Raw genomic sequence first — 72,089 nt, 5'->3', positions numbered from 1 at the left:
TGAACTATTAGTGAGTTGCCCGGAGCTGGTATAGACTTTGTATATTCTTATACGCTTTATGTGAGCTACCGTAGGCCTCCTTAACGCATCACGGAAGCTTGAAATAAGTGAACCGTGACAAGTGGGTGCAATTGCATCCCCTTTGGTTTCAGAAATAAATAATGTTAAGTGTAATGAAGAATCAAAGAAATACTAATGGTGTAGTGGTAAGTTCTTTCTATTCCATGTTAATAGTCCTAGGTTTAATTCTCCTAGTGGAATTTTTTTGCTTTTATAATTAAATACCATGGCATATTAAATGTTTTTGTATAAAATTTTCACATTGTAGGTTTTTCATAAATACTGTCACATTTATACAATATAATTAAAAGGCTACTGGACGCGTTAAATTTAATTCCATATGGCATTTTTATAATTAATTTGTATTTAGTATTTGATTATTTTATTAGTACCGACCTATTGAAGTTTTAGTTAATAAAAAACTCATCACTTCATTCAATTTAATGGACTAAATAATGAAGTTATTTAACACCCTCATCATTAAGTATATAAGTCCACTGTCCACCAACTTTAATTTATTTCTTACGATATTTAAAATAAATAAATAAGTAATAACAAAAGTGAAACAATTCATCATTTTATCTTCATTAACCGCTCAGATCATTATGGCTCTGGATAATGAAAAGACAACGACCATGTAAATAATTTGCTTATTTACTAAATTTGTATCATACACCATTTAAATTTTCATTCAATCGATTTGTATTTATACTCACGAATTTAGTTGGCTTAATTTCTTATATAATTATATGCATCGTTGCATTTCTGTTTTCATTTGTGCGTGCTTATTTGGAGCTTTTTGCACTTCCAACATTTTGCTTCTTTTTGTGTTTCTAGATGTTTCGAATATGTTTAATCCAATAATAGGTTTGTAAAAAAATGATTGACAAATTGATAAATTGCTTGCAGGTTGTAATGAAGAAAATAAATTTAAGATATAAAAAAAAATCTTGAAAATATTAATTTAAATGGCACCCGTGATTTTTCACGGGCACAAAACTAGTTGAACACATTAATTACCTTGAGAAATTTATATAAAATACTTAGTTTTTTTTAAACTATGCATATTTATAAGTTGACACCTTTAATTTGATGAATTTATATAATTATTTTAGTTTTATTCATATGCTTCCAAAGTTTATATGTTCTACTTCGTTTATTTCATTTTATCAGTCGTTTTAGTTTATATATTATAAAACGAAAAGTAGTGTACATTATAATATGAATAAATTTCATCTCGTCAACATAATTTTATACGAATTATTTAAAACAAATATAAGTATATTTAAGTTTGGGTTAACAACGTTTTGTGGGTCGAATGCATTAAGAGGACTTAGATGACATCCTATGGTTATTAAATTTACGCATCCCCACGATCTAAATCCTAGATACGCCACTGCTACCAAGGTAAAAAAAGTTTAATAACTGTTTATTCACAAATTCTTTGTCGGCATTTTCTACTCATTCTCAGGTTTGTTTTCCTTCTTTACTCTTTATTCTACATTTACCTTTAATTTAGTAGTACAAATTTCAGAATGTTCATTGATTTTCTGAGTTAAATGTTTATTCACAAATTCTCATTTGTGACGGATGCTATCCGTCACAAGTTAGGGACGGAGCGGATAGTAGCATTTTCTAACAATATGGGTCGGATACACTTTGAGCAAATGTGTATTGTTTATTATTTGAATGATTGTAGGGAGTACAATAGAGTAATATTATATTATGTAGGTTACAAGTAACCTTTACATTAGAAACCCCGCCACATCACAACCTTTCATTCTTTTTTACGTGAGCCATCATCTTCCTCCCTACGCCCAAGCTCCAAAATTCAAATCTTTACCTTCCAAATCTTCATATTTTTCGTAAAATCGTCATCTACTGAATCATCAACAACACCAACAAACATAGGTACAATTCTCAACTAAGGTGGTCACATTTTCGACACCAGCACATGTCACAATGTTAAGCAATTTATGTTAACGTGTTAACATTTCATAAGGTATTATGAAAATACAATTAAGAATAGGTACATTTTTAATTAAGGTGGTCTCACTTGAAAACTAGCACATGTCATCATGTTTACTAAAATATGTTAACATGTAAAGATCTATTTAAACCTCAAACTAACTGAGGTACATTCTAAATATAGTCACATTACTCTGATAAAGTAGTCACATTTTAGCATAAACACATATGTACATTCTAAATATATGTCACCATGTGTTAGTATTAGATGTTATCATGTTAAGTTAAGGTCATTACATTTTCTAATGTTTAACAAAAATAGGTACAATTATCAACTAAGGTTGTCATATATTCTACACTAACACATATGTCACCATGTTAATTAATTTCTGTTATCACTAGTTTAGATCTCGCGCAATGAACGCGCGGTATTTATAGAGTTACTAATATAGACCCCGTGCAATATATGCACCTTATTTATAGAGTTTTACTTTCTAGTGTATTATTTATAAAATTTAAATTGACAATTCACTTATTTTTCATGTTTCTCCTTAATGTCCATTTATAACTTATGATGTCCACACCTATAGTATATATTTTAAATAAAAAATTCAAGCACTATTCTAGGAAATATGTTTTAGGCAGGAAATGTTGGAGTTTTGCCTATTCATTTAGTAAATAGGGGATGTTAAAATTTCATAAGGTATTATGGCAATACAATTAAAAATAGGTACATTCTTAATTAAGGTGGTTACACTTGAAACACTAGCACATGTCACCATGTTTACCAAAATATGTTAATATGTAAAGATTTATTTAAAACTCAAACCAAGCTACATTCTAAATATGGTTGAACTAGTAGGAGATGAAGATCATCCGTAGGAGACGAAGATTGTATTTTGGATTGTTTTTAGACAGAAGTTTGCCTTGGTTTTGAAAAAAAAAAAGAAAAAAAAAAGTGTGAATAGAGATGTAGATTATTGGTTTTTTCAAAATGGAAGTGACAAAAAAGAGTATTATTGTAGAGTGGACAATTGCATGGAATCCCCCCTTCAAATCTTCTTTTTGTTTAATTAATAAACAATATGGGCCACTTCTACCATGTTAATACAATGTGGTGTGTATCCGCTCCGTTTCCGTCATCACAAGGGAGACAAATTGTTGTTTATTAGATTACTTGATTGAATTGTTTATTCAAAGCGTCTTGTTTGTGACGGACACTATCCGTCTTGTGACGGATAGTGTTCCTCTCACAATAAGGCAAGTGGGAGGGCAAGTGGGGAGAAAACGAAGCATCCCATGGATAATGCCACTTGCATATTGTGAGAGGGGCACTATCCGTCTTCAGCTTGTGACGGATAGTGCCCGTCTTCAATGAGAATTTGTGTTGTTTATTAGATTTCATAAACCCTAATTTTCTTGGAACGCCATCCACACTTTCCAGCCCTGTCATTGCACCCAGAATAAGAAGCCCTCAACATTGCTGCAAAATTCAAAAAAAAAAACCCAGATTTCATACAGAGAGAGAGAGAGAGAATGAATGAATAGATCCAATTGAACAAGGATTAATGTAATAGAAGGAGAGATAATGAATTAATTGAAGGGTAATGTTACCTGATAAGATAGAGGAAGAATGAATGAATGAATGAATTGATCCAATTGATGAAATAATAAATAGGGAAAAATAATGGAGAGATTGAAGAGGGATTAATGGAGTAGAAGTAGTGTTATAAGGAAGAGGGAAAAGGTATAATAGGAATAGAAAATATAACTTAATCTAAATATTTGAAATGAATGACTGAGATTCATTCATTTAGTCTCGTTTAATCAATTGATAGTGACTTTTAACCGAACCAATGAATATGGTAGCAGTTCTTGTGGACAGCGGGCCGCCCACGGGGGCGCTTGGTGAGGGTCGAAAAACAAGCGTTTGCATTTTGTATGGAGTCGCCACCAATTTTTATGGGAAATTGGAACCGTTCGAATACCTCGTGTCATGTCAAGACACAAAGTAGTGACATGAACACTAAGCAATCGTTACCCTTAGCATTCTATGTCTAGAATGACTCTCGTGGATGCCAATGAATACGGGTGCTCACGGAGATCTGGAGTAAGGGGTGAGGGTACGTATTAGGAAGCTCTTTTGATCGAACACCTAATCCCGCCCGCCTCGATAGCGGCCTCTACTAATGATTAGGGAAGCTATTTATACTTGATATATCGTCGGCTATATGCATGCAATGCAACATCCATAGATTAATCCTAACATGTGAAGATTAACTAAGTCGGTGAACAATTAATTAGGCAAACAATTGGGTCGAAGTTGGGATTTAATGTTCAATTACATGTGAAAACATACAAAGGATACAAAATACAATAATAATAAATATAATTACAATAAAGAAAATTACAATAATTACAATGGATTAGGCGATTTATGTCGAAAGTACCGCTAAAACGGATGATTTGATAAAAAAGAATAAAAGAATAAATTACGAACAGAACAGAAGGTGATAATACGATTATTAGTTAGTTGATACGTAGCTAATTAAACTAGGTCAAGGCAGAAAAGGGGTTCAGGGACAGAATTCACCCTGGAACAGGCGCAGCAGACACTGCGCCCTTTGGAAGAGGCGCAGCAGTTGTTGCGTCTGTTCCAAGGGTGAGTTCTGGCTGTGAAGCCGGAACTGCAAATCGTTAATGTTAATCGGTAAATTAGTGGATTGATTACGATTTTAGACTCGGATGAAAGTGATTAATGAATTCATTTACATATGATTAATGTCATAAAACAGTAAAACATGGATGAGACGGAAATAAACGGATTAATTATGTGAAGGGTCGATGTTAATGAATGAATAATTAAACTAACTAACGAATTATTAAATAAACATGATGAATGATGACGAATTAATGACGAACAATAAATAAACAGATGCAAATTTATCAACAACGAATCCCAGAAACTCAATATGAACGAATTGAATCCCTAAAACTCGAATTGAATTTAATGACAAAAACCCGCAAATATTGATTATTTGGGATTTGAGTCGGATTTATGACGATTTAAACATGTTAATGATGATGGTTAATATACATATGAATTATAAATTTCCGTGATGAAGAATTAAAGAACAAAACAAAAGAAACAATTTTGGTACGAATTACAGAGGACGGAGGAAGAAGAAAAGAAGCGAGAATCTGCGCGGCCTCACGAAGAGGCGCGGCAGTGTGCGCTCCTTCAAGAGGCGCAGCGAGCTTCTTCTTTGCGTCTTTTCTCGACGTCTGTCTACTGGAAATCCGCAAAAAAGGTTTTAAAGATGGTTTTAGAAATCGGTTTTAATGAGGTACTTTCGACATAAACCTTACAATTGTTATACAATAATCAAAATACAATAAATAAAAGAAGAGATTAATACACCCTCAGACTTACATGTTGACGGAACGAGAAGAACTAAGAAAATCGATTAGTGATGCTCGACGCGAATGCAAGGAAAGAGTGCCCTCTTAAGAGGAAAACGATTTAACAAGTTGATTAATTAGATTGATTGAGTGTAGTGGTCAAACTGGTCGGTCATGCAACGGAGAGGCTGGTACCCGGAAAGATCCGAGCTTACGTGGTCGGAAGTCCAAGCACGTAGGCGCCAATTAGTAAGAACGAAGTCTAGAATGCAAAGGGAGAAGAGAAGGGCGGACACTCGCGTGAGAAATATGAGGAACGAAAGCTCCTATTTATACTAATCACGTGAAGGAATAGGGTTTCGGAGACTCTTTGGAAGTGAATCTCGGAAAGATATAAAAAAGATACGTAAATCATGCAAAGAAGGGCCTGGGAAGAGGCGCAGCAGCCACTGCGTCTCTTGGAAGAGGCGCAGACTGGCTTGTCTGTCTTCCCGTGAGGTTTCCTCCCGCTAAGAAAGATTTCCGCGTTTAAGTTATGGTAGGACGGATTTAATTCGATTATCTTTTGAATATTACGGGATATTGTTTGCCAAAAGATAAAATTTGATGAATATGGAATAGAAATATCCGGAACATTCCAGAACATTCTGACTCGGGATTTAACAACTATCAGGAAATGGAGACGGTTTTTGACCCGGACTCCGAATGTACTCTAATTACTGCCAAAACGACCGTATCGGCACGTAGATGACAACTAAGAGGTTGACATAAATGTTTGAGCAATCACTTGACGATAATCTTACGAACTGTCACTAATCGTTCCGCGAATCAAACATGCGGCCCAATCATCACCGGGTGGTTTGCGAGGGGTGCAGAAACGAGGTGTCTACAGAGCCCCCACTTTGACTGAGGCTTGGACAAGGCGAAAGTCAAAGTATAGCCATCAGGTCAATCGAAGATTACAACCTGACGACTATGGCGACGCGAGGCGGCTCAAGGGGTCTGAGCCAAGGACCTGTCGTCGGGAACATTTTAGAGTCTGTCGACTATCGGGGAGGGTCGTTTAAAGTCCATTAGACTACGTAAGGAGGCTCGCCAGCCATAAGAAGAGATCATACCCGAGACTTAATCGAACTTCGCGGGAATAAGAGATATTGAAAATAGCGGACGTCGCAGAAAAACTGCTGGGGAATCCGCTTGCGTCGGTCTCAAGCGAACTTTGGCGAAATTTGGAAGTTGAATCTGCTTGCGTCGGTCTCAAGCGAACTCTTGTCGGGGAACATATCGACGACTAGGAACATCTTGATCGTCGTAGGGAAACTTTGAATGAGCAAGATCGCAAAATACTACTGCGGATAAAATGATTGAGCAATATCACAAATATCACTGCGCGGATAAAATGAATTCGGACAATACTACAAAATACTGTCGCACTGGATAAAATGCGGGCCGGAACGAAAGGAAATCGTCGAAACGGACCAAAGTGATAAAATGTCATCGAGGAAGAGGCGCACCAAAGATGGGCCCACGAATAACGAACTCATAACGGATTTTTGAAAATCCACCAGGAGGGAAACAAAGGAAGAGGCGCAAAGAAGAGCTGCGTCTCTTGGAAGAGGCGCAAAGACTGCCGCGTCTGTTCCCCAATTCAAGAATTCTCGTAAAAACGCGAAATCAGAAGGGTTTTATTTCATTATTTCGAAACACAAATCCTTCAATTTCTCTCTCAAATCTTCACCATTTCTATCAAGGTTGGATTCAAAAGCTTGCTTAAAATATGACTAATCGAGGTATGTGTTTTAATCTTGCATTAATCTTCTACATTTGTCGAATTTTGAGTCGCGAACATTAGGGTTTTCGACCCTTTTGATCGAAAATTTGGGGCTTTTTCCCCAAATGGATTTTTCATGCCAAATTGATACTAGAAATGAGTAGTAGGCAATGTTAGGAACATAACCATGTATTTACTTCGAATTTTCATCAAGTTTTGAGCCCTTGAGCGAATTTTGAGACTAGTTTCACAACTAGATCGAAAATTGCTTCGAAAATGGCCTTAGGGTTGCCCATTTGTGATGAAATTTGATATTAGGGACCCTTGGATGATGGGTAAACTTCCTGTCATCTCGGAATTTTGGTTGGTGACAACTTTTGCAGGGCACCTTTCTAGGGCATAATCGCCGTTATAGCGAAATGCTGCCGAATTTTCGACTCGAACTCGGAACTAGGCTTTGACTTGGACTTGACTTGACCCTGTCCATCATGTGAGTGATTGATTCGTCGGGAATATGGCCGAGGGTGGCGAAAGGGGGCGATTTCTGGGCCTTGAAGGCTCGAAATACTACTTAACAAAGGCTTGTCATCATGTGATGCGGCCTGGATTTGCTTTAATCGTTGCAGGTGACGATGCTTCTACTTCCGGGAGAGATCCCATGGACATAGACGCCGCTGTTGTTGAGGAGGCTTTAGAGCAGGCCTTCACCGCCGCGGTGATGGCTGCTGCAGAAGAGGTTCCCGAGGAGGAGATCGCTGATGAAGAGGAGATTCCGAGACGGGCTCATCTCGGACGAGGAGGTCGCCAGCTGAGAGGTGCTCCCGCGTGGGCTGAGACCTGGGAGAGTAGGCATCTTGTGTGGGCTGCAGAGGGTCACTTGTCCTACAGGACGGTGAAGAGCTTGGTAAATAGGAATTCCCTAACTCATTACCTATCCTTTTCCATTTTTGTTCAAATCTCTTCTAAATTTATTTTAAAACTAAAGATAGCTTTGTTTCAAATCATAATAGGAGGCCGGGAACATTCGGTCGTTCTCGGGGTACACGACGGCGATGGAGCATTACGAGCAGCTGTCGGAGGAGGAGAGGGCCATGATCGAGCGCGGAGCGTTTGGTCCTCTGGTTCAGGTTTGGAGGGATATCGTGAAGAGGAAGTTGCGGGCCAACCTTAGCCTGGTCCGCGCTTTCTTGGATCGATTTTGGGATACGACTTCCACATTTCACCTGCCTTTTGGTGAGGTGGGAGTCACCTTGGAGGACTACGGCATGATTTCTGGTCTGCCGTGCGGGACTGAGGAGATGGTGTGGCCGGAGGCTGGCATGAGGGCGGATTCGGCCGAGGCGAGGAGGTTGATCGGCTGGAACCTGTCGCCGAAGGCTGTTGCGGTGCCGGGTTTGGTACCCAGTACCTATGTTCGAGATTACTTTGCGGGGAAGACCCCGACATCGGTGGTGATCGATGGGAGGGAGACGGCTCCTCCTCCTTGTACAGCCGAGCAGAGGGCTCGTCTGTGGCTTTGGTGGTTCTTGTCTTCGATCTACCTCGGGGACAAGGGTGAGAGGCTGTCGACGAAGCTTCTTCCCTTTCTTTCTGACTTGAGTTCCCTAGGGCGCCGGACCGGGTCATCATGGTTTTGCGGTCCTCATCCGCTTTATGAGGGCCATGGTTCGTCCGGAGTTGATGGAGAAGGGGACTTCTCCCGGCGCCGTCGGACTGGACTACTGTTGGAGGTATGAACCTTCCTTTAGATCAACGTAAATTCCTCTCTTTTATCAAAGATCGTCATTGACTATTTTGTTTTATAGGCGTGGGTGTACTCCTACTTTCCGGGCCTCGCGCCCAAGAGGACGGAGCCGTTGGAGAGGGCCTATCCCGTGGTGAGGGATTGGGTCATGTGCCGGACGAAGAGCAAGCGTTCTTCTCACAACGTCTACCGGCGGGATGTGAACGCCCTTCAGCTGAGCAGCGTGAGTATCCCATTTGTATTCATTCATATTTTTGTCCCTTGCTTTAATTTGATCATAGGAATGACCTTTGCCTTCATATTGTCGCAGTGGGTGCCCCGACCTTGGGCGGAGTACGCTAGAGCGCCTCCTTTCGTTCTTTGAGACCCTTCGTCCTAGGAGCTCGAGTCGGCCGTGCTCAGTGGACGTCGATGGGTCCCGTATGGTATCCGGGCGAGCGGTTAGCTCGTCGGTGCTTTCGGGTGCGTTGACGGTTTCCGTCGATCCTCCTAGACGATGTTCGGGAGCCTTCCGAGGCTGAGAGGGAGGCGGACTTGGCCGGTGTCGGTGGCGACGACCTTCTTCTCCCTGAGGAGGATTACTCGGTGTTCCTTTACGGGAGGTTGGCCTATTGGCGGTGGGTGAGTATCCTTTGTTTTCTTGTTGATTTGATTTTGAAAATTACGACGAAGGATCATCGATTAATGAGAGTCGTTTTGTCTTTGTAGGAGGTTGAGGCGGCGGGCATCGAGCCCCCGAGTACCCCGAGACTCTCGAGTACACCGACGCCATCGGGAGGACGACGATCTCCGAGTTACGTGACTTTGACGTAGCCGTGACGGATCTTGGCCTAGATGACTCGGGCAAAGATTCGATTCGGAGGGTGAGTTCCCATTTTGCATAGTTTTCGTGTAAGAACACATTTGACTGAATTTGTTTAATTTGCTTTGAGAGTTTCCTTTTGAAATGCGAGTCGCGCCATCTCGGTTCGTGGCACTATGGAGGGTGGCCAACCGGCTACGAGCTACGGCCATTGAGGCACTCGTCGGCGGTCGAGGTCGTCAGGTATGAACCTTTATACCCATTTTTCGATCTTCTTCTTTTTTGATTTTTGGTTTTCCAATTGAGTTGATTGACATGAGCCAATTCGTTGCTGTTTGCAGGGTGACCGCGAGTCAGGACGAGAGTTGGCCCAGGCTCGGGAGGAGACGGCTCGCCTGTCGAGGGAGCTCGAGTTTCGGGATGCCGAGATCGCTGCTCTTATGGCGAGGGTTGCCGAGTTGGAGGGCGCCCAGCAGTAGCTTGTGTAGTTTTGTACATCTGATTTTGAAACATTTTTGGACTCGGTTTGGGGCGCGAGCCCCCAGTTTACTTGGTCTTTTTGACTTGTTTGGGGCGAAGCCCCCAGTTTGCTTGTACATTTGTACCTTGTTCGGGGCGCAAGCCCCCAGTTTGCTCGTACATTTGCTTTTTGTTGTATATACGACGGCCTGAGTGCCTTTGCTGTTGGGTTGTGTTGTTTGTACCTGCAGCTTAGTTCTTGAACAGGTTTGGTAGACAACGGTCTACGCCGTCATGCTGCCGGAATTTACATAGAAAAAAATCACGCAACACATACATTTTATATATACATAAGGCCTTTAATTAGTGCAAAACGAGACTCAAAAGGACCAAAATGCAAAAAATTTGTTGAAATGACCGGACGGTAGGGAGGGCTACCCCCTTAAAAAAAGAAAAAAGAGAAATCTATAAGTTAGAAAATGGAGAAACATAAATATTGAATTTTATTAAAATGAAAATAAAAATATGTCAAAAAGAAATGATTTAAAGTGTGCTGAAATGGCGGAAGTGTCGATGTCGCCTCGAAATGCGTCCCCGCGAATTAGGAAACCTGAAGCATGGTAAATTTCTCGGATTTACCGAAATAAAATCCCGTAGGAATAGGAAATTATTCGTTATAGGATTAGGAAAGATCCAAACACGGAAATCACGAAGTGAGGTCAGGGGAAGAGGCGCAGCATGAGTGCGTCCCTTTGAAGAGGCGCGCAAAGCAGTGCCGCGCCTTGTTCCCAAGCGGTCGGTTAACGGATTTTTGGAAACAAAGAATTGGTATAAATAGAAGCGTCGACGAAGCTTTAAATTATATAATTCTTCCGTCTCTTCTTCGTCGCCTCACATAAAATTCTCAAAACAAATTCTCAAGAGAAAATTATCATCATGAATACTTTGGAGGTCCGCTTGAAGGAATGGACCAATGAATTTTCGAACACGGAGAAGCACGATATGGGTGCTTATAACCTTGGGTCTTTGTTGAGTTTGAAACTCATTAAGGTTGTAAAACCGTTCTTGGATGCTTGCCTTGATTATTGGGATCCAAATTATCATGTTTTTGCGTTCCCAGGAGGTGATATATGTCCTTTTCCGGAGGAAATTGCTGCTATTGGCGGGTGGGACCCTGAACATTTACCTGCCATCCCTTCTACTGCTCAAGGGTATAAGAGCAAGTTTAGAGATTTTCTTGGACTTACCAGACTTGAGGTGGATCGTCTTGTTACTTCGAAAGGCGTGCGGATGTTGGATTTTATAGATCGATTCATCAACAGTGCCGACCCTACTGTCTCTTATGTTGCTAGAAGGAGAGCATTTGGCTTCTGTTTGCTTCATGTATATGTCTTTCAGGGACATGTTGACGAAGAATTGCGAGGTGATCCCCGTCTATTGGGTCTTATTGAGCAAATGGAGCTGCGCAGGAGCCCAGCTTGCCTATGCTTAGGGGAGATTATCTTGGGCCTGGATAATAGGAAATCCAACCGCGATCTTCCATTTTTGGGGAGTCCCGTCATCCTACAGGTAAAGGCACCTTTTTTTTTTTTTTTTTTTTTTTTTTTTTTTTTTTTTTTTTTTTGGGTGTCTAATACCTGTTTTGGTAGGTTTGGCTTATGGAACGGCTCCGATTGCTCGAGCCCCCTGTTCATGCACTTTCCTATCATGCCCGTATGATTTCGATGAGGACGAGGTTGTACATGGTTGATTTCACTCGGTCCGTGACTATTGGAAGAACAAGTCACAGATGATGATGGCCCTTTGATCAGGTGGGTTGTACCGTGGTGGCACCTCAAGTCTGTCACTGGAGTGTCTTCTTTGGATCCCACTAGGTCCTTGTGCATTCCTGGATTGGAGTTTATGGTATGCCTCTTTCCTGAGAGGTTGATGAGGCAAGTCGGGTTGAAGCGAGATGATCCCTAGGCTTGACACATCCCGCAGATCGCTATGGCGCCGACTACCGAGAGCCGAAGAGAGTGGGCTATGAAATGGGCCCAAAGAAACATGTGGTTCCCGAGTTTCTCCGCCAATGCTTTGTGGGTGTCGGATTCCTATCTGAGGTGGAGAAAGGCTGCAACTTCGGAAGAGCGCGAGAGATCGAGGAAGCGCGAGCCCGTTGACTACAAAGTGCGCGAGGGAGAGAAAGAGAAAGAGAAGCATCCGATCAAGGAGAAGAAGAAGCCGGCTTTCAAGTCATTCATCCTTCAAAGAAATCGAAGACTACTCCTGTCGCGGAGATGGTGGTTGGCAAGAACGGAAGAGTCAGGCCTCGAGAAAGACCGTTGGTGATTAGGTCTGAAGTGGTGCAAGAGCGCCCGGCTCGAGGTCGTGACAAGAAATATGACAAGAACGACAAAGGCAAGGGAAAGATGGAGGAATAGCCCAAGTCTCATTTATTATTATTATTTGATTATTATTATTATTGTTGTAATGAAAAGGAGGGAGTTTTAGAATCCTAGCCTATCTATTTTTATTATTTGTCGTACTATTTTTATTAGAAAAAAATGGATGAATGAAATAAAAAAAGGTTAAATGGTTATGAAACCGTTGGTATTTTCTTTAATTATCCTTGTCGAATTTCAAATGCAATGCAAATGTCCTTCTATTTACATTTTAAATATAACGGTGGGTTGAATCCCGTGAAGGATTGCCTACGTATTCACTTAAAAAGCGAAATCAAACCCTTGCGCGTAGTTCGAGTAAATGTAAAAGAATAATTGTTCGAAGCAAGAGCTTGTAATGAACATAGAAAAATAAGCATGAGCTTTTGCTTACTCTGGAGGTGCGAATTTAGTTTGTTTGATGATATGAGGATGACAAGCTTGCCAAGATGCAAGAGCATAGTGACATTCAAATAGGCCAGGGGCCGTTTATTTAGTGCCACAAGAGCGACACGTGGGTTTACGCGAGGCGCGTTTCTGTTCTATCCTAGGCATAGTATCGTTTCAGTTGGTCGAGATTTGTGGGGTTTGAGAACTCATTCCCATCTAGGTCTGTTATTCTAACCGCACCCCCTGGGAGTATTGATTTGACTAGATATGGTCCTACCCTTAGGTTTGAATTTTCCCCTTGGGTCGACAGGTAAAAGAGCTCTAACCGATTTGAGAACTAAATCTCCTTCTTTGATGTTTCTTGGCCTAACTCTTTTGTTGAAAGCTCGTTTGATACGTGCTTGATATGTTTGGACATTATGTAAGGCACGTAGCCTACGCTCATCCAGGAGGATGAGTTCTTCGTATCTATCTTTCTTCCAATCGGCTTCCGGGATTTGACTTTCTAGCAGAATGCGCAGAGATGGTATTTCTAGCTCAACTGGTTGTACGGCTTCCATGCCGTAGGTCAAATAGAAAGGAGTAGCCCCGTGGGCGTCCCTAATCGATGTACGATACCCCACAAAGCGAAGGGTATTTTGCTTGGCCAATCTCTGTAATTGTCAGTCATTTTCTTGAGGATTGCGACGACATTCTTGTTGGCTGCTTCTACCGCGCCGTTAGTCTGTGGTCTATAGGGCGAGGAGTGGTGATGCTTGATCTTGTATTTGGCTAGCAATTGTTCGGTTTCGGCTTGGAAGTGCGACCCATTATCGCTGATGATCTCATGTGGGCAACCATATCGACAGATGATGTTGTTCTGTATGAACTTTGCCACATTTTTAGCCGTAAGAGCGGTGTAGGAAGCCGCTTCTACCCACTTGGTGAAGTGGTCTATTGCTACTAGGATGAAACAAGTGACCTCCTGTTCCGGGTTATTATTTTCCCAATTATGTCAATTCCCCATGCGGAGAATGGCCAAGGAGATGTCATCGTATAAAGCAACGAAGGAGGGACATGTTGTACGTTCCCGAAGATTTGATTTGTGGCAATGCCTCACATATTTGATGCAATCGGATTCCATTGTGGTCCAATAGTACCCTAGACGTGTGATTTTCTTTGCCATCATAGGCCCGCTCATGTGAGGACCGCATTCTCCGTCGTGGACTTCTTCCATTACTTTTCGTGCCTGTGAATGATCAAGGCAACGTAGGACTACACCAAGAGGTGTTCTTTTGTACAATTCTCCTTGCATCAGGATGTATTGGGAAGCTAGTAGGCGTATAGCGCGTTGCCCCCTTTTGTCCATATCCGATGGATAGGTACCATTGAGCTTGAAATTCAGGATTGCTTGGAACCAGGGCTCCTGCGCGATTTCTTCTTCATTGGTAATTTGATGGACGTAGTTTCGCTCCGACCGTCGTTCGATACACAAAGGCATTTCCATCATGTAATCTGGCATGTTGATCAAAGATGCAAGTTTCGCAAGAGCGTCTGCAAATTGATTTTCTTCTCGAGGTAGGTGTAAGTAGGTTACATGATCAAAGAATTGAGCGACTTGGTCTATCCTAGCCCGATAGGGTGCTAGGCTTTCACTTCGGATTTTCCAGGATCCCGTAACTTGGTTGATGATCGGTGACGAATCCCCGTGCACTCGGAGGTTTTTGATGCCTAAGCTTACTGCGCTTGTAGTCCAATTAGACAAGCCTCATATTCTCGGCGTTGTTTGTCACCTCAAAGTCGAGTTTGACAAAGAATCGGTGTATGCTCACCTTCGGGAGAAATGAGCAACACTCCTATCCCAAATCCTCTTAGGTTTGATGCTCCATCAAAGTATAGATCCCAAGAGTCTACATCAGTTTGAAGTATATCCTCGTCGGGAAATGACCAAGTATCTATGGTTTGTGCGTCGTTGATGGGATTTTCTGCGAAGAATTCGGCGACGGCGCGACCCTTTATAACTTTCAATGGCACATATTTGAGGTCAAATTCTGAGAGCATCATGGTCCATCTTGCCAGACGTCCGTTGAGGACGGGTTTCTCGAAGAGGTATTTGACTGGATCCATTTTGGAGAATATCTTGACAGAGTAGCTAAGCATGTAGTGACGTAGCTTCTTTGTTGCCCACACAAGAGCGAGGCATGTCTTTTCGAGTTGTGAGTATTTGCACTCGTATTCCAAGAACTTCTTACTTAGATAGTAAATAGCTCTTTCTTCACTTCCTACGGTTTGAGCTAGCATAGCACCCATGGCGCTTTCGATTCTTCGTGAGATATAAACCAAGAGGTTGATCTCGTTGTGGTGGCATGAGCACCGGTGGTTTAGCCAATATCTCCTTGATTCTCGTCGAACGCCTTTTGGCGGGTCGTCGTCCCACATGGTGTGGTCTGTTTTCTTGAGCTTCTTGAAGATAGGCTCGCAAATCATCGTAAGTTTCGATATGAATCGACTTATGTATTGCACTTTTCCCAGGAATCCTCTGACTTCTTTTTCTATTTGAGGTTGTGGCATTTCGATCAGAGCTTTGATTTTGGACGGATCTATTTCTATGCCTCGTTGGCTAACGACGTATCCTAGGAGTTTGCCAGATGTTACCCCAAATGTGCATTTTTGAGGGTTGAGTCTCATGTTGTACTTCCGTAGTCTTGCGAAGAACTTGCGAAGGTTCGCAATATGTCCCTCTCTTTCCTTGGATTTGACGATCATGTCATCCACATATACCTCGACTTCTTTATGCATCATGTCGTGTAGGAGTGTAGTCGCGGTGCGTTGGTATGTAGCTCCGGCGTTGATCAATCCGAACGGCATTATCGTATAGCAATAGGTTCCCCATTGGGTGACGAACGCGGTCTTATGCATGTCTTCCATGGCCATTTTGATTTGGTTGTAACCCGCATATCCATCCATGAAGGATAGTAATGCGTGGTCTGCAGTATTGTCTACCAATATGTCAATGTGAGGTAGAGGGAAGTCGTCCTTTGGGCTTGCTTTGTTCAAATCCCTAAAGTCAACACAAACTCGGATTCTCCCATCCTTTTTGGGTACGGGTACTATGTTAGCTACCCAATCAGTAATACTCGGAAACTTTGATGAACCCGGCTTTGAATTGCTTGTCAACTTCTTCCTTAATCTTTAGAGCCCACTCTGCTCTCATTCGTCGAAGCTTCTTTCACGGTTTGAAACCTGGCTTAATCGGAATCCTATGTTCGGCGATATCCCTGTCGATCCCCGGCATGTCTTTGTAGGACCAAGCGAAAACGTCTTTGAATTCATTTAGGAGGTCTATGAAGTCGGCCCGTTCGGTAGAGCTCAAGGTAGTCCCTATCCTAAGTTCTTTGGGTTCTAGTTCGGTTCCCACGTTGATGGGTTCGGTGTCCTCACCACAGTCCCCTTCCCCTTCCTGTAGTATTTCTTTGGCTACGTAGGGAGGTATTTCGGTCAAGTCTGGGTTTTGGTCATCTTCGATATCATCATAAAATGTAATTGCACTCAAAATAACGCAAAGAGTAAGCCGAACCTGATTTATTCATATTAAGATTTGAGTAAAGTTGAAACAAATGAGCCAACCGATCGATGGATAGTGGCGGCAAAGGGACGAATTGGGGCATTTCCGAACTACTCGTGACTACTTGAAAATAAGCTAGGAGAAACGAGGGGAGTGGGGATGACGACAGGAGTAGACTCTCTAATGACTTCTCTAGACTTTGACTCTGACTCCGACTCCGACTCTGATTCGAACTCGTCGTCTTCTGGTTCTTCTTTGAACATCTCTCCTTCTCCAGTGGTGAGCTTGAAGAGTCTTCCTTGTTTGTTGGTCCATTTGATTGATTTTCTCCACCCTTTCTGCTGTTTTGTGTCGATTTCCGTAATCAAGGCGGTGGGGTTGAAGCGATCGTCTTGAAGTATCGTAGTAATGATCTCATCTGCGCGCGCCCTAACAAATCGGTCCTCTCCAAACAGAGGCTAACGGCCCGCTCGTCTAAGCGGTGCTCGACGGGTTTTGACGGTAGGAACCGTTTCCGGAGGGATGAAGTAGCAATCGTGAAAGATCTCGATTCCGCTAACTAACTTCTTCTCGAGGTAATGCCAAGGTTCGGGAAATCCATGAAAAAGTTCCGAACTTCCTTCTTGAACGAAGTATCCATTCAAGGTAGGGAGATATGGTCTCATTTGGATTCCTACATACTTGCGATTTTGGACTTGGGCGAGCATTTCGAGAACTTCTTCTGTTGTGGGCTTGTACCCTAGTCCAAGTGGTATTCTTGATGAGTTGCCTTTCTTGTATGGCGCGAAGGTGTTCTTCCGAATCGGGTTCAAAGGCATTCCAGGGAAGTATCCCTGGTTTTTGAGTATGTGGTTGACCACCAAGTTAGAGTAAGGATTATAGTATAAGGGTGCCAACTCACTTTCTATGACATTTACACTTTGGAAGCCCCCAAGTTCGTATATGGGATCCGCAAGGACTTGATTATTTGATTGCTTCTCGATTATGGCCTTAATGGGTGACGAAGTGATTGTCACAACTTTGCCATTTAGTGGGATCTTGATCTTTTGATGAAGGGTGGATGTTCTTTGCTTTAGAAGCATGAATCCAAGGCCTTCCCATAAGTATGTTGAATGAAGCTTCGATGTCCACTATTTGGAAGTTAACCTTTCGTTCGATTGGTCCCGTTGCTATGGTTAGGTTAGCAAGTCCTACCACTTTTCGTCGTGTACCGTCATATGCACGTACGCCTTGATTTGTAGGAGTCCAATCCGACTCTTTCATGCCTAGTTTGTATGCCGTTTTGAGGGGTATGACGTTGATCATGAGCCATCATCTACCAAGGTCATTGGCACATTCTTCTTTAGACAGATGACGGTGATGTATAGAGCAAGGTTGTGACTGGCGCCAAAAGGTGGCAAGTCTTCGTCTGAAAAAGTAATAGGATTACTTAGCTTCGGTGATTCTTGGAAGACCAAGTTGACTACATCTTCGGGAGTAGAGTTATGCGCCACATTTAATTTGGCCAAAGCTTGCGGTAAAAAGCTTGGCGGTGTGGAAATGAGCTTGCCACCGGTTGCGGACCGAAAGATCAGCCTTGGTTCTTTGTAATTGCTTGAGCAAATGATCGGTGGGGTCATCTTCGTTGTCATTTGGTGTGATGACATTGGTTGGACCGTTTTGAGTAGTGCTTTGGTATGGACGACCCGAGCGAGTTAGGTGATCTACATCTTGGTCTTCGCCATTTTGGACTATTTCCTTGACTAAGGAGTTTTCAATGAGATATTCATCTTCATCGTCATCGGCCCAAACCCCATTGATTGCGGCTAGTTCCCTCATCCTCATGATGTCACTCTCTAGTCGTATGATTTGATCGACTAGTTTATCGACCACGGCGACTACTTCTTGCATAGTGGCATTTTGAGAGAAGGTCAATGGTACGCGCTCTTTAGGTGTCGTATTGGGATTGCGCAAGACTGTTACCATGTTTTCTAGTTCCCACACTTGTCTATCTACACTCCTTGCCCAGGCGATGAAGTCGAAAATGGTAGGGGAGATGGTAGAGTAGAGTTTTTCTTTCTCAATTGCATGAATTTCATCCTCGGTGGGAGAAATGAGATGTGAGCAATCTAAGGTAGATTCATCACTTGTAATCACTAGAACTCCAAGAGGATTCTGAGTGTTATTGGGCTTACCTCCTGGTGGAATTGGAAGTCGACCGTCTTCAATCATATCCTGAAGCACGTGTTTCAACTTGTAGCATTTTTCGTGTCGTGCCCCTTGCCCCTATGGTATTCACGGAGGAGTTTTCGTCCCAGAATTTGGACTTCCTTTCGGGTTCGGGAGTAGGTCCAATGGGTTGGAGTTTGCCTTGCTTCACTAGTCTTTTCGCAGCATTGAGTATGTATCCCCAAGGTTTGTGAACTTCCTTGGTGGGCTAGTTTTCTTGGATGGCTCGAGAAGGTTGACTTCGTCGGTCTTGCTAGTAGAGCCGTATGAACGACTTGTGGACCCTTGGTATCCCCGACCTACCGTTTTGGACAAGAGTCCTTTGCGGATGTCATCTTCAATTCGTGTCCCTAATACGGTTAAGTCCTTGAAAGTCTTGATGTTTTGGTATCTCAAATGGTTGGCATATATGGGTTTGAGATTGTCCACGAATTTTTCCACCAGAGTGGCCTCATCCGGGCGTTCTACTAGTTGAGTACTAGTCTTCCTCCACCTACTTAGAAAGTCGGTGAATCCTTCTTTGTCATTCTGGGTAAGAACTTCTAGAGTACGCATATTGACTTGGATTTCGGCATTATCCGCGTATTGTTTTGAGAATTCGATCGCGGCGTCCTCCCAAGTAGCGACCTTTTTGTGATCTAAAGTGTAGAACCATTGCTTTGGGATGGTGTCGAGAGATGAAGGAAAGATCCTTAAGAACATCTCGGGTTTGATGCCTTTGATAGACATGTAATCCTTGAAGGCACGGATGTGGTTCAAAGGGTTCTCGTGTCCTTTAAACTTAGGGATATCCGTCATGCTAAAGTTAGTGGGCAATTTGGAATTGACGGCTTCATACTTACGATTGTTCTCCCTGTAAATGTCATCCCCCTTAAGGTACATCAATTGCTCCTCTAGGTATTGGAGTCTTTTCTCAGCTGCGGTCATCCCCATGAGAGGACTTTCATCCTTAGACTCGTCATCGGAAAATTGTAGTACTTCACCTTTAATGGGAGGCAACCTTCCCTCTACGTCAAAGATACGGCCTTCGATGAGCTCGAGGCGGTCATAGGTTTGGTTTTGGGTGACTTGCATTTGGGCGAGCGCGGCTAGGATTCGATCATTACTTTCTTGAATTTGCTGGAGGTTCGTATCATCACTTGACCCAGGCATCTTGAAAACTGGATAAGATATCGGCGACGAATCAAAACACGATCGACCTTTCTGTCACACTTGCTAAAAGAGGAAAAATTTGACTCGTGAAGTGGGTGTGTGCCACTTGTGTTGAGTGAGTTTTGGAGAAAGACAAGGTCTCTGAAAATGTGTGTCCTAGTCAACTGTAGTGTAGTTGTAGGAGTGGACTCGAAGTGAGGTTTGAAATGGGCTTGTGGCCCGAATTTTGACACGACAAACGGACAGAGTTTTGACCGGATTTGTACTAATTAAAGGCCCTATTTCGAAATTCTTGATTGAAAACGGGTTTTGATTTTTTGAAAACTCGTCATGGTTTTGTTTAGAAATGGTGATCACGTAAGGTTTACATATTTATACAAGCATTATAACGAGATGCTGAGTGCTTTTAGAAGGGTTTTGGTTTAAAGGGTGGGTCGCCATACCGAACCATCAAACCCGAAGTCTGTGGAGAGGCTCGTGCCAAACAAGAGTAAGGCCGATTCCTAGTCCATTTCCTCAAGTAGTGAAGGCCCTTGATACAAACAAGAGTAAGCACCATGGTATGGATGACGTCAATCGCTATCCATCCTTAGGCCCAAATAAGAATTAGGACCGTTTAGACGGGACGATTGGTCGAATGGGTTGGGTTGGGCCTAGGAAGGCCGAATTAAACGGTCTAGGAAGACCGAGTTATGAAAACCGACAATTGTCTTGTACAAACTTATTCCCTAACCTTGTTCAAGTTTCACCCTAGCTACACGTAAGTGTATAATCCCCAGCGGAGTCGCCAAACTGTGGACAGCGGGCCGCCCACGGGGGCGCTTGGTGAGGGTCGAAAAACAAGCGTTTGCATTTTGTATGGAGTCGCCACCAATTTTTATGGGAAATTGGAACCGTTCGAATACCTCGTGTCATGTCAAGACACAAAGTAGTGACATGAACACTAAGCAATCGTTACCCTTAGCATTCTATGTCTAGAATGACTCTCGTGGATGCCAATGAACACGGGTGCTCACGGAGATCTGGAGTAAGGGGTGAGGGTACGTATTAGGAAGCTCTTTTGATCGAACACCTAATCCCGCCCGCCTCGATAGCGGCCTCTACTAATGATTAGGGAAGCTATTTATACTTGATATATCGTCGGCTATATGCATGCAATGCAACATCCATAGATTAATCCTAACATGTGAAGATTAACTAAGTCGGTGAACAATTAATTAGGCAAACAATTGGGTCGAAGTTGGGATTTAATGTTCAATTACATGTGAAAACATACAAAGGATACAAAATACAATAATAATAAATATAATTACAATAAAGAAAATTACAATAATTACAATGGATTAGGCGATTTATGTCGAAAGTACCGCTAAAACGGATGATTTGATAAAAAGAATAAAAGAATAAATTACGAAATGAATTAAGGTGATAATACGATTATTAGTTAGTTGATACGTAGCTAATTAAACTAGGTCAAGGCAGAAAAGGGGTTCAGGGACAGAATTCACCCTGGAACAGGCGCAGCAGACACTGCGCCCTTTGGAAGAGGCGCAGCAGTTGTTGCGTCTGTTCCAAGGGTGAGTTCTGGCTGTGAAGCCGGAACTGCAAATCGTTAATGTTAATCGGTAAATTAGTGGATTGATTACGATTTTAGACTCGGATGAAAGTGATTAATGAATTCATTTACATATGATTAATGTCATAAAACAGTAAAACATGGATGAGACGGAAATAAACGGATTAATTATGTGAAGGGTCGATGTTAATGAATGAATAATTAAACTAACTAACGAATTATTAAATAAACATGATGAATGATGACGAATTAATGACGAACAATAAATAAACAGATGCAAATTTATCAACAACGAATCCTTAAACTCAATATGAACGAATTGAATCCCTAAAACTCGAATTGAATTTAATGACAAAAACCCGCAAATATTGATTATTTGGGATTTGAGTCGGATTTATGACGATTTAAACATGTTAATGATGATGGTTAATATACATATGAATTATAAATTTCCGTGATGAAGAATTAAAGAACAAAACAAAAGAAACAATTTTGGTACGAATTACGAGAGACGGAGGAAGAAGAAAAGAAGAATCTGCGGCGGCCTCACGAAGAGGCGCAAAGAGTGCTGCGCTCCTTCAAGAGGCGCGGCGATTCTTGCGTCTTTTCTCGACGTCCCTGTCTCCGGAAATCCGCAAAAAGGTTTTAAAGATGGTTTTAGAAATCGGTTTTAATGAGGTACTTTCGACATAAACCTTACAATTGTTATACAATAATCAAAATACAATAAATAAAAGAAGAGATTAATACACCCTCAGACTTACATGTTGACGGAACGAGAAGAACTAAGAAAATCGATTAGTGATGCTCGACGCGAATGCAAGGAAAGAGTGCCCTCTTAAGAGGAAAACGATTTAACAAGTTGATTAATTAGATTGATTGAGTGTAGTGGTCAAACCGGTCGGTCATGCAACGGAGAGGCCGGTACCGGAAGATCCGAGCTTACGTGGTCGGAAGTCCAAGCACGTAGGCGCCAATTAGTAAGAACGAAGTCTAGAATGCAAAGGGAGAAGAGAAGGGCGGACACTCGCGTGAGAAATATGAGAAACGAAAGCTCCTATTTATACTAATCACGTGAAGGAATAGGGTTTCGGAGACTCTTTGGAAGTGAATCTCGGAAAGATATAAAAAAGATACGTAAATCATGCAAAGAAGGGCCTGGGAAGAGGCGCAGCGAGCCACTGCGTCTCTTGGAAGAGGCGCAGACACTGCTGCGTCTGTTCCCGTGGAGGTTTCCTCCCGCTAAGAAAGATTTCCGCGTTTAAGTTATGGTAGGACGGATTTAATTCGATTATCTTTTGAATATTACGGGATATTGTTTGCCAAAAGATAAAATTTGATGAATATGGAATAGAAATATCCTAACATTCCAGAACATTCGACTCGGGATTTAACAACTATCGAAAATGGAGACGGTTTTTGACTCGGACTCGAATGTACTCTAATTACTGCCAAAACGACCGTATCGGCACGTAGATGACAACTAAGAGGTTGACATAAATGTTTGAGCAATCACTTGACGATAATCTTACGAACTGTCACTAATCGTTCCGCGAATCAAACATGCGGCCCAATCATCACCGGGTGGTTTGCGAGGGGTGCAGAAACGAGGTGTCTACAGTTCTCAAACTTTTTTTTTTTTACCTTGGTAACAGTTCTCAAAAAGTGGTTTACTCGTGGTAACAGTTATAAAAAAACCCTTTATTTTAATCCAATGAAGAAATCATACACATCAAGATGTAATATTGTTGGGAACAAAACTTATCAGAGAATAACTATTCTAGAACATAAATTAAACTTTTGATATTAAGGGTGTCCACAAAAGGACGTCATTGAAGCGTGGTAAGGGTGGTAGTAGGCTACCCGCACCCATCGCTAAACAACATCTTGGTTCGCCAATAAACATCGTTATTGACGATTACATAACACACTTACAAACCAACCCAAAACTTAAGGCTTAGACTGAAAAAAGTCACTCAAGGTAACTCGTCAAACTGTGTATTTGGCTCACAGTTCAACACGATTGCTTTCTAATGCATTTTGACATTTCATGCGCATTATGGGAGTTTCAAAAGAGGTGACTCATTTTAAGAATTCTCCCCAATTAGTTCTTTACCTATGAAGTTCCTTTGCAATGGCCACCAGAAAATAAATAAAGTGCACTCTGTTGAAGTAATCTTTCAATCCTTTTGTGCATTAATAATCATTTGAGTTTACTTTCAATTAACTAAAGATCATCTTCAACTATTACAACCTACTAGTTTTCAACCCGTGCAAAATTGCACGGATATGTTTTTAAGATCATTGATATAATTATTAACATTTAAAAATGTAAATCAAAATACATGAATATTTTATACTCTATTTGTTTTATAATGATAACTGGTTAAAACACGTACAAAACATATAAGGGTTTAAAACTTGCACATGTTTTAAATCCGTGCTATTAATGTACGAATTCGGTGTTATAACATGATATATAATATATTAAAATTATACGTTAAAAGTTTATACATAATAATTATTATGTACAAATTCAATTATTTACTAACACAAAATACTGAAGAAAATATTTAAAATATACTTACCGTCATTAATTAAGTCAACGGATGAGTTTTCTTGAGTTTGTGAACAGTCTCCACGTGAATAGGATAAGTTATTACATAACGACCTGGTCTTTCTTCATTTGGAGTTATAGAAGGAAGAATTTCATTTAAAAGTTCAGCATACTCGACACATAGATCTCTTACCAATCGCTCAACAACGTCGGTTAGACTACATATACCTCCTAAATCACGTTATTATAAACAAGTATGAATTAAAATGTTAACGCGCATTACTAACTATGATATATAACAAATAGAGATAGATATATACCTGTAGTGGTGGAGTTAAGTGGTGTAGTAGGAGGATTCAATTGAGAAAAGACATTACTGACATTATCAGTACGTTTTTTAGTGAAAAACGTTTTACTTCTCTCTCTTACCGTTTTCGCCTGTAATTGATCAGGCGTTTGAATAAGAGCATCGACATTTAATGCTCTCAATACTCAGATCTGAGTTTTCTTGTTGATTGACAATTGTTTATTTTTTTTCACATATGGAATTTTAAATTAATTAATTTAAGTAAATAGGATTTTTTTACTTGTAATTTTAATAAATTAATTTATGAAATGTTATAATTTCGTAAAGTGATTTGTGAAATTAATTAATCTCGGGTCCTACTTGACCCGAAACAATTGAGTCAAGCTGAATTGAGTTGAAACTAATGGCTCTAACCCTAATATATGCGTCTGGCCCGACTTAAACCACATGGGTCTGACCCGAATTGATCCACGTGTGTTTGACCCCATTTGACCCACATGGATCTGACCCGACCCACATAGGTAGGAGCTGACCTGACCAAGTTTGTTTAGTTGACTCGAATTTTATCTTATGTAAAATTTATTTCCATAGTAATAAACTTTCAAATCGTCTTTTAATTACATCAGGTTTTTTCTTGACTTGCACGATTGTTGATTGGTGATTATGTGAAAGTGTAGGCTCATTGGAATCTGTTGTGAATGGATGTTAGCCCATTATTCCAATTATGAATTTGTTATTATCGTAAATAATTTATTTGGCGATTCGATTCAAGGCTACGTTCTATTATGATATTATGATGATAATTTGGCCATAAAAACGAACTTGTGGTAACGGAAATTAAATGGTAGCCTATCATTGCCACCTTCCGAAAATGAAATGGCGGCCGGTAGATAGTTGCCGGAAATTTTTGCTCCAAATTAATTCTCGGTGATGATTGGATATCTGTCCAGATCTGAGAGGATATTAAAAATTTAAATTATATTTTTACTAATTATATCGTTAATTGTAACAACTTTTTTGCTTTTTAAAAATATAATTTTAGTTTTTAAAAATTAAATTTTAATTTCCTTTTTTCTAAAAAAAATTATATAATTTTATTAGTCGAGTTTATATTTTCTTAAGATTATTGCAACTATATGAATGATTAAACATAAATCATTATTTAAAATTTATTTTTTAAAAAAGGATTTTGTTTTTTAGTCTCTTTGTTCATTTACAGGTAATTTATAATTGCATTTTGTATTTAGTATTTAATTTTTTGGTAAATCGACATAAGTGGTGGATCTTTTGTATGCGTTAGTGTTATTTTAATTTATTACCGTAGTAAAAGTTTGTACGCAAATTCTCATTTGTGACGGGCATATGCGTCGCAACCTTACGAATGGTCAAATACTACCCAAATGGGGAGATAAGACAAAAGCAAATTGCCTAGAGAGTAGCATTCTATTTTGTCTGATCTACCCATATGGGTAGTATTTGACCCGTCGCAAGCTTCTGGCGGATATACCCGTCACAAGGAAGACTAATTGAAGTTTGTATTGTATTTGTATCATTTTTTTTTTGTAATTTGTTGTTATTTATTGTAATGTAAATTGCTGTAATTTATTGTAATATAAATTATTCATAAATAGTTAATTCGTTAAATTATTCATAAATATTTACGTATAAATTATAAATGTAATCATTTACGTACAAAACATCAACAATGACAGTTATTTGTTAATTACATCCTTAATTTTTCGGTGGGTCCCGCATTTAATGGTATAAAAGAAAGAAGAAAAAAAAATAGATTTGGTGATGTGGACGCACAGAATTGCTCTAAATGTTTCTGTATTTATAAAGATAAGATTATAAATTCCCTCTCTACACTACTTCACCCTTGTCGAACGCCACTAACCTTTTAGCACCACCTCCAGTCTATGAAAACTCTCCCAACATGTCCACCCGAATACAAAATCGATTCACACTAAAAAAAAAACCAATTCGATTGTCCAAACCGGGAAAAAAAAACTAAATTTTAAAAATTCTAAATTCGAATTTCAGTTTATTTTGATTTATAAATGGGTTCGATTTGCCCTCCGCACCCAGTGTGCATCACAAAAAGCAACCCAAAGAAATCAAAATCCTATCCTCAATAGGATTACATTACTCCCCAAATGTAAGTTCGTTGAACCTTTCCCACCACCAACACCCCAACTCCAAACATGTCCACCTTCTCAACCAAAACTCCACTCTCATTCCCACTCCCACTCCCACTCCCCTTTCCCTCCACCACTCTCAACCGCACCACCAACCTAACCCGAACCCGCAAACCCACATTCGCACCCCTCCACGCAACCAATCCAGACACCACAACCACCGCCATCACCATCCTAACCGGCGGCTCCCTCGCCGCCCTCGCCGCCGCACTCTCACTCTCCGACCCGGAACTCCGCCGCCGTCAACAGGCCGTGGAGGTCGGCGGCGGGGATAAGGAGGTTGTCCGAGAGTATTTCAATGGTACCGGGTTTCAGCGTTGGAAGAAGATATATGGAGATACTGATGATGTTAATAAGGTTCAGAAAGATATACGGGTTGGACATGCACAAACTGTTGAGAATGTTGTTAAGTTGTTGTCTGATGAGCGGAGTTTGAAGGGTGTTACTGTTTGTGATGCTGGTTGTGGGACGGGTTTGTTGTCGGTTCCCCTTGCCAAACTTGGTGCTGTTGTTTCTGCTAGTGATATTTCTGCTGCTATGGTTGCTGAAGCTCAATCTAAGGTACCCGCTTTACTTTCTCTGTTCCCGTCATTTGTTTACCTTTTCTATTTTTGAAATGATCGGTAATTCTGGTGCTAGACCAAAATAAAGGAGAGTAGTCGAAGCATTTTGGTGCATTTTCATTTGCTCGCTCGCATTTTCCAGCAATTGTTCTCGTCATTTGTTTATTGTTGAGGTCTCTTACCATGTGTGTGTTGGGCATTGTTGGTAAATTTTGATTTTGGAGACTGATTTATATTACTCCCTCCGTCCCGGTTAATTGTTGTCCTTTGGTTTTGGCACAAAGAGCAAAGAAAGAGGAGGCCAATTACTAAATGACAAGTGGACCAAATTGTGTATGAACGATCAAATTGTTCATCAAGTTCATTCTTAAAATAGAAAGGACAACAAATGATTGAGACATCCAAAATGGAATAACCAAAGTTGGCTGGTGTGAGTGGTAAGAGCTCTCATCTCTTAAACAAGTGGTCATGGGTTCTGTTGTAACGGAGGCGTCCCGTTACCCAATAGTTAGTTGATTAGGGTGATAAGAACAAAACAATAGCGAATAACAAATAAAGTAACACACAGATATACGTGGTTCACCAGTAAAATAACTGGCTACGTCCACCCTGAAGGAGAGCAAATTCACTATTGTGGAGATAATAGTACAAAAGTAGACCGGTACACACGCGCTCAATATGAGCCAAAAGTATACCCTATTCTACCAACAAAATAGTAATCTCAAGGGAACAAAAGAGACTACCCCAAACGAGATGAAGGACAAACGATCTTGAGATCAACAAGATCCAAACAGACTCCTTCGATCTCCAAATTCAGACGAACGCCAATCTACTTGAGCCCGGAACAAGCTGAAGCTTCCTCTCCGGAGGGAACCTCACAAATCGACTCTCATAAGATTGTGCTCACAAATACTATCTCCACCTCCTTCATTTAACCTAGACTAATATTAGGGCCTTTATATAGATTTATTCCACACTAAATAAAAGATCTAGTCTAATTAGGAAACAAAGACAATTAAGAAATTAATTAATTAATTTCCTAAACAAACTAAACCTATGCAAAATTACGTAGAAGACTCCTAACTTGTATAACTAGGAAACACACGTGGGACCCACACCCACTAACTTCCAAAACATGTAACAAACCCCGCATGTATACACTTAGTCAGAATTACGTGCGACCTGTGGCGTTAAATGCGTGACTTGCACTAGTTACAAATAGTTACGGAGTCCTTCTATATCTTGCTTTAGCATAGTCCGTCTTCGACACAAATTCAAGGCACAAATTCCTAACAGGTTCAATTCCTGACTCTTGCGAATGAAAAAACCAAACTTGGGAGGGGTCAACCCATTAAATTGCCTTCAGTACGCCGAAGGAGATTGCCCCAACTGTCGGTAGGGGATACTCCTGGTCAACACCAAAAAAAAAAAAAAAACATACAAAATGGAATAGGACAACAAATGACCGGGACAAGGGGAGTATAAGTTAGTGGGTTACTCTTCCTATTAGTCTATGATCAATTGGTTTTAAGATGAAACCTCAATTGCTTGTGGACTGGTCACGTGCACCTCCTGCTTATGTAAACCCATTGGCAAGGAGTCAAGGACTCATCTAGGGATGGCAATTATGACTCAAACCGAACCGAACCCGAATCGAACCGAAGGAAAAAATTCGATCCAAACCCACTTATTAAAAACCCATTCCCGATCCACTATTTAAAAACTCATATCCATATCCACTATTAGAAAACCCAAACCAAATCCAAACCCGATCCATTCATACCCAAACCCGATCCAAGTGGATATTATTGAAAATTTAGGCTTTATTAACCTTGAAATTTAAATTTTCTTATATAAGATTAAATTTTGATGTAGTCAAATCAAGTTTCGTATTGGATTTTGGATTATGTAGTGGATCGGGTATGGATTTGGAGCGGGTATGGGTTTGAAAAAAGTATAATGGATCGGGTATGGATTTTAAAATTTTGGATATGGATCGGGTATGGATATGGATCTCTGATCCAATAAGTAAGTGGATCGGGTTTGGATCTTGCAAAACCCGATCCAACCCGACCCATTGCCATCCCTAGACTCATCATGTAGCCTTATCTTTTATAGTTGTTAGGAATTCTGTTTTGTTAGCTCTAATTTCCAGCAATTCTGGGTGTTTTTGGTCAGTTGTGGAAACTTTAATTGTGAAAATTCTAGGTTCATGTTGTTCTCTTTGATTGTGGAAACTTTAATTGTGAAACTTTCTCTGTGGAATTCTGGGTGTTTTTCGTCAGTTAGTTCTGTTTTGTTAACTAAACAACCTATTAGAGCATTAGGTACATCTGACCCCCTAAGCACGCATTTTGCGAAAGTCCTTGAAGTTCTAGGTTAATGTTGTTTGATCGATACTTAATGGCTTGGAGTATTTACCCTCGAAACGTGTCTAGATTTTGTGTCAGCTGCACCTGAATTCTGCTGTGCAGCATAAGGGCTTTTTATCCTCGTCACCTTGCTTGCCTAATCCCAGCTTCGATAGGCAGTGTTGTGATTATTTTTCCACAAGTTTATATCCTCTACAATCTACATATTAATGGATAAATTACCAGTATCAGAGTATGGTAGAATTCTATGCGCAAAGGCCAACGATAAAACTCAGGATACATCAATAGTAAATCATTAGAGCTAATGGTGTCTACATGATATACACCGACGAGCACCTTATCGTTCTCTTTGCTAAAATCATAAACCTACCAACTGTCACTGGCCTTTCTCCTAATTGTTGCCGAATGCTTATATAGCTGCAGGGTTTTATGTTAGCAGGTGTATTTGCTAGATGATCTACCCCTTTTTTGTATTATTCCTTCGTATGCTTAGGGATTGGGGGTTCTGTTTCACATAATCACGCTAATATGATTTCCAATGGTTTGGGGCAATGCTCAATTTCTGTCTTTGTTAAAAGAGCCACAAGAATAGTACTCCATAGCGCTTTGAAGTTTCAAATCTAGGTTGTGAACAATGACTTCAACCGTCATCTGTTCTATGTACACAGGCCAAGGAGGAGATTAAAAGTGGCGACAATGAACTAGTGATGCCAAAGTTTGAAGTAAAAGATCTAGAAAGTTTGGACGGGAAGTACGACACAGTGGTCTGCCTTGATGTATTAATACATTACCCACAAGATAAAGCAGACGCCATGATAGCTCACCTAGCCTCTTTGGCTGAGAAGCGGCTAGTGCTAAGTTTCGCGCCAAAGACATTCTACTATGCCTTGTTAAAAAGAATAGGAGAGCTCTTCCCAGGGCCTTCTAAAGCGACAAGGGCATACTTGCATGCCGAGGCTGACGTCGAGAAGGCTCTTGAAAAGGTCGGGTGGAAAATCAGAAACCGAGGACTTGTTACTACCCAATTCTACTTCTCTCGTATGGTCGAGGCAGTTCCTGCACAGTGAGGTTTGCTTCATTCATGTTCTTTATTTGTAGAAAGCAATTTTGGTTTAGTTTTTTTTGTGAAGTCTTGAGTTATTAAGCAAGTGTATCCTGAAATTGCATCACTAGTCATTGTAATATACTAACTGTACGTCTGGTCTGTACCGAGTCATCAGACAGTTTCAGCTGTTCCTGATGCAGCCCTTCTGTGAATTGTAAATCTGTATTGATCACATCAAAATCATATCATTTTCCAAAGAAAGTATATGGGAGAGAGTAATCAATTTACCCTTTCGAAACACAGATCATACTCCATACGATTTAGGAAAATGATTATTTTCTATTCGGTAGTACTGACCGTGTACAACCACACTCATGTAAGGATATCATTTTAATTCTATTCTCGGGCGAGTATGGTGGCATTGAAATTCAACATTATTCGATAAACGCTGTATCAATTGTTTGAATGGAGTGTACTTGTGTATATACTTGATTATACGTTGTGGGCTTGTGGCAGCTATTACAACAGGTCAAAGGCTCGACTATTACTCCGTAACTAATTAGAGTCGAATGTCCACAAAATATCCGTGTCCCGTCACAGAAAATGTCGTCAAATCATTCAGTATCAAAACTGATTATTGGGTACAACAAGATCGAAGAATCCTCACTATGTTAATTGTTAAAGAACCTGATAACTTAGTAACGTATAAATCAACCATCGAGTTATGGACTTAGTCGTGTCCCGTCTTACAATAACGGTAGTAAATGCCACTCTTTAAGCCCAATGGGCCTCAACCATCACCTTAGGGTTTTGGTTGAGATGGTGTCATAAACACAAACTATTGTATGGGGCGATTTTATCCCTGTCATTAACCCCATCCATTTACAATACAACATACCATATTACACCCAAAAGATTTAGGAATATATCCAATTACTCCAAAAAATTTCCCTAAACCCTGGCCTTTATTTCTTTCCCATACAATCCCATAGAAATAAGGAAACTAATCCTCCAAAATCATGAAAATATCACAATTGATATAAAGACAGGAAATCAACCCATCAAAATTAAGACCCATTACCAACTTTAATAGGATAGATAATCATAATTAATTCAGTATTAATACCCTAAGACCTTCAAAATAACATCTCAATTGCCCTCAAAATTCCCATTATTTTAATTTGCATAAACCCATAACATAAACCCTTAAGATTAATATGATGGAGATTAAGGAAGAAGAATGTAAACAATTAGAGAACGGAAATAGTGAGGAAAAGAGTAGAAGACACCCACGTTGGACAAGGCAAGAAACCTTAACGTTGATACAAGCGAAAGATATAACAGAAAACGGTCCATATAAAGGTAGAAAGATATGGTCGTCGATAACGTCAGAGAATAATGTTACTACTGAGCCTAAATGGGTTATGATATCAGGGTACTGTAAGCAGCAAGGAGTGTGTCGTGCCGCGGCGCAATGTAGGAAAAGATGGAGTAATCTTATAGGGGATTATAAGAAGATTAAGTCATGGGAAGGGAATTTGAAGGATGGTAACAAGGCCGAGTCTTTTTGGGCTATGAGGAATGATTTAAGGAAGGAAAAGAAGTTGCCTGTTTCTTTTGATTGGGAGGTGTTTAAGGTTTTGGAAGGGAGGGAGGTTGGTGGGGTTGGGGTTGGGGTTGGTGTTGGTGTTGGTGTTGGTGATGTGGCGTTTTCGCCTTTGCCTCTTCAGGCTGTTGCTGCTGTTTCTGATGGGTCTTTTGGTGGAGATGAGGAGGATGGAGTGGATGGGGATGGGATGGATGTGGCCGAGGATGTTGAACCTGAACACGAACATGAACATGAACATGAAAATGAAAATGGGCCCGCGAATGAGAATGAGAACGAGAACGAGAACGAGGAGAATGTGGTTGAGGATGTTGTTGGGTTGGCAGGTGATCAAAAGGAGGAGGAGATAATGGAACTCGGGTTGAAGTTGAAAGAAGAGGCGTCTGCCAAGCGTTTGTTTGAAAGCCCTGGTAATAATCCGGGGCCTAGTTCAGGTAGATTTCGTTTCTTGGTTTTTCTACTGGTTTTATACACAATTCTCGTATGTGAGACCGTCTCATATAAAATTCTCGCTCAATTTATACAATTATACACGTTGGTTTCATATCACATCACGGTCCCATGTTGATTGTTTTAACTTGACATATCTTCTTTAATTACGATACTGATTGACAGTAAAGCAGCAATCTTTCGTTAGTAGTACATAATCCGTCGAGAGGAGATGTTATCCTTGTAAAGCAGCAATCTTTCGTTAATAGTGAAGTCAGGGGTCGAGCGTAAATAGTCTTATATCTTTGTGCTAAATTGATTGTTATATGTCGAATTGTTGATCTGTTTGTAAGCAGATGGCTTGAGAGAATCATGGCCAGGCATCAGTTACTGGAATTCACAAGAGAAGGCGGCGAAACGCAGAAGACAGTCAACAGAAGAACCTAAAGCAAGCAACTTGGAGGCAGAAATAATGAAGGTTTTGGAGGAAAACAACAAGATGGTGACGGCTCAACTAGACATCCACAACAAGAATATCCAACTCGATAGAGAACAAAGGAAGGAGACCAACGACGTGTTAGTTGCAGCACTCGGCAAACTTACTAATGTCCTTGCTAAAATTGCAGAAAAGCTCTGATTTAATTTCATTATTAGTGTAAATTGCATGCTTGAGAGGAGGCCTGACACAGTTAGATTTATGTTAGTTTAAACTGATGATGATAGATTTCGTTCTCTTGAGGAGATATAGCTATGTTACATTGAGTAGGTTGCGTGTTATTGACAGACACAATGCTCGTTTCCAACATGATGCGACACGACACTTCAATAACATGTTTGCCTTTCAATTATAATCTAAGTTATGATAATAATTGGTTAAAAGGGGGAAGAGTACCAACTTTCTAGACAAACAGCAATTGTTTCAACATGTTATGTTGACAAACTAACTCCCCAAGTTTTTTAGGCCATACTATTTCATTATCCACATTGGTGGAGGCTTCTATTGGTTAGGAACGAAAATCTTCATATTCTGCATTGTCAGTCGATTCAGACTTAATATAAAGTAAACCCCGACACTCTTTAAACCTCGAAACATGAATAAACCTACAAACAAGCACAATTTTACACTCTACCAATCCAATATAAAAAATGTTGCATCTTTCAATTCAGATGTAGGGAAGGAGGGAGACAATCATGTTCGTTTAATTTGCAAAATAAAAAGGAAAAATTAGCGAATATGAAAGATAACTCCGTTCATTTGTACTCCAAACCAAAATTCCATCAACAAAAAGGTTGAGTAGGTAATTAATTCAACCAGACAACTACTAATGAACGAGATTGGATCTCCTATCTCATTTTCATGTCCCTCCTTTATATCTCAAGGCCTTCACTTATAGACACGTCATCTGGACCGCCGTGTATTAATATACCATCTTTTGTATGATTGAGGATGATTCATTGATTTGTCAAAAAAATAAAGTAGTGAGAAACAAGATATAAGATGAGACACGAAAATGGAAATCAATCTACCCAACTCAATATGATCCAATAGGCCTATCTTGGCCCGACAATACAATTGGCCCAACCCATGAATAAAACTAAATTGAACTCGACTCGGTCAGGCATTTTGGCCCAACATAACTCGACCACTTAATTACCAGACTCGGGCTTGAGCTGACCCTTAACAATTATTGACCTGAGTGATGTGACTCGTTAGCGACCATTCCAAAACCGATTCGACCTAGGTAAGCATTTCGACGTAACAGAACCCGAATCCAAAATTAATCGATCCGTTTTAACCCGATCGGCCGATCCACCCCCAATTCACCCGAATTACCACCTAGGAGCTAGGACTCTAGGAGACTCGAAAATAGAAATTCGTGTTCCTAGAAGTCCTAGTGAACCCCCAAATCTCGCGCCTCTAAAATCCTCTTTTCTCCTAGATTTTCCAGTTCAAAAAAAAAACCTCGCAAAAAACCAATCAAAAATCCGCGAAAAATCGAAAATGGAAGCAGAAATGGAGAGAATAGGTAGCGACATAGAAATGGAGAAACAAATTGACGAACAATTCATTGATGAACATGATGAAGAAACTCAGCTTTTGAAAGATCGTTTTCATCTTTCCGCCATTTCCATTGCTCAATCTCAAGGTCCTTTCTCTTTTTCTATCTTTATCTCCTTCTCTTCGTTTCTCTTGATTTTCGCGATTTCTTACGGCGAAATTTCCGAACAGCGAAGGAAATTGGAATGGAGATTTCTGAGCCTATTGTTGCTTGCATTTCTAATTTAGCCTTTAATTACGCTGGTAATTCCTCTTCCTTCTGATTTTTCGTCAATTTCTGTTAATTTTGTTTGATTTTAAGGGTTTATGCTGAACGTATTGTGTTTGATAGAGTAATCTTGTATGTTAGATTGTTATATTGATTAGAAGTGCAGTTGTGAGCTATACTGCTATAAATTGCTGGAATGCAGAAAGTATGTAAATATACGGTGTCGATTAGGTTTGAATTAGGAGTTTTCTATGTTAATCGGTAAAGAATTCGGTATACCTCGTCCTCATCGCTGTTCAGTGAATGCAATCGTTTAATCTTGTATGCTAGGTTATGATGAATGTGTCGTCATTTCTGGAGCAATTTTTATGTCGGATTATTCTATTTCCATACGTTTGTTGAAAATATCTGAGGAAATGGAGGGAGTATTGAATAGGCATAAATTTATGAGCTATACTGAGATAGATTGCTTGAACATAGGAATTATGTAAACATTGAAATCATTCGGTGTCGATTTTGTTTGAATTACGAGTTTTCTATGTTATCGGTGTAGGATTCGGTATACATCGTCAATGTTCAGTGAATATGATTATTTATTCTTGTATGCTATGGAGCAGGAGCTCACAACACCAACAATGATCAAAACCAAACCCATAGTCCAGGCCAGGGTCACAGTCCAGCTAGTGTGTGTCCATTACAGTTTCAGGGTCCTTACAATGTACCATTGGGTCTGACCGTCTGACCATGATCTGTCTAGGTTAAGGCGTAGCTGGGCCACAACTTTGCGTAGGATAAGTTCTTCTAACAACTCCTTGATCACCAAGCAAAACAGCCAACAACAAAGCACATGGAGCCTAGTACTATTGTTACTGTTATTTTGTCATCTAGTCCAGTATTAGCTGTAATTTGACTGTTACTCGTCCTATCCTAAAAGGGGTGCAAGTGAGCATATAAACCCTGGTAACGTATATGTCATTTTCAGCTTATGAATGAATTAAGAAAAGCCTGCACTTGCAGCATTACACCTTTGTGGGAATACAAAATTACCTATGTGAGATTGTGCCAAAACCTGACCTTTGTGGCAGGGTCTGTTCTTTCCTTTTGTATGCAATTTCATTGTCTTTTTATTGCCTCGTTTGAATTCATGTCCTCTTATTTCTGGCTCTTTAATATCATCATATAAAGATTCAACCTTTATTCACCACCTCAAATAAATAAAGTTGCTGTTTTGTTTTTTTATCTTATTTACTTGTCAAGTTATTCTGTTATTAGTTGGTAATTGTCATTATATGCTCCAAATTAGCTAATGATGAATATGTCATCATTGCTGGAGAATTTCTGTGTCGGATTATTCTACTGCCTACATTCATTCTATTTCCTTATGTTTGTTCAAAATATTTGAGGAAAACTAATGAATAAACAACTAAATGTATTGAAATGGAATGAATGGATGGACTATGGCCTATTGAATAGGCATATATTTCTGAGCTATACTGCTATAGATTGCTCGAACGTAGGACTTATGTAAACATTGTAATCTTTTCGTGTTGATTTTGTTTGAAATTAGGAGTTTTTCTATGTTAATTAGTTTTGAATTGAATTCAGTATACCTCTTCGTCACTGTTGTTTAGTGATTATGATCATTTCTTTTTTTCCTAGCTTGTTTGTTTGTGTACTATATCGCCTGTATCTGTACACTTGAAGGCTATAAGTTGCATGAAGACGCACACTTTTTTGTTAATTAGGCAGTGTCGAACATTGAATACGCGTTTTTGTAGTTGTTCACGCATGGAGGCATTGTTATCTCTACCTAGTAAATCTTTCGGGGTTTTATCTGTGAAGAGTGGGATACTGAGCCTTTTGAAACTGCATCTTACTAGAAAATATACCATGCGCTTATATCTATAGTGATTATAATCATTTAACATTTTATTTTAAATTGCGACTTATTTTTAGGATAAGTTACTGTCAAATTGTTTTACATGGGACTTACGCCTTGGACGAGGGTTGTGTACTTGTGTGTTGCGTTTTGACTTGCAACTGTAGATTTAGTAGATTTAGCAGACACATATCGATTGTATATGTATCGATGGTATGTGTAATTGTGTGTATGACATGACAGAGATTTTCTTGTGTTTGTTTATCAGAGCATCTGGCCAAGGACCTTGAGCTTTTTGCACATCATGCTGGTCGTAAATTGGTAAACACAGAGGATGTTATACTTGCAGGTATGCCACACATGTCAATGTGTAAAGGATAACTTGGGTTATAAGATTCATTTTGGTTAGACAATCCCACCTTTCTTCCGATATATGCTTCAGTCCACCATTAGACAATCCCACCTTTCTTCCGATATAAGCTGCTGTCAACCTTAGCTTGATCTGCTGTTTTTATGTGATACAGAAACACACTAAGTACGAATAATCTCTTTACCTTGTTTAATTACCACTAAAACTACTTGGATAATTTAATGCCTTTGTTTTTTAGTACTCCGTATATGTCGCTCGTTTGTCTTATGCCCTTTGCCTCGACTATATATACATACCAGAACCTAAAGAATCTAAAGATCATATGTCGTTCTTAAGTCATATGCCCTTTGCCTTGACTATCTTTACATATCAGACATTCAGACCTTTTTGCTTTAGTCCTTTATTCCAGATTTCAAATGAAACCCACATTTTTCAGCTGCTATACTGCTACTCACTCCTTGGCAGCTATGTGGTCAATGTATTGCCGTCTTTCACTGATTGTATGCGCATATCTTTTTTTGTTATTTTGGAACAACTCACATTACAGCTGCCTTCATCTATTTAGAGTGGGATCCTTGTTAGTTATTACGATCAGGAAGTTAATTGTTTCTTTGGATTAAAGGTCAAGTCTTTTGAAAGCTTTTGATGTTCTTAAATTATGTTTCAGCCCATCGAAATGAGAATCTAAGTCTATCACTGAGAACCTTCTGCAATGATCTGAAAGCAAAGGAACCTCAGACCGAGAAAAAGAGAAAGAAAGCTCCGAGGAAGGAAGACAGAGCTACAACAAGTGCATTTCAGACAATTGATTTGTGACTTACCATCTCTCATACAGGTAAGCATTGATAATAAGGACGAGTTTTATTTTAACATAGTCATTATTTTCTAATATCTATAGGCGCTAACATTGTTTTACATTCTTATTGCACTATTGGAGTAAAAATTCCCTATTTTTTGGTCTGATTTCTGATGGAATAAAAAAAAGCAGCTCACTAATCTTATATTGTGATGTAGCAGTCATTCGATACAATTTTCAACACAAATTTTTTTATGGGTCATCAGAAACAACCTATATGTGTTGTTAATACAATTAGGGTAATGCTATTGAACAGGCGGTAACATTGAAGCACTCTAGTTTTACTTTGTCAACAGTATGATGTATAATTGTATGTGTTGCAGCTAATTTCATGCACCGCTACTAATGCACTGTAGGTAGTAGCATCGACAGCAGAGAAGAAACACAAATGACACGTCAGGATGCAGTCAAGTATGCCTGTCTAGTAATCCAAGTCCTTGAATTAGAGTTGAGTATATATTATATGAAAGCGTCTCTTATTAGGCTCTGTAGAATTGTAGATCACTGTCTAGCATGGGAACAGCTGCACCTTAATCCAAATACATTCACGAATTCACGAATTGTTTAGGAGTAGGTCGTAAGATAAAATATATGATTGAGTTTTGTGTGTGTTTTTAGTTGAAATGTTCCATTTCGATTCCCATGGTGATGCTCCTCCATTAATATGAAATGGTTTCGTTCTATAATTCTGATGAAAAATTATGAAGAAAACCACATATATTTGGTGGTAGAACTTCATCACCTTGAGCATCTACTTTAGACATTTGATCTAAAAATACACAGAAGTCGTTACCACCCCGGCAAACCCCTACTCTCTTGTCGGCTTTGGCATTTTTGACCTGTTCCATTGTATGGTGACTTTTCTTTTTAGATATCTTGATGTTTGTAAATTTTTAGGCGGCTTCTCCCTTTCTGTCTCGTTTTTATTTATGAAAGTTCATCGTTGTACATTGCTGTTTTGGGCTTCACTGCTTGACCTTCAAAGACCCAATAGTTGTAATATTCTGCTTGAATCCGATTACAAATTACGGAGTACTTCGTATCTTCTATAAATATTTCCTACAAATTGCAAATTTATTTATAGAGGCCTTGCACAATTACATCGTACCAATTAATTTGATTGACTGAAAATTAATTTTGTTTGCCAGACAAACCTGAATAACTGATCCCTGATGTAATATATTACCAAGTCAGATTAATCGCAAAAGAATGATGCACTTTATAATGGCTAATTCATGCTAGGTAGCATGAACACTCCTCTTAACACGTATCGGACACCTTTAAAGTCGTGTTTGAATTTCTATATTTATGTAGGCACGTGTCCATGGTATTTGGACACTCCTCGGGCATGTGCCCCATGTTATATGGAATTATGGAAACACCTTCAAACGGAATCAAGTAGAATTTAAGGTGAATGGTGTGTATTGTTTTAAGGTGGAACTCAGGTATCATTTCGTTATCCGATGGAATATAACTCCACCGGAATATCGAATTTATGGGAATTAAGTTTCTACATGGGATTCATGTGAATTGGCTAAATCCGTTTGGTTGCCTATGTAGGAATTCAATTACACGGGAGTTTGCAATTATCTAGGAGGGCTAGGTAATGAAACTCCTCCATTGTTGAAAACTCCTTTGAAAAATTGAATGCCTACATTATGGCAAAAAATGGGCAACCAAACAAGTCCCAATTTTGTAATTCATGGGATTTTTCTTTACACGAGGAATGAGATGTCGAATGAGATTGATTAGAAGATGGGTTTGGGTGGTAAATGAGAATGAGTTATACTTAATGTCAAGTATTACCTTCAATTATTTAAATTTAATATTAAAAATTTCTACAAAATTAAAATCGTAGTTTACAACTATTAAATATATACTCCCCCTCATCGAAACCAAAGGTAACAGTTGTTTTATCGCACTTGCCGAGGTACGTTTTGCAACGTGAATATATTTAGTTACACATTATTAAAAATTATAAAAATTTGATATTCTTATAACATTCATGACGATAAATCAAATAAGATCTCACATGACTATATTTTGTCTTATAGATTAAGAATAATATCAAAGATTCCCTACGACCATGAATTGTGCCAAAAAGCAAGTATTACCTTTGGTTTGGATGGGAGGAAGTATATATTTTAGTAAATTTAGTTAACATGCTCCGTGTTCTAAATTACATGGGATGTCATGTCACGTATCTATTTCGTTTCCGTATCTGTACTGTTTTTATTTTATTTTTATTTTTTTTGGACAAAAACAAATAGCATGGCTTACAAAAGAGCTTCATGAGCAAGGTTATGAGCTATCCTATTCACTCCCTAGGACAGAAACTAAGAGAGCAACAATGAAAATGAGACACAATAGACCTAATATCATGGATAATTGTGGACACGGGGGGCTCACGGCGTCGCTTGGGAAAACAAGCGTTTGCATTTGTGGAGTCGCCACCAATTTATTGTGGAAAATTGGAAACCGTTCGAATACTTCGCGTCATGTCAAGACACAAAGTAGTGACATAGACACTAAAAACTCGTTACCCTTAGCATTCTATGTCTAGAAAGACTCTCATGGATGCCAATGAACACGAATGTTCACAGAGATCTGGAGTAAGGGGTGAGGGTACGTATTAGGAAGCTCTTTTGATCGAACACTTAATCCTGCCTGCCTCGATAGCGGCCTCTACTAATGATCAGTGAAAATCATCTATATTTGATATGTTGTCGATTATATGCATGCAAAGCAACAAACAATGTTTCAATCCTAGCATGTGAGAATTAAACTAAGTCGGTGGACACGTAATTAGAAAACAATAGGTCGAAGTAGAGATTTACATTGATTGCATGTGAAAACAAACGATAATAAAGATATAATAAAATACAGTAATTAAAAATACAATAATTACAATGGTTTGATGATGATTTACGTCGAAAATACATTTAAAACGGATAATTTGAGAAAAAAAAAAAAAGGAAAATAATTAAAGGTAGAAAACGGACAGACAAATAATGATATTACAATTAATACGTAAAACTAATAAACTAGGTCAAAGCAGAAACGGAAGTTCAGAGACAGAAATCACTCCGGAACAGGCGCAGTAGAGCTGCGTCCCTTGGAAGAGGCGCAGCGGTCACTGCGTCTGTTCCTGAAGTGAGTTCTGGCTGTGAAGCCGGAACTGCATATCGTTAATGTTCAATTGTGAATTTAGTGATCGATTATTGGCATTCGACTCAAGTAGAAGTGATTTAACAGGTTATTTACATGTAAATTGGTCATAAAAGCAATAAAGGACAAGTTTAAATGAATTAGAACTAATTATAGACTAATTATGAATTTTGTTAATATAAATTAATCAGGTTTGCTAATACAAATTAATTAGGTTTTATTTATGCAATTTAATGGTGACGAACTGATAAAAAAAAAAACAAAAGGCGAATTCTAGAGATTTGATATGAACGAATCTAATCTCTAAAACCCGGGTTTGATTTTAATGACGAAAACCCGCAAACATTGATTACTTGGGATTTAAGTAGGAAATTAAGGGTGATAAAAATAATTATGAATTGTAGGTTATAATTATTATATACGAATGAAAAAGAAGAAAATAAGAAAGAAAAACGAAAGAAGACGAGTTAACGAAGAACAAAGGAAGAAGAAGAAAAGCAGAAACTGCGGCAACCTCAGGAAGAGGCGCAGCAGATGCTGCGACTCTTCGAAAAGGCGCAGCAGTTGCTGCGTTTCTTCTCGACGTCTGCCCTCTGTTAATCCGTGAAAATAGGTTTGATAAAGAGGTTTTATAAATCGGTTTTAAATATGCTTTCGACGTAAACCTTACAATAATTTACAAAATAATGAAATACAATAATAAAACATGGGATTTACACCCTCAGACTTACATGTTTGAAGAAACGAGATTGACTAAGTTAACGATTAGTGATTGCTCGACTCGAATGTATGATGAAAGTGCCCTCGTAAGAGGAAATAAATTAAATTGATTAAGTTGATTGAGTGGAGTTGGTCAAATTGGTCGGTCATGCAAAACGAGGCTGGTACTCAGAAGGATCCGAGCTTACGTGGTCGAAAGTTCAAGCACGTAGACGCCAATAAGCAAAGAGCACGGTCTTAGAATGCAAAGGGAGAAGAGAAGGGTGGACACTCGCGTGAGATATATGTGAGGCCAAAAGTCTCTATTTATACTAACCACACGGAGGAATTAGGGTTTCGGTAAAACTTTGGAAATAAATCTCGAAAAGATCTTAAAATACGCAGAAAAGGGCTGGGGAAGAAGCGCATCAGCCACTGCGGCTCTTGGAAGAGGCGCAGCAGGTGCTGCGTCCTTTCCCCATGAGTTTCCTCTTGCGGAAGAAAAATTTTTCGCGTTTCTGTTATGGAATTGCGGTAGATCTCAACTTCCTTATTGTTTAAAATATAATTTCGGGATATATTTTGCCAAAAGATTAAAAAGATTAAAATATGGAATAGAAATATCCGGAATATTCCAGAACATTCTGACTTTGCATTTTAAACGGTTTATTAGAAAATAAAGACGGTTTTTAACCCGGACTCCAAATGAACTCTAATTACTATCAAAACGACCGTAACAACGCGTAGATGACGACCAAGGGGTAGACACAAGTATTTGAGCTATCACTTGACGATAAACTTACGAACTGTCATAAATCGTTCCGTGTACCAAACATGCGGCCCAATCATTACCGGGTGGCTTGCGGGAGGTGCAGAAATTAGGTATCTACAGAGCCCCCACTTTGACTGAGACTTGGACAAGGCGAAAGTCAAAGTATAGCCATCAGGTCAATCGAAGGTTACAACCTGACGACTATGGCGACGCGAGGCGGCTCAAGGGGTCTGAGCCAAGGACCTGTCATCGGGAACATTTTAGAGTCTGTCGACTATCGAGGAGGGTCGTTTAAAGTCCATTAGACTACGTAAGGAAGCTCGCCAGCCATAAAAAGAAACCATACATGAGACTTCTTTCTCGAGATGCTTCCGGAGGTGCGTAGGAGCTATGGGTAAGCGTAAGAGCTAAGACTAGGACCTAAAGGATATATAAAGGTTGTGCTAGGGGCGTGGGACCCTAAAGGAAAACATCGGCGAGAAGGCGGCCTAAGGGTAACTAAGGCAACTTCGAAGGAGTGCGATCCTATCGGTGAAGGCTAAGTATAGGAACATGGGTAGTTGGCGTGAGAACATCTAGAAGGAACAAAACGTAACATATTATTGAAGGTAGCAGGACGTCGGTAGAAACTGCTGGGGTAATTTGCTCGCGTCGGTCTCAAGCGAACTCCATATCTTGAGAGGTACAATCGGCTGTCATGAACTCTCGCTGGGAAAATAATTGAGGCGTTTCGAAACACCGTCGGAGAAAACCTGCTCGTTGTTGCAAGCGAAGTCTTGATAAAATACTGCGACAATTCACAGTCTGCTCAAAAGTACGTGTCCGGACGAAGAGTAAATATCAAACGGACCAAATATGCGATATATGGTGTTGGAGAAGAGGCGCACTAAAGATGGGCCCACGAATAACGAACTTGTAACGAACTTTTGAAAATTGAATTGGAGGGAAGCTGAGGAAGAGGCGCAGCACCTGCTGCGTCTTTTCCTGGGTTCGTCCTTGTCTGAGTAAAAACTCGACAGAACCCGTGTTTATGTTATTATTCATAAAACACAAAAATTCTCTAAACTCTCTCAAATTCCGTCGACATTCCGCCAAAACTTGATCAAAATATTGCATTTATTATGACTAATCGAGGTATGTGTCTTATTCTTGCTTAAACATCCGCATTTTGCTTAATTTTGAGCCGAGAAAATTAGGGTTTTCAACCCAATTAACTCGAAAATTTGGGGCGTTTCCCCCAAACGAATTTGCCTTATAAAATTGACATTAGAAATGGATAATTGGTAATGTAAGGAACATAACCATCTGTTCTTTTCGAATTTTCATTGAGTATTGAGCATTTGAGTAGAATTGAGACGGTTTCTCAGCTGTTTCGTAAATTGCTTCGAAAATGGCCTTAGAACTGCCCATTTGTGTTGAAATTTGGTATTTGGGATCCTTGTGTGATGGGTAAACTTCCTACCATCTCATATTTTCGATTTGTGACGGCTTTTTCAGGACATTTTCCTAGGGTATAATCGTCGTTATAACGAAATGTTGCCGAAATTTCGACTCAAACCCATGACTAGGCTCGAATTTAGACTTGACTTGACTCATTTTACCACATGAGCGGTCGGGTTTCGAAAAAAATGGCCAAAGATGGCGAGAAAAGAGCTATTTTTGGAACTTGAAAGGCTTGAAAACACCTTGACTGAGGCTCGCCGTCACTTGACGCGGCCTAATTTATTCTAATTTTGCAAGTGACGTGGCTTCTATGTCGGGGAGGGCTCCCATGGACGTGGATACTGACTTCGACCCTTCTCTTACTTTCGAGGAGGTGTTAGAGGAGGCGTTTGCTGAGCAGGCTGCCGAGGAGCAGGCTGTAACATTCCGTTTGATGTTTATGACTGTCTTGATAGTGGATTTTCTAGTGGATAATAATTTAGTGAAACGAAGCTAGCAGCGTTAGTGGACGGTAGTTGGTAGTGTATGGAGTTGGTGTCGGGAGAGTCTATGACGTAGTTGATACGATATCGTGAGCCATGTTGTGGAGGTAGGAATAGTTGGTGGAGTTGGTGTTGAGAGTTCATGTTTTATAGGTTGGGGTTTTGTTTTGAGTTCTTAGTTGCGTTGTTGTGTCTTGATCGAGTCAGTATGTTTGTTTTATGTATGGGTTGAACTTCGGGGACGAAGTTCTTTTTAAGGAGGGAAGACTGTAATACTACGGTTTTATGAGTCTCGGGGTACTCTATCGAGTAGGCCTTACTCTGTCGAGTAAGGGTGAGTTGCGTTTTAAAATAGTTTCTGACCTGTTGGGTACTCGATAGAGTAACTATGATACTCGATCGAGTAAGGGGGCACTCGATCGAGTACCTTAGCTACTCGATCGAGTAGCCGCTTCTGAGGAGTTATTTCTCGGGTTTCGTTAATTATGCGATTAAGGTATATAATCTTTTCTGTCATCATTCTAAACACTTTTCAAAACCTAATTTACTGTCAAAGAGAGAAAACAAGTACGTTCATCCCTTTAATCGCATTGTTAGCAAATCCCGGAGTTTGGAAGGTCGGTTTTCATCGTTTGTTATACCGTTGAGATCCTTGCGTCGAGGGTAAGATCTATGTACCCTTTTTACTGTTTTTCCTTTAAGTTGGTTAAACCCTAATATGGGGATTTGAGGGTTTTTGTGTAGATTGTGATTTGGTAGTGTTTATATGTTGTATGATAGGAGAAGGTTTTGTAGAAGATGCTTTTTGATACAGCTGTAGAGACCGTCTGATAGTTGTGCTTTCCAGGTAGGGTTTACCTACTCAGTATTAGTTACATAATGTGTGGTGATTGTGCTATAATTAGTGCTTGTTGATTGGTTTCGTGACGGTTGTTGATTGATTGTTGTTGATGGATGTGATTGTTTGTCTCTGGTTCTCGAGATGCGTTCTTGGCTGAGTGGAGTCACTTGCGGGAGTTGCTTCACGCCCTAGTTTCGCCTCCGTGGAACCCGCCACAGGAGAGGATGTGCACATTAATGGGACAGGGTTATCGCTCGGTATGATGAGCGGGGCTTAGGTGAGAACGGCTGCGGTCCCCCACTGGCAGGGCTGGTCCAGTGGACAGTCGGTGGCGGAGGTTGATTGGAGTGGGTGTGATTGTGTGTGTGACCGTTTGAGCTGTGTTGTTTGTTGTGTTGTTGGATTATATAAATTGTGTGATTAGTACTGACCCCGTTTAAAAGTTTTAAAAACTGTGGTGATCCATTCGGGGGTGGTGAGCAGTTGCTTGACAGGTATATCTTGGATACGCGTGGGATCTAGCTGGGGATGGAGTCATCACATATCAGAGTCTTTAGTCTTCCGCTGTGTTTGTTAAGACAGTTCCATTCAGTTGGTCTATAGTTTGAGAACAGTTGTATTTTGCTTACAGTTGGTTTTGTTATGTAATCACTTAAACTTATTTAATAAAGTACGTTTCCTTATTGTCTTATGATTATCATTGCCTCGGGTAACCGAGATGGTAGTATCCTTATACCTGAGTGGTCCTAGTAAGGCACTTGGAGTATGGGGGTGTTACAAATGGTATCAGAGCGACGATCCTGAAACCTGTAACCAATGAATCTAATGAATATAGGGAGTCAATTAAAATGAACCCGGGGTAAAGGTTGTAGGAGCTAATGCAAAAGCTTGGGAGACGTCCTAAAGTCGCGAACTTGCCCTACAATTTTGAACCGGTCACCATGGGATATGAGTCAGGATCGCTATGTGTTTATCTTGTGAATTATGTACCTATATGGTGATGTGTGGCATGAATCAGTGGATGTATGTATGTGTAGAATGGGAATGTGTAGAAAAGATGGTGATGATGTGATTTCGTAAGTTATTGATTGAAAGCATGATAGTTGTTTTACGATATGGCATTATAGAGATACGGGAGGAAAATTTGTTTGATTTGAGTTATACATAGAGTTATGTATACATATATGTTGTTGGTAGTGTTGTACGAGTTTATATAGCTGAAAGTTTGAGTAAGAGCATGAATAATTGGTGGAAAAAGATGATAAGTGTTGCATGATAATATGATATTTTTCTTTTTTTTAAGCATGTTGTATGATGGAAGAGATGTTATAATTTTGTTATGCTAGTAACATGTGAATATGATACTTGATGTCATATAATTGTAATTTTGTTTACGTAAAGTTATATAATAAAAACATGTGGGTAATATGTGATTGGTAAGTTGAATGATATATGTGCATCGAGTTATTTGTTGCTTGGCTTTTGAAGATAGTAACATATGACTAGGAATACTGGTTTTACGAGTTTTGTATTGGTTTTGTTTGCTTGGTTGTTGTCTAAGTTGTTTGGAAGTAAAAATCAAATAGTTTTGTCGTCTGATTACAGCAAAGTTGTCTTTAAACTGTTATAACTTGAGATGCATAAATGATTTTGATGTGATTCCAATTGGAGGTGATAGCTTGTCCTTTTACGATTCTAACGATAGGTCACACGCCCAAATCGACCAAGAAACGAGTGAGTTATGACTGTTTTACGAAAACTGGACAATGCTGAGAATTGCGTAGGGTACTCGATGGAGTAGCCTTGGCACTCGATCGAGTAGGGGGGCACTCGATCGAGTACCTCAGTTACTCGATCGAGTAGCACTGGTGATTTGTTTTACGTGCTTCTGACCTTCACCTACTCGATCGAGTAAGTCCCTTGCTCGATCGAGTGGCATGTACTCGATCTAGTGACTCCTGTTTTGGGTCATATGCTTATCTTTTGACTTCGTTGCATATTATGTTTAATTCAAAGTGGTTATTTTGCTTCTTTATGCATTGTTTTACATGTATGTTGGTCTTGATACGTAAGTTACCCAATCTTATGGGGTGGTGAGTGGCACCTTTTGGTGAGTATGAGTTTGGTGGGAGGAGATGAGCTATATGTGGTTGCGATAGATAGTGGAAAAAGAAAAGAAAGATCGTTATGGCTTAATTGAGACATAGAGCATGTTTTCTGAGTTGAGAAGAGTGATATGATTGTGTGTTGAGTAACGTAAAAGCAAGTGAATATGGGCAAGGGATGATGTGAGTCTAAGGAACGTGAGAATAAAAAGATTGAAAGTAAGGATGTGGATAGTGGCAGCTTAAGATGTGTAAAGAATTATGGAGGGAGATGGTTAGGAGTCGTGTGTGTTATGGATATATGTAGTGAAAGTTCGTTTTAAAGGGGGTTGAGAAGGGTGGTAAACAGTGAACTTTATGGAGACATGTCGCGAGGTAGATTTGTACACAGTGAGTGAGTTTAGGAGATTTGGTTTATTAAGAGATGAAACTACTGTGGGATTTCCTTGGGCATTTAACGGTATGAAATGAATTCTGAATTCTAAAGAGGTACAAAGGAGATACAATTGTTTAAACAGTGAACGTTGATTTTATGGATAGATTACTGGCAAATGTGAGTGATAGCATAATAAGAGAAGATCCATGGTAAGAAAGAGTGAGATGATATCGATATAAAATAATGGGATTTGAGTTTTGGAGCGATGAGAAGGTAATTGGTGCACTAAAGGGTTAGATAGAAGTAATACGGAGTTGAGCTATTAAATGGTATTGTTGAGTATAAAGAGAAAAGAAGGATAAAAGTAAGCTGAGAAAAATGTTCACCGGAGTTATGTAACATAAAAGTAAGGAATCGTCGAGACGTATGATACTATCAAGAGTAAGTAAGTTAATGGTTATACAGAAGTTTCAGGACAACATGATTAATCACGAGTTTCGAGGAATTAAGGGAGTAAGAAGTTGGTAGAATATCTGCATGATATGAGATTTTGGTGGAGAGTTAGATGATGACATAATTAAGAATAGTATTGGGAAGAATGTTGAGGTAATTTTGTTGATGGATTCGATGTTCGTTATTTGGGATGTTAACCAGAGATAGGAAAGAAATCGTGATGTTTAGAGATGAGTGTAAGAGGTTTGATGTACGGACAGTGGTAGTATTATGGTTTGTGACTAGTGGTTAAGGGTGATGGTATATTAGAAAGGTAACAATTCTAAAGAGGTTGATTTTGCAGAGACCAGATTGCTATGTATGGTTGTGAGAGAGTATAAGGTGTGGTTATATGAGGCGGTTGTTAGTAGTTGAGTATTACTAGTATGGTTATATTTGGCATGAGTTGATGGTTATGCGAATGGGAGAACGTGTTATGAGGGGCATACGAGTTAAGCTCGGGTTAGAGGTAACTTTTATAAGGTGGTAACTTACGTGATCAGGATTGACTGGTTGGATGTGATTACGGGTCTGTGATATATATATAAATGTTTGTGTGAGGTTTTGACCTCACAAGACGTGATATGGTGTGATTATCATAAAGTTGTTATTTGAATGTTCTGTAATGCATGTTGGGTACGCTAATCTAATTGAATGATGATTAAAAAGGTAATAATTTGAGTGATCTGGCATGACTGGTTATACCTGTTTATATTCATGATACATGTCAATCTGTGATAGGGTAAGGGGATGATATTCATGAGGTTATTATCTGTTTAATTCATAAAATATATTGCGTTTTGATTTAGTAAAGTGGATTTGAGTAAGTTTTCCTTGTCTGAGAAGTTATTCTGAGTCAGTGTTTATGGGAATTGTATGTAGTTGTGATGTCTATCGATGTGGTGGTTGTGCCTCGGGTGGTGATCCGGGCACGGTACATAGTGTGGTGGTGCGGGTATTTTCGCACTGCGGTGTGGCTGTTGGTGGCGGTGTTGCGATGCCGTCACCGGTTGTGGTGGAGTAGGCGGGATGATTATGATACGAGTTCTCAAAAGTACATATCAGTTATACATAGTTGTTGTTTTGTTTGTTGTTGTTTCCGGTGAGTTTCAGTTTGGACAGATAGACTGTTGTTTTGTTTGTTGATGTTTTCTTTACCAGGTTAAGTTTGGGAATGAGGGTAGAGTACGATATGAAATAGAGTTGTATATGTTTTCGTTGTTGTCATGGTATAGTGACATTCTGTTGATGGGACACGGTTGTGAGAGGTTGTTACAGTAATTCTGATCTTGTTCTAGATAAGGCTTTCGTAGACATGGTAATGACAAGTGATTCGTAAAACATGTGTGGTAATGACTTGAAAGATGCAGGAGGTTCATAATCCTTTGTGGAGACAGTGAGTGTAGGGTGTGTTGGGGGAATTAGTGTCATGTTAAGTTATGTATGAGTTTTGCGGTAATCAAGGAAATAACTTGAGGATCTAGTGTGAGTGTACATAACGAGTGTGGATCGTGAGTTATGCTTTTGGGAGATAGGTGCTTTACATAGAGAGGTATGTTGTTTTGCAGTAATAATGGAGAGTTAGTATGGTGATTTTGCTACGAGTTTTATGGTATAGGTTAGGTGATGGGCCGAATGAGTTGAGATATGAGAAATGTTTAAGTAAGAGAGCTTTGGATATATACATGGCGAGTGTTTAGATTATATGTGGCTATCTTTGACATGCGGTGGTGATGAGGATAATGAGACGATATAGCTATGATTTAGTATTAGTGAGTTACGAGGACGTAACATTTATCTTAACAGGAGTAGGATGCGATAAAAGAGATTTTGATGGTTGTACATATGGTGGTATATTTTTGGAAGTAGAGTGTTGGTGTAGCATAAAGGACGGATATTTGTTTTGATTTTATTAAAGGTCATGACAGTTGGATGATGATGTTATGAGTGTGAGTAATCTTCGAGGACGAAGTTCCTTTTAAGGGTGGTAGAATGTAACATTCCGTTTGATGTTTATGAGTGTCTTGATAGTGGATTTTCTAGTGGATAATAAGTTAGTGAAACGGAGCTAGCAGCGTTAGTGGACGGTAGTTGGTAGTGTATGGAGTTGGTGTCGGGAGAGTCTATGACGTAGTTGATACGATATCGTGAGCCATGTTGTGGAGGTAGGAATAGTTGGTGTTGAGAGTTCATGTTTTATAGGTTGGGGTTTTGTTTTGAGTTCTTAGTTGCGTTGTTGTGTCTTGATCGAGTCAGTATGTTTGTTTTATGTATGGGTTGAACTTCGGGGACGAAGTTCTTTTTAAGGAGAGAAGACTGTAATACTACGATTTTATGAGTCTCGGGGTACTCTATCGAGTAGGCCTTACTCTGTCGAGTAAGGGTGAGTTGCATTTTAAAATAGTTTCTGACCTGTTGGGTACTCGATCGAGTAACTATGATACTCGATCGAGTAAGGGGGTACTCGATCGAGTACCTTAGCTACTCGATCGAGTAGCCGGTTTACGGGGAGTTATTTCTCGGGTTTCGTTAATTATGCGATTAAGGTATATAATCTTTTCCGTCATCATTCTAAACACTTTTCAAAACCTAATTTACTGTCAAAGAGAGAAAGCAAATACGTTCATCCCTTTAATCGCATTGTTAGCAAATCCCGGAGTTTGGAAGGTCGGTTTTCATCGTTTGTTATACCGTTGAGATCCTTGCGTCGAGGGTAAGATCTATGTACCCTTTTTACTGTTTTTCCTTTAAGTTGGTTAAACCCTAATATGGGGATTTGGGGGTTTTTGTGTAGATTGTGATTTGGTAGTGTTTATATGTTGTATGATAGGAGGAGGTTTTGTAGAAGATGCTTTTTGATACAGCTGTAGAGACCGTCTGATAGTTGTACTTTCCAGGTAGGGTTTCCCTACTCAGTATTAGTTACATAATGTGTGGTGATTGTGCTGTAATTAATGCTTGTTGATTGGTTTCATGACGGTTGTTGATTGATTGTTGTTGATGGATGTGATTGTTTGTCTCTGGTTCTCGAGATGCGTTCTCGGTTGAGTGGAGTCACTTGCGGGAGTTGCTTCACGCCCTAGTTTCGCCTCCGTGGAACCCGCCACGGGAGGGGATGTGCACATTAATGGGACAGGGTTATCGTTCGGTATGATGAGCGGGGCTTAGGTGGGAACGGCTGCGGTCCCCCACTGGCAGGGCTGGTCCAGTGGACAGTCGGTGACGGAGGTTGATTGGAGTGGGTGTGATTGTGTGTGTGACCGTTTGAGCTGTGTTGTTTGTTGTGTTGTTGGATTATATAAATTGTGTGATTAGTACTGACCCCGTTTAAAAGTTTTAAAAACTGTGGTGATCCATTCGGGGGTGGTGAGCAGTTGCTTGACAGGTATATCTTGGATACGCGTGGGATCTAGCTGGGGATGGAGTCATCACATATCAGAGTCTTTAGTCTTCCGCTGTGTTTGTTAAGCCAGTTTCATTCAGTTGGTCTATAGTTTGAGAACAGTTGTATTTTGCTTACAGTTGGTTTTGTTATGTAATCACTTAAACTTATTTAATAAAGTACGTTTCCTTATTGTCTTATGATTATCATTGCCTCGGGTAACCGAGATGGTAGTATCCTTATACCTGAGTGGTCCTGGTAAGGCACTTGGAGTATGGGGGTGTTACACAGGCTGCTGAGGAGGAGGCCCCGAGGCGGTCACCAGCTAGCGAGGGCACCCCAGTGGGCTGAGAAATTGGATGGCTGACATCTCATTTTGGCAGCGGAGAGTCACCTGTCTTATAGGACGGTGAAGAGCTTGGTAAATCTCAAACTCGTCACTCTCTCACCATCTTTCTTTACTCATTTATTTGTCGTTTCATTTCTCTTTCACTTCGAGCTAAAGATAGCTTTGCGTCTAATCGATATAGGAGGCTGAGAACATGAGGTCCTTTTCTGGCTACACGACGATGATGGAGGCTTACGGGAGACTGTCGGAGGAGGAGTAGGCCATCATCGAGCTTGGAGCTTTCAGAGCTTTGGTTGGAGCGTGGAGGGTGATCAAGGGAAGGAAGCTTCGGGCTAACCTTTGCCTGATTTGAGCCTTCCTTGATCGGTACTGGGACACGACCTCGACCTTTCACATGCCTTTTGGCGAGGTCGGGGTCACGTTGGAGGACTACGACATGATTTATGGTCTGCCGTGTGGAGTGGAGGCTGTGGTGTGGCCGTCGACGGCCATGAGGGTGGACTCGGTCGAGGCCAGGAGGCTGATCGGCTGGAACCTAGCGGCGAGTGCTACTACGGGTTAGTGCCGAGCTCCTACGTCAGGGATTACTTTGCGGGCAAGACCCCGACGGTGGTGACGATGGACGGGAGAGAGGTGGCTCCTCCTCCTTGTACTGCGGAGAAGAGGGCTCGTCTGTGGCTCTGGTGGATCTTGTCTTCACTCTACCTTGTAGACAAGGGGGAGAGGCTGTCGACGAAGCTTCTTCCCTTCCTTTCTGACCTGAGTGACCTAGGTCGTTGGGACTGGGTCACTCCTGGCTTTGCGGTCCTCACCCGCTACATGAGGGCCATGGTTCATCCTGAGCTGCTGGAGAAGGGGACTTCTCCCGCTCCTGTCGGTCCTGGACTGCTGTTGGAGGTATGAACCTTCATTTCGTATTATAAAGGATCATTTATTCTTCTTATCGAATCGTGAAAGATCGTCATCGATTATCTTGTTTTGCAGGTGTGGGTGTACTCCTACTTTCCGGGCTTCGCGCCCAAGAGTACGGAGCCTGGGCCGAGGGCTTATCCCGTTGTGAGGGATTGGGTGATGTGTCGTAGGAAGAGCCAGCGCTCTTCTTACGATGTCTGTCGACGAGGCGTGAATGCCCTGAAGCTGAGTGACGTAAGTACTTTTGAATCACTTTTTCTTCATTTGTTTATTCATTACTTCTTTAGAAGCGATCGTAAGAACGACCTCTTGTTTGCTTGTCTTAGTGGGCGCCCAGGCCTTGGGTGGACTACCTTAACGCCCCTCCTTTCGTAGCTGAGGTTCTTCAACCTAGGAACTCGAGCCGGTTGCTGTTGAGGACGTCGATGGGTCCAGTGTGGTATCTGGGCGAGCGCTTGACTCGTCAGTGCTGATGCTTTCACGATTCCCATCTATCCTCCTCGGACGATGTTTAGGGAGCCTTCTGATGCTGAGAGGGAGGCTGACCTGGCAGATGTCGGTGGCGACGCTCTTCTTATTCCTGGTGAGGATTACTCTGCGTTCATTCGCTAGAGGCAGGCGTACTGGCCGGTCGTGGTAAGTGCTTCATTTTCCCTATTTGAATTGACTTGATAAAATGATGAATGATCATCAAATAAATACTTCATTTGAATTTTCAGGAGGTTGAGGAGGCGGGCGTCGAGCCCCCAGCATACCCCGAGACCCTCGAATATACTGACACAGCGGGGATGACGACGATCTCCGAGCTCCGCGACTTCGGCGAGGCGGTGACATATGCTGGCCTAGAGGAGTGGCAGCACTTGGTTAGGAGGGTAAGTTCCCGATTCAGTTAGCTTTTGTTGTTGTATAAGAATACATTTGTCCATTTTATTGAAAATCTTTGTTTATTGAAATGCAGGTGACGCCGTCTCGGCACGTGGCATTATGGAGGGTGGCCAACCGGCTACGGGCTACTGCCATTGAGGCACTTGCTGGTGGTCGAGGTCGACAGGTATGATCCTTCCATTTACTTCATTTTGAATTTTGTAGTTTCCTTGTATTTCAGATGATTGAAATGAGGAATTTCTTTGTCATTTGCAGAGGGAGCGCGACCTGGAGAGTGAGCTAGCGCAGTCCCAGGAGGAGACGGCTCGCCCGCTGAGGGAGTTGGAGGTTCGAGACGTCGAGATTGCCGCTCTCGAGGCCAGGGTCACCGAGCGAGGTGGCGACCATGAGTAGTTGTCTTTGTTTTTTGTTGCTTCCGTCGCTGTCGTTGGCTGTATTGTAAACATTTTGTACATTTAGGACTTCATTTAGGACTTGTTTTGGACTTGTTTTGGGCAGGAGCCCCCAGTTTGTTGTACATATAACATTTTGGTTGTATATATGATGGCCTGAGTGCCTTTGCTGCTGGGTTGTATGTTCATTCCTGCAGGTTAGCTTTGAACAGGTTTGGTAGATGACGGTTTACGCCGTCATGCTGCCGAAATTCTCATAGAAACGGCACATAGAACACATAATGTACATATGGCTTAAACTAGCGCAAAGCAAAGAAAAGACCTAAAAAATGCAAAAATTTGCCCAGAAATGAGCGAAAAAAATTGGCCCAAAAATTTGCCAAAAATGACCGGACAGTAGGGAGGGCTACCCCCTAGAGAAATGTATAAGTTTGAAATGTGAAATTTGAAATGAAATGTGAAACGGGAGTGAAATGATTCCCCCCAAAAAGAAAATAAAACGAAATGGGTAAGTGTGCTTATTTGACGAAAATATCGATTTTGTCTTGAAAAGCGTGCCTGGAAAATTAGGAAACATAAAATATGGTAATTTGACGGAATTACCAAAATAATAGCCTATTAGGAATAGGAAATTATATCAAGAGGAATTAGGAAAGATCCAACACGGAAAAATCACAGAAACCCTCTGAGGAAAAGGCGCAGCACGAGCTGCGACCCTTCGAAGAGGCGCAGCAGGTGCTGCGCCATTTCCCCAGTTTGCCAGTCCTGACGGATTTTAGGAAACAACTTTTAGTATAAATATAAACACCGATGGAGCTTTTATTCACATAATTCTTCCGTCCTTCTTCCGTCTATTATATAAAACTTTCCTATTACATAGAAAAATTTACAAATCATGGATGCCTTAAAAAATCTTCTCAAAGATTGGACAAATGAATTTACAAACGTCGAGAAGCATGATATGGGTGCTTTCAATTTGGGATCAATCTTGAGTCTGAAACTGGTGAAGATTGTAAAACCATTCTTGGATGCTTGTCTCGAATATTAGGACCCTAATTTCCATGTATTTGCCTTCCTTGGAGGCGATATCTGTCCTTTTCCTGAGGAAATTGCTGCAATTGGAGGATGGGACCCAGAAAATATGCCTGCTATACCCTCTAGCTCTCAAGGGTACAAAAACAAGTTTAGAGATTTGCTTGGACTGACTAAAGCCGAGGTTGATCGTCTTGTAACCTCAAAAGGAGTCCGTATGCTCGATTTTATTGATCGATTTATAAACAGGGAAGATCCTTCTATCTCTTATGTGGCGAGGCGTAGGGCATTCGGGTTTTGCCTACTGCATGGTTATGTCCTCCAAGGGCATGTTGATAAGGAAATGAGAGGGGATCCTCGTTACTTGAGCTTGATTGAGCAAATGGAGCTGTGCAGGAGCCCAGCTTGTCTGTGCCTAGGAGAGATCATTTTGGGGCTGGATAACAGGAAAGCCAACCGCGAGCTTCCTTATTTGGGAAGTCCCATCATTTTGCAGGTAAGAACCTCCATGTACAATACCAACTGTTTTCTTTTTTTTTTTGGTTTCTTCTATTTTTTTCCCTTTTTTTTATTTTCTTTTTCTTTTCTTTTTTTTGGTTGGATACTAATTCCCGTCTTTGGTAGATTTGGCTCATAGAGCGTCTGCGGTTGATCGAGCCCCCAGCTAATGTACCCGGATACCATGCTCGTTCGATTGCGATGAGGATCAGGATCTATATGGTTGACTTCACTCGGGTTTGCAACTATTGGGAGAACAAGCTGAAGAATAAAGGTGGTCCCTTGATCAGATGGGTTGTGCTATGGTGGCATCTCAAGTCAGTTACTGGAGTGTCATCTTTAGATCCTACTCGATCGGTACGCATTCCTGGCTTTGAATTCATGGTATGCATCTTCCCGGAGAGACTGATGAGGCAGGTGGGCCTTAAACAGAGGATTCCTAAGCTCGATACTGTTCCTCAGACTACAATGGCACATACTGCCGAGAGTCGTAGAGAGTGGGCTCTCAAATGGGCTCAGAGAAACATGTGATTCTTACATCCTTCTGTTAGTTCATTGTGGGTATCAGATTCTTATTTGCAGTGGAGGAAGTCTAGTACTCCCGAGGAGCGCGAGAAATTGAGGAAGCGTGAGCCTGTTGACTACAAGATCCGTGAGGTAGCAAAGGATAACCAGAAGCATTTGACTGAGGGGGAGGAAGAAGCCGGATTCCGAGTTGTTCATCCGTCGAAGAAACCGAAGACTTCTCCTGCCGTAGAGATGGTTGTTGATCGAAATGGTAAAGCTAGACCGCGAGAGAGATCTTTGGTGATCAGGTCCGAGATAGCACAGGAGCGTCCGGCACGTGGTCGAGATAAAAAGTATGATAAAAATGACAAAGGCAAGGGAAAGATGGAAGAGTAGCCTAAGTCGTAGTATTATTTATTATTATTATTATTATTATTATTTGTAATAAGTGGTGGGGTTTTTAGAATCCTAGCCTTTTTATTATTAGCATTTTTATTTATGTGGCGTACTATTATTAAATGAATAAAAGATTAATTAGTTATGAAACTATTGTGATTTCCCTTTTATTATTCTTGTCGAATTTCAAATGCAAATGCAAATGTCCTTCTATTTACATTTAAAATAATGGGTTGTATCCTGTGAAGGATTGCCTACGTATTCATTTTAAAAATGAAATCAAATCCTTGCGCGTAGTTCGAGTAAATGTAAAAGAATAAGTGTTCTAAGCAAGAGCTTGTAGTGAACTAGAAATTGAGCATGAGCCTTACTTACTCTTAAAAACACAATTTGATTAATTTGATGATATGAGGATGATGAATTGTCTGATAGGCTTGTCGTGTATCTATGCAAAGATAATTACCCTAAAGAACAAGATAATGTAGCAATAGGGGTCGAACACAAGGAAACGGGAAGTACGTTGTGAAATGCTATGGAAAGATTCTTATCAAGGTCGATTTCGTTTTTCGTTTGGTTTGTTTGTTTGATGACTAATAAAAACTATGGTGTGAATTATATAATTAAAAGGGAGTCTAAAGGGTTCGGGTCACACATGCAAAGGTAAACATATAATCATGATAAATTTGGTACTAATAACATTGTCAATTGTTTAGGCTTAGAGATACCCACCTTACGGCATTAGTATCAACCATAGACCGAGTCCTAGAGAAACTCTCGTCCATGACTAGGTCGTCCTACTACACATGCTTAGTCTAATTCAATTCCGTGCCTCTCGACTTTAGAACGAATGAACAAACTTAATCTACGATTACGGCCGATAACCAAAGATTAAACGTGACAATGCAAACATGTGATAGAAACAATTGAACAATATTATTATCAACCTATTTAAACATGTTATATATTTGATTTTGCATGGCTCCCATAGCCTTTAGACTAGGAAATTTAGCTACTCATATTGGAATATAAATTGCAAACTATATTATAAGAAATGCTAGGCATTATTATGTGATTTAAATAAATTAGGTGATATAACATGTGAAAGAAATAAAACTAGAGTAATATAAATAAAATACTTAATTATAAACTATGTATAACTAAATAAAATTGTAAAATTATGAACTAGAAATAGAAATACCTTAAAAGAGATGAAGTTGTATGGAAGAAACAAATAATAACCAAATGCTTGAAGTTTATTAAGAACCAAATGTTGATGACTACAGGATTAAGTTATAATGAAATCTAAAATGAAAACTATTGAGAGAATTTTATTGCTTAAGGCTATATATGAAAATGAGACGTGAAAATTAGATACCCTAAGCTATGAAGTGGCTCCCCTTTATATAGGGGAGCAAAGGTGAAACATAAGAAGCCTAGAATCATGCAGCCCCGATCGGGGTCGTGTGATTTCCGGTTATTCTTCTTAAATCCCTGATTAAATGCTTGAGGAATCCCAATGCTCGTGCTTTAATGCTCCTTAATCATCCGATAATGTTCTAAATTCATAGCATCCTAAGCTTCTTGGTATCCAATGCTTGCACCTTAATTTGGACCTTCATTTTGGGCTTGACTTTGCATTAGGCTTCAATTGTAATTCTCACTTCAATCCATCAAATCTTTATGAAAACACCCATTCAAACACTCCATGCTAGTACAATATTGGGTCTTGTTTAGCTTAGTGAACTTGGTGTACAAAATGATAGGAAAAAGCCTCTAAATACTTAGATTCCTACAAAGACGTAACAAACACAACAATACACCTAGAACACAAAATTAGCTCAAAAATATACTATTTAAAGTATGATAAACAATAGAAACCGAGCTAAAATGAGGGGTAAAAATATATATAAAATGAACACATCATTGTCAAAATGCAAGAGCAAGGTGACATGAGCTTTATTTCAGCGGGCCAGGGGCCGTTTTTATTTCGTGTCACATGAGCGACACGTGGGTGTTACGCGTGGCTCGTTTTTGTCCTATTCTAGGCATAATATCGCTTTAGTTGGTCGAGGTTAGTTGGGTTAGCAAATTCATTCCCATATAGGTCCATGATTCTAACCGCACCCCCCGGGAGTATGGACTTGACCAAGAACGGTCCGGCCCAGTTGGGTTTGAACTTTCCTCGTGGATCGACAGGTAGAAAAGCTCTAACTGATTTGAGGACTAAATCTCCTTCTTTGATTTTCTAGGCTTAACCCTTTTGTTAAAGGCTCGTCTGATACGTGGCTGATATGTTTGCACATTATGTAATGCGCGCAATCTTCGTTCATCCAAGAGGATGAGTTCTTCATATCTATCTCTTTTCCAATCGGCTTCTGGAATTTGACTTTCGAGTAGAATGCGTAGGGATGAGATTTCTAGCTCAACTGGTTGCACAACTTCCATGCCGTAAGTCAAATAGAAAGGAGTAGCCCCAGTGGACGTCCTAACGGATGTGCGATATCCCCATAAGGCGAATGATATCTTATTTGGCCAATCTCGATAATTATCGATCATTTTCTTGAGGATTGTGACAACATTCTTGTTGGCTGCCTCCACTGCGCCATTAGTTTGTGATCTGTATGGCGAGGAATGATGGTGTTTGATTTTATACTTGGCTAGCAATTGTTCAGTCTCAGCCTGGAAATGTGACCCATTATCACTGATGATCTCATGTGGGCAACCATATCGACAGATGATATTGGTTTGTATGAACTTTGCCACGTTCTTGGCTGTGAGACTAGTGTAGGATGTTGCTTCTACCCTTTTGGTGAAATAGTCGATAGCCACCAAAATGAAATAGTGACCTCCTGTTCCGGCTGGGGTGATCTTCCCGATGATGTCGATTCCCCAAGCAGAAAATGGCCAAGGAGATTTCATGGTGTAGAGTAGTGAAGGAGGAACGTGTTGCACATTCTCGAAGATTTGGCAGTTGTGACATTGTCTAACATATTTGATGCAATCGGATTTCATTGTGGTCCAATAATATCCCAGGCGCGTGATTTTCTTTGCCATCATTGGTCCACTCATGTGAGGACCACATTCTCCATCATGGACTTCTTCCATCACTTTCTGTGCCTGTGAATGATCAAGGCAACGCAAGAATACACCAAGAGGTGTTCTTTTATACAATTCTCCTTGCATAAGGACGTATTGAGAGGCGAGTAGGCGTATAGCACATTGTCCTCTCTTATCCATATCCGGCGGATAGGTGCCACTGAGCTTGAAGTTTAGAATGGCTTGAAACCAAGGTTCCCCAGGGCTTTCTTCTTCATCTGTGATTTGGTGCACATAGGCTGGTTCTGATCGTCGTTCGATGCATAAAGGCATTTCTACCATATTGTCTGGCATGTTAATCAGAGATGCAAGTTTTGCAAGAGCGTCTGCAAACTGATTTTCTTCTCGAGGTAGATGTAGATAAGTCACTTGATCGAAGAATTGGGCAACTTGGTCTATTCTGACCTGATAGGGTGCTAGACTTTCACTTCTAATTTTCCAAGATCCCGTAATTTGGTTTATGATCAAGGATGAATCTCCGTGAACCCGAAGATTCTTGATGCCTAAACCTACTACCGCTTGTAGCTCAATGAGGCAAGCTTCGTATTCTGCTGCGTTATTTGTCACCTCGAAGTCGAGTTTGACAGAGAGTGGTGTATGCTCACCTTCAGGAGAAATGAGCAATACTCCTATTCCAAATCCCCTTAGATTCGATGCTCCATCAAAATAAAGGTCCCAAAAGTCTACATTAGTTTGGAGTATATCCTCATCTGGAAATGACCATGTGTCTACTACTTGGGTGTCGTTGATGGGATTATCTGCGAAGAACTCGGCGATAGCGCGCCCTTTTATAACCTTTAGAGGTACGTATTTGAGGTCGAACTCTGAGAGCATTAAGGTCCATCTTGCCAAGCGTCCGTTGAGAATGGGTTTTTCGAAGAGGTATTTGACAGGATCCTTTTTAGAGTATACCTTGACGGATTAGCTAAGCATGTAATGGCGTAGCTTCTTTGTTGCCCACACAAGAGCGAGGCATGTCTTTTCGAGTGGTGTGTATTTGCATTCATACTCCAAGAACTTCTTACTAAGGTAGTAGATAGCCCTCTCTTCTTTTCCGACGGTTTGTGCAAGCATAGGCCCCATGGCTGTTTCGGTCACTATGAGATATAAACCAAGAGGTTGATCTCGTTGAGGAGGCATGAGCACTGGTGGTTTGGCTAGTATCTCCTTGATTTTGTCAAACGCTTTTTGACAGTCGTCATCCCATATGGTGTGATATGTTTTCTTTAGCTTTTTGAAGATTGGTTCACATATCATGGTAAGTTTCGATATGAATCGACTTATATATTGCACCTTGCCTAAAAATCCCCTAACTTCTTTTTCTGTCTGAGGTTGTGGCATTTCGATTAGAGCTTTGATTTTGGAAGGGTCGATTTTTATTCCCCGTTGACTGACGACATATCCCAGAAGCTTGCCTGATGTTACCCCAAATTCGCATTTCTGAGGATTCAGCCTCATGTTGTAATTTCGTAGTCTAAGGAAGAATTTGCGAAGGTTATCAATGTGCCCTTCTCTATCCTTGGACTTGACAATCATATCGTCTATGTACACCTCTACTTCTTTATGCATCATGTCATGTAGGAGCGTGGTTGCAGTGCGTTGATACATAGCTCCAGCATTGATTAATCTGAATGGCATAACAATGTAGCAATAGGTCCCCCATTGAGTAACAAAGGCGGTCTTATGCATGTCTTCTATGGCCATCTTGATCTGATTATATCCCGCGTACCCATCCATGAAGGACAACAACGCGTGATCTGCCGTATTGTCCACCAATATGTCGATATGTGGTAGAGGAAAATCGTCCTTGGGACTCGCTTTGTTCAAGTCTCTGAAATCAACACAAACACGGATTCTCCCATCCTTTTTTGGTACGGGTACAATGTTGGCTACCCAGTCTGAATACTCGGAAACTTTGATTAAGCCGGCCTTTGAATTGTTTATCGACTTCTTCTTTGATCTTAAGAGCCCATTCTGTCCTCATTCGACGAAGCTTCTGTTTTACAGGTTTGAAACCTGGTTTGATTGGAGTTCTGTGCTCTGCAATATCTCTGTCGATCCCTGGCATGTCTTTGTAGGACCAAGCAAAAACGTCTTTGAACTCGTGCAGGAGGTCTATAAAACTAGCCCTTTCGGTCGGGCTTAAGGTTGTCCCTATCCTAAGTTCTTGGGGTTCTAGTTCGGTACCTACGTTGATGGGTTCAATGTTCTCTATAACTGGTGCCCCTTCCCCCTCTTACGATATTTCTTTAGCTATGTAGGCATGTAGTTCGATGGAGTCTGGGTCATCCTCATTATCATAGTAAATAGAATTGCATTCAGAATAACACAAAGAGTAAGCAGAATCTGATTTATTCATATTAAATTTTGAAAAGAGTTGAAACAAAGAAGCCATTTGTTCAGTAGTCAGTGGCGGCAAAGGGACAGCTGTTGGGACATTTCCCAAACTACTGTTACTACTTGATACTATGCTAGGAGAAACAAGGGGTTGGGAGTGACGACATGAGGAGACTCTAAAGGGACTTCTCTAGACTTTGACTCTGATTCCGACTCCGACTCCGACTCTGACTCGAATTCGTGGTCTTATGGTTCTCCTTTGAACATCTCTCCTCTAGTGGTGAGCTTGAAGAGTCTTTCTTGGTTGTTTGTCCATTTGATCGATTTCCTCCATCCTTTTGGCTGATTTGAACTGGTTTCGGTGATTAACGCGACATGGTTGAAATGGTCGTCTTGAAGTATCATGGTAATGATCTCGTCCTGTACAACTCTAACAAATCGATCTTCCCTAGGGGAGTCGCCAAACTGTGGACACGGGGGGCCCACGAGGTCGCTTGGGAAAACAAGCGTTTGCATTTGTGGAGTCGCCACCAATTTATTGTGGAAAATTGGAAACCGTTCGAATACTTCGCGTCATGTCAAGACACAAAGTAGTGACATAGACACTAGGAACTCGTTATCCTTAGCATTCTATGTCTAGAATGACTCTCGTGGATGCCAATGAACACGGATGTTCACAGAGATCTGGAGTAAGGGGTGAGGGTACGTATTAGGAAGCTCTTTTGATCGAACACCTAATCCCGCCCGCCTCGATAGCGGCCTCTACTAATGATCAGAGAAAATCATCTATACTTGATATGTTGTCGATTATATGCATGCAATGCAACAAACAATGTTTTAAACCTAGCATGTGAGAATTAAACAAAGTCGGTGAACACGTAATTAGCAAACAATAGGTCGAAGTAGAGATTTACGTTGATTGCATGTGAAAACAAACGATAATAAAGATATAATAAAATACAATAATTAAAATTACAATAATTACAATGGTTTGATGATGATTTACGTAAAAAATACATTTAAAACGGATAATTTGAGAAAAGAAAACGAAAATAATTAAAGGTAGAAAACGGACGGACAAATAATGATATTACAATTAATAGTTAATTAATACGTAAAACTAATAAACTAGGTCAAAGCAGAAACGGAAGTTCAGGGATAGAAATCACCCCGGAACAGGCGCAGCAGAGCTGCGTCCCTTGGAAGAGGCGCAGCGGTCACTGCGTCTGTTCCTGAAGTGAGTTCTGGCTGTGAAGCCGGAACTGCATATTGTTAATGTTCATTGGTGAATTTAATGATCGATTATTGGCATTCGACTCAAGTAGAAGTGATTTAACAGGTTATTTACATATAAATTGGTCATAAAAGCAATAAAGGACAAGTTTAAATGAATTAGAAATAATTATAGACTAACTATGAATTTTGTTAATATAAATTACTTAGGTTTGCTAATACAAATTAATTAGGTTTTATTTATGCAATTTAATGGTGACGAACTGATAAAAAAAGGGCGAATTCCAAAGATTTGATATGAACGAATCAAATCTCTAAAACCCGGGTTTTATTTTAATGACGAAAACCCGCAAACATTGATTACTTGGGATTTAAGTCGGAAATTAAGGGTGATCAAAATAATTATGAATTGTAGGTTATAATTATTATATACGAATGAAAAAGAAGAAAATAAGAAAGAAAAACGAAAGAAGACGAGTTAACGAAGAACAAAGGAAGGAGAAGAAACGCAGCAACTGCTGCGCCTCTTTGAAAAGTCCCAGCGTCCTTTCCCCAGGAGTTTCCTCCTGCGGAAGAAAGATTTTCCGCGTTTCTGTTATGGAATTGCGGTAGATCTCAACTTCCTTATTGTTTAAAATATAATTTCGGGATATATTTTGCCAAAAGATTAAAATATGGAATAGAAATATCCGGAATATTCCAGAACATTCCGACTTGGCATTTTAAACGGTTTATTAGAAAATGAAGACGGTTTTTGACCCGGACTCCAAATGAACTCTAATTCTTGTCAAACGACCGTAACGGCGCGTAGATGACGACTAAGGGGTAGACACAAGTATTTGAGCTACCACTTGACGATAAACTTACGAACTATCATAAATCGTTCCGTGTACCAAACATGCGGCCCAATCATCACCGGGTGGCTTGCGGGAGGTGCAGAAATGAGGTATCTACAATAATGCAATTAATAGATGCAATCGCCTTCTCCGCTCCAGCAACCTACATAACCATGATAAGACAATCCATAACAAGTCTAACATGAAGGTACCCTTCGTCCAAGGCCCATTTGAGCGCCATGATAGCTGCATCTCCTTCGGCATGCTGGGTAGAAGAGGCAAACGAGCGAGCGTGAACAGTATTCCTTAAGGTCCCATTACCATCCAACAAGCACCACCCCATGCCAGAACTTCTATCAACCCTCCAAGCAGCATCACACTTTACAGTGCAAACATTTCCGCACCCAGGTCCACCAACAATCCAATATGGGAAAGAGTTTCTAATCCTCTTAGCTAATCCAAAATCAGGAGAGGAGTCCAACAAAGGCGCTCGAAGGAGGCTAGCATCCTTACTGCACACAGCCTCATTCATACACTGACTGTCACCAATAATAGAATAGAGAGCACTCATAGGCCAAGGGCGACGGTTCTTGAAGACCATATCATTCCTACAACACCAAATTCTCTAGAGGGTAGCGATTAGGGGAAAAAGGAGGGAGTTAGGATCTGGGCCAATTAAGAAATAAGTAACCTAGTTTATGACCCAAACCCTAACCTCCCTTCCCTCCCCCCCCCCCGTGATTCTAAGTCCTAAAGGACAGTTAAACCATAGAGCCTTTGCAAAGCTATAATCTCTAAAGAGGTGAGAAATAGATTCCACACAAGGAGAAGAGCCATCACAAAGAGTACAAGAGGAGCGCCAATTCATTTTTCGTTTGAGGACTTCAGAGCCCACTAGAAGGGCATTAGCCATAAATTTCCATAAAAACACCCTTAGTTTGTTAGAAATAGGCAACTTCTAGAGCTTTGATTTGCAAAAAGCCACAATTATTGCAGACATTCTAGAGCGATCAGAAGTCGAGGTAGGTCCATTAGATAAGGCTATAGCAGCAACATAGTATCCCGACTTGACAGTGAATACACCATGTTTAATTAGAGAGTTTCCAATAGAAGGAGTCATCCGAGGGTTGACACGAGATATAAGTTGCGAGGATTTTCTTTGTAACTCCCTCACCCGGATCGAAACCAAGAGAAGAGAGATCCCATCTCTTATGATTATCATGAAGGTCACCAACTAGTAGCGTGTAATCAATAGGAGCATCAATAAAATCCCCACAAAGATCATGAAGACTATAACCCTCTATCCATTTACTCTTCCAAGCATTAAGACGAGAGGAAGATCCAATAGTCCAAGCAATATTGTTGTAGATAAGATCGGAGCCCCAGACAAGGCTTTTTAGAGCCCATGACGACGCTTGGGGAGCCTTCCAACGGTTCTGGAATAAAATATCATCTTGAACACCAAATTTGGGACCAATAACTTTACTAATAAGGCTTCTCGGAACACATAAGATTTTCCAAGCAGACTTGGCATGAAGAGCTTGGTTAAAGCATCCAATATTGCGAAGTCCAAGACCCCATTCTCCCACAGGCCTACTAAGGAAGTCTTTACTACACCAATGAATAGACTTATTTGTTCTAGTTACACTCCACCAAAAATGCACCATCAAGGACTGAAGTTTTGATGATACACTTACCGGTATGCGAAATACCGATAGAGAGAATAGAGATAGTGAAGAAAGAAAAGAACGAATAAGAGTCAATTTACCAGCCGAAGAGAGAAGAATGTTATTCCAGGAGGATAGCCTTCAGTTAGTCTTGTCAATAAGAAATTTAAATAAATCCCTCTTAGAAGACCTAATACTCGTTGGTAAGCCAAGATAGTTGCCAAGATCATGCTTAAACTGAGTCAAGCACTTCTTGACCATCATAAGTGAGCAATTTGGACTGAATAGTATAGAGGACTTATCTTTATTAAGGCATTGCCCAGAGGCAGCACAGTATTCATCGATAATGTTCATAAGAAAGTCCAAATCCCCATAGTCACCACGAATAAAGAAGAGTGAATCATCCGTAAACAATAAATGGGAGATTTCCGGCCCGTTCTTGCATATTTTGATACCTTTAATGAGATTGTCATCCTGAGCGTAGAGAATCATTTGAGATAGGACTTCCGTGGAAAGCGCGAAAATATAAGGGGATAAAAGATCACCTTGCCTAATCCCACAGCAAGGTTCAACTTTTTCCATAGGTGCACCATTCATCAGAATTTTGTAAGAAACAGATTCAATAGTACTCATAATAAGCTAAACCATAGAGCCCGACAAATTTAAGCTGAACCATAGAGTCCGTAACTGTTACGGTGCTACCTAGAATACATGTGAACTCTTAGTTTTCCAAGTTGGGATAAAAGTGGAGAAAACAGAGCCTCAAATTACACGAGGGATCCTATGATTCTCAACTCATGAACTGAAATTCGAAGATTATAACCTATAGTGACACTGGTATCTAACCAATAATTGGCCAAGGGTAAATACGCTGCCTACCCACCAAAGCTCAAGATTTAAGGAGATTATGACACTAAGTTTTTGAACCTCGAGCTAGATTCATATTGCAACTAACATATTCACTACAATTTTCCCATCGTATAAGTAAATTAATCTATATAATAATCAAGTGGATATAGCGTGGCGATTATCAGAAGTTTGATCCTTATCAATGAATACGGAACAAAATCTTTTTGCCAACCTTTTATCACTTAGGAGCTAGGAGATGAGCACCACAGTGCAACACCTTAATTTACACCAAAAGAAACTAAATAATATCAAGAGTTTTTTTTTGTCAAACACAACCTTTAAAAAACTTTTTTTTCCAAACACCACCTTTAAAAAAAAAGTTTGTGAAACACAACCTTTAATAATTTTTTTTTGTTAAACACGACATTTTGGCTAGAGTTTGAACACTTGCAATGGGGTGACTTTCAGTCGATGTTTGAGATAGCAAACGAAGTCGGTTTGAGGTGTTCTTAGACTCTTTGGAAAGGTGGGAGTACAAGCTTTACGGGGGTTACTAATAGGGTGGTGATAGGTGGCCTTATGTGGGGTATATTGGTATGTAAAGTAAGGCTGGTCAAGGAATAAATTGGAGGTAAAAACAAATAAGAAAAACACCAATTCACTCCTTGACCAGCCTTACTTTACACACCAATAGACTCTAGATAAGGCTACCTATCACCGCCGTATTGATAACGCCTAGAAAGCTTGTACTCCCACCTTTCCAATGAGTCTAAAAATACCTCAAACCGACCTCATTTGCTATCTCAAACATCGACTGAAAGTCACCCCAATGCAAGTGTTCAAACTCTAGCCAAAATGTCATGTTTAACAAAAAATTGTTTTTAAAGGTTGTGTTTCACAAACTTTTTTTTTTTTAAAGGTGGTGTTTGGAAAAAAAAGTTTTTTAAAGGTTGTGTTTGACAAAAAAACCCTAATATCAATACATCAGTATCTAAGGCTAGTCTTAAGAATTTTTCTTTTTTTTTTTGTCAAAATGAAAAAGATTGCAGACTTAGCTATAGCATGAACAATCCTATAAGGTTTCTTGGACAATGACTAAGAGAAAAGCAATGACAAGTTGTAACTAAAGTAGTGATGAAATGGATAATGGCTGATGCATCTTCATTAACATCCCCAATACCATTGACTTGGAAAACTAAGTTCAATCAATCTGAAGTTGCATCAATATGCCTCTATGGCTGTATCCATGGGCAACAACATTAGAAATTGCATATTTGAGTGTTATAGCTTCAGCCTGAAAAACAGACTTTGCCCAGAAAGAAACACGACGAAAATGGAAATTAGTCCATATACTGTCTTTTTAATTCTAACACCTCCATCTACCAAAATGTCTTACCAAGGCCTACCTTAGCAAATGAAAGTTCTACCATCTTGGTTGCCTGAGGTAAAGTATATCAAATAGACCATAAAAGAACGTTTAATTAAAGTAAATAAATGTTTAGCCGATTACAAAGCCAAGATACCAAAATCCAATATTGAAATACAGCTCCAAAATAAAGTGATCATCTAATGTTTAACATGACATCGGAAGCTAGTTAAATGAATCGTCGGTGTCCCATCTATGCCCGCAGCTAACTCAACATATCACACCTGCTCAATACACTGCTCACCATTCCCCAATGGATCACCACAGTTTTGAAAACATAGAAGGGGTCAGCCAACCATACAAGCAATCATAAGACAACCATAAAATATAACCAACCCAATAACTCTGTAACAATCAACCATTCCAAACTCAAAGAACTAGTGTCCGAACCGCATCTCGGACACGACTACACCCCGTAGTGAGTAGTCTTGCCAGATTACCCATCGCAACAGGTAATCTACTCCAGCCAATGGTAGACCACAACCTTGCCACCTAAAGCCTCGCTCATAGCAACGAGCGTACCCATATCATTAATGTGCACATCCCCCTTGTGAAGGGACCCACACTGGGTGAACATGGGGCTGAAGACCATCTCCCGACAATGGCTTCTTAATCATCCTAGTAATACCAACAATAATACGATGCCAACAAAATAACCATGATACTATATCACTATAAATCACCAAATCACTACATCACTCATAATTAATCATATAGAAGAAATGAGTAGGGAAATCCTACCTGACTAGTGTAATAACCCGAATATAATAATTATAGGTTATACTATAATTATATAAAGAGAGTGAAACTATTATAGATTTTATAGACTATACTAGTACCTATATATTTATGTATAAATAAAAATGGCTCTATTTTAAGAAGTTTACTAGGTGTATATGAGCTGAAACTAGTATTTTATCGTAACCCGTAATATTCTTCGTATGTGTTTTTTTTAAAAAAAAAAACAAAGAAAAGAAAAATTAGAAAATTACACATGAAGTTGTGACTCACCTCATGCATTGGGTGAGTGTCACCTTATTAGAAATTCCACCGCCATTTACATGTGTATATATATAAATAAAAAAAAGGAGAATAGAAAAAAATATACATACCTTTACGTTTACAGGAAATCAAAGGGAAAACAGGGGTGTTTTTTTTCTTCATTGGTTTATCTTATATACCTAATAAGGTATGATTTCGGGACCCTTCGTCGATATAAGTAATTGTTTACCTTTATTTATCTTGAAATAAGTGATTAGAAAAAACCGGTTTATATTAATTTTACGGTTAGTTTCATCTTCTGATTGTTATATTGCTCACATGTTATATAAGTTATCATGTTATAAGTATATTACTGTGATAAGGTTAATGTTGTCATATTGCATAATTGGCCAATTGTAGCATTCGGGATACGAATATTGATTTAAGATGACATTACTCAGAAAACCGAAACTGTGTACACAGTAAGGGCGTTGGCTCCATATGAATTAAAGGGGCAGCGTTGGCAACCGGGACGTTGGCTCCCGGAGCGTTGGCTCCGTATAAAGTAAAGGGGCGTTGGCTCCATATTAAAAAGGAGCGTTGGCCCATGAGAAATACGTAATGTCTATTCTCTTCAGTAATGGTATACCGTCATTAATACGATGTGTATATGTTTTTTTATGAAAAGGATAAAATTTTGGATACACCTTTTGTACACTGGTAAGGTATAATACAGTGCGGTACAAGGGAAAAATTCCTATCTTAAGGAATAAAGAATATGACATAAGGCCGGTGGAGGTAACCGGAGTCGTACTCAGCCTGTGGTTGGCTGATCCCGTTATGTTTATATACTTTTTCAGGTTTCTGTGCTGGAAATAGGAAAGGGTGAGTTTTGACGGTGATGACAGTTTGTTACTTTCGAGAGAATAAAATGAATGTCTTTCGGTATCTGTACTAAGACAAACTTGTTCCATTTTGTATATTAGCGTTGTATTTTCTTTAGAGAAAATACGACAGTAACGTCTCTGTAATATATGTCCCTTTTTATATCGTTTTGTAAGCTTCAACTTGTATAGTATGTAATGGTACATTTTGTACACCCCTTTATTTTATTTCTGCTATTTTTAAAGTTGGGGCGTTACAGATTAGTATCAGAGCCAAGGTTAAAATAGAGTTAAAATTAACTGAGAGAGGGGTAGAGGTTAAGGGTAGTATTATTTATATCATTATTACTATATTTATTGTGTTTTGTTTATACGTAATACTAATAATAATTTTAATGTTATATTGTTTTAGAGAATATGGTTTTGCCACTGAACCTAGCCATGAGGCCAAATGACCGAGTAGCACCACACGTGGATCAACCCAGACGAGCGCTCGGGGACCATAATTACTTGTTCCCTCAGAACCATTTGACTGAACCTTTTAAAGCAAATTGTCTTATTCAAACCCTTCCCAATGTATCTCCCTGGGAACATTTCAAGAAGAAATATGCTGACCTATTGCTACACGGACTCCCAAACTACGATAAATATCTACGTCGGGGTACCTATGATGTATGGGTTCCAACTTTTGAAGACTTGACTAGGGAGCTTATTATATTTGAGGAAAATTACATTATTGAGATACCCAATGATATGATTTCCTTAGACATTTCTGAGGAGGATGAGGAGGTAGAACCAACGGAAGAGGAGGAACAAGAGGAAGAAACCACTTCCTCTGAAAGTGGTGATTAGAATTATAGTTTAAACGGACTTCAGGGGACTGTAATAAAGGGTGTAACTTCCATGTGTGGGACTTGTATTTATATGTGTAGTTATAGAAATGTATGTATATATATATATATGTAAATGTTAAGTATCTGTAGAATAAGGTGTAATATATATATATATATATATATATATAAGAGAGAGAGAGAGAGACACACACAGTGAGAGAGAGATAGAGAGAGAGAGAGAGAGGATCATGTAAGTCCACCTTTTTTGGTTGAGTCCATAAGTCCTAATCTAAGCCTTTGGATGAGAAAAAAGAAGGCCTGAGATTAGATCAAAATGAAGGAATGAATGGTTGAGATTAGATTAAAATTTGTGGCTGAGAATGAATTGAATATAAACCCTAATTCCTCTCATTTTTCTCATTTTACTGCCTCTCACAACACACCAACCTCTCACTTTTCTCTCTTCCTCTTCTCTCTCTAAAAAAACCCTAAATCAACAACCACCACCACCTTCTCTCCTCTTGTCGCCCACACCGCATCACCACTGCCGCCACCGTCCTTTTTTTCCAGATCTGAAAAAACCCGTCCCTAGCTCCTCCCTCGTTGACCCCTGCCGCACCACGCCACACCTCCCCTGCCGCCTCCCTCGTCCGACCCTGCCGCACCACGCCTCTCTCCCCTTCTCCTTTCTCATTTTTTTTTTCAGATCTAAGAGTTTGGTGGTGTTGTTGGTTGTTGCATTTTGGTGGTGGTGGGTGTGGGAGATGCGGTTGGCGGGTCTGCCGCCTCCCTTTCTTTCTCATTTTTTTTAAATCGGATCTGAGAAAATTAGTGGTTGGTGTTGGTTGTTGAGGTATGTGGGAGATGCGGCTGGTGGTGCGCGGTGGGTCTGCCGCCTTTCTGTCCTTCTCTCTCTTTTTTTTTTTTTAAATTTCAGATCTGAGATAATAAGTGGTTGTAGTTGGTTGTTGCGGTTTTTTTGGTAGTGGTGGGACCGTGGTGGTGGTGCAGTGGTGGTTGGGGTAGGAGGTGGTCAATAAAAGAAGATTTATTAGTATAAAGTTACAATTCCGGGGACTAAAGTTACAGATTCAAGAACTAGAGTTTCACTCAAAGGACAATAAAATTACATCTCTATTGACTGAACTTTTCACCTCCGGACTAAAGTTACAATCTTGAAAAACAAAAGTTACACCTGAAAGGACTAAAATTACAATAGTAATGTATATTAATTTAAATTTTTACATACAAACTAATATATAATGAAT

General features: G+C 40.1%; 3 protein-coding genes across 4 annotated transcripts; all 3 read left to right on the top strand.

Moving 5' to 3' along the window:
* The first annotated feature begins 26,442 nt into the window (after positions 1-26,442).
* LOC141653323 (magnesium protoporphyrin IX methyltransferase, chloroplastic) lies at positions 26,443-30,839 on the top strand. Its single transcript, XM_074461045.1, has 2 exons — positions 26,443-27,122; positions 30,165-30,839. The coding sequence occupies exons 1-2, from the start codon at positions 26,568-26,570 to the stop codon at positions 30,561-30,563; spliced, it is 954 nt and encodes a 317-aa protein (XP_074317146.1). The 5' UTR covers positions 26,443-26,567; the 3' UTR covers positions 30,564-30,839.
* A 651-nt stretch (positions 30,840-31,490) lies between these two features.
* On the top strand, positions 31,491-33,424 carry LOC141653322 (trihelix transcription factor ASR3-like). Its single transcript, XM_074461044.1, has 2 exons — positions 31,491-32,581; positions 32,933-33,424. The coding sequence occupies exons 1-2, from the start codon at positions 31,759-31,761 to the stop codon at positions 33,211-33,213; spliced, it is 1,104 nt and encodes a 367-aa protein (XP_074317145.1). The 5' UTR covers positions 31,491-31,758; the 3' UTR covers positions 33,214-33,424.
* A 979-nt stretch (positions 33,425-34,403) lies between these two features.
* Positions 34,404-38,861, top strand: LOC141653320 (protein MHF1 homolog). Of its 2 annotated transcripts, XR_012547383.1 has the most exons (6): positions 34,404-34,723; positions 34,807-34,878; positions 35,601-35,929; positions 36,991-37,071; positions 37,760-37,927; positions 38,305-38,861. XR_012547383.1 is itself a non-coding variant. In XM_074461043.1 (5 exons), exons 1-4 carry the CDS (start codon positions 34,579-34,581, stop codon positions 37,906-37,908), a joined length of 447 nt encoding a protein of 148 aa, XP_074317144.1. In that variant the 5' UTR covers positions 34,433-34,578; the 3' UTR covers positions 37,909-37,927; positions 38,305-38,861. The 2 variants fall into 2 exon arrangements, 1 of the variants encoding a protein (XP_074317144.1); XM_074461043.1 differs by lacking the exon at positions 35,601-35,929 and having other exon boundaries at positions 34,433-34,723.
* The last annotated feature ends 33,228 nt before the right edge of the window (positions 38,862-72,089 follow it).

Source organism: Silene latifolia, chromosome 4 (genome assembly GCF_048544455.1).
Source record: "Silene latifolia isolate original U9 population chromosome 4, ASM4854445v1, whole genome shotgun sequence".
Taxonomy (NCBI): Eukaryota; Viridiplantae; Streptophyta; class Magnoliopsida; order Caryophyllales; family Caryophyllaceae; genus Silene; species Silene latifolia.
This window is presented reverse-complemented; position numbering and strand designations above follow the sequence as displayed.

Coding starts and splice junctions, on each gene's coding strand:
- LOC141653323 (XM_074461045.1), top strand. CDS start 26,568: ATGTCCACCTTCTCAACCAAAACTCCACTCTCATTCCCACTCCCACTC. Junction 27,123..30,164: donor TTGCTGAAGCTCAATCTAAG/GTACCCGCTTTA, acceptor CTATGTACACAG/GCCAAGGAGGAGATTAAAAG.
- LOC141653320 (XM_074461043.1), top strand. CDS start 34,579: ATGGAAGCAGAAATGGAGAGAATAGGTAGCGACATAGAAATGGAGAAA. Junction 34,724..34,806: donor TTCCATTGCTCAATCTCAAG/GTCCTTTCTCTT, acceptor ATTTCCGAACAG/CGAAGGAAATTGGAATGGAG. Junction 34,879..36,990: donor TTTAGCCTTTAATTACGCTG/GTAATTCCTCTT, acceptor TTTGTTTATCAG/AGCATCTGGCCAAGGACCTT.
- LOC141653322 (XM_074461044.1), top strand. CDS start 31,759: ATGATGGAGATTAAGGAAGAAGAATGTAAACAATTAGAGAACGGAAAT. Junction 32,582..32,932: donor TAATCCGGGGCCTAGTTCAG/GTAGATTTCGTT, acceptor GTTTGTAAGCAG/ATGGCTTGAGAGAATCATGG.